Here is a 72,089-nt window from a genome sequence, read left to right on the forward strand (position 1 = left end):
CCCACAACATCTTCTTAAAAAAAAAAAAAAGAGTGGCAAAGAAAATTCAAAAGTTTAAAAAAAAAAAAAGAAGTGCTGTAGTAGTCGTCAAGGAAACAGTCTCTTCTTTTAAGGAGGTTAAATGTTCTTTTGGCGGGGATTCCCTGGCAGTCCAGTGGTTAGGTTCGATCCCTGGTCGGGGAACTACAATCCTGCAGACCACGCAGCACAGTCAAAAAAAAGTTCTTTTGGCAAGTGTGTTCAAATTCTAACTTTCCGTAGTAAACTGTTTTATGGAGGGGATACCGAGATATACTTAATGCTGGCCGTGGATTAGAGGGTCAAAATTGATAAGGTTGAAAAATTTTAAAACACATAATGAAATAACAGTGTTCTGTCATGAATGTTTCTGGAGTGGCCCTTGCAACCATGGACACCCCGGGCTGACTGGGGTACACTGCCTGGTAGGTGATGTAGATTTTTCTTGGCCACGTTGACCAAGAAGCAGCGCCCATGAGGGGTTGTTCAGTGGTTCCATATGCTCCTGAGCAGACAACCAATGTATGCATCTTAAACAGTGTTTTTTGAATTATGTTTTCTTCAGGATTGAATTCACCAGTTGAATCTTCCAGTGAGGCCAAGTAAGTGGAAATAAGATTGAGTAACTGCTAACAGGAGTTGGATTTAAACAGACAACTTAAAAAATAAAAGGCTCATATCTCCCAAACTTTTATCCAGCCTGGCAAATTGGATTTTAGTGTGGAATCATGCACAGTTAGATCATGGAGTGTGCATGTGGCCAGTGCTGCTTTCTTTTAAGTGGTCCTGTTTATTTAAAAAACTTGAAAATGAGAAGTTGTTTTGCTCGCTCAGTTAGGGTTTATTGTAAAACTCAGATGCCAGAAAAAGAGAGTACAGTATTGTTTTTGTGCTGTGAGAGTGTGAAGTGGACCACGAGTGAACCGGAGAAGTCATGGTCGTGGTGCTTTCTTCCTTCTGCCCAAAGAAGGAAAGCTCTAATGGTCAACACATGCTGTTTGTGGATGTCTGGCGTTAACACTCATGGATGTCTGGCCGCATCAAGGCCTTGATGAAGACGCTGGAAGTGGTGGCAGACACAGTCACGCCAAGTGTACATTTTCACTCTTATTCCCCAGGGGTGATAAAAATAATGCTAGAAAGAAACAAAAAGGTGGAGAGAAAAGTGGGCCCTGTGCTGTGTTGGTAGATGGCATTTGTCATAAAAAGGGCCAGTTTGATAGCCTCGGAAAGAAGAAGTTGTTCTGCCTGGCTCCATGCGGTGTAGCTTCATGGGTGAAGGTGCTAACTTTCAATCTTCCCAGGGGTAGCCACGTAGCACCAACAGCTGAGGGAATACAGCGATTTTCCTTTTCCATTCTTGTGTTCCCCTGAAATAGAGGTCGAACAGATATTTTAAAGGTGCAAAATGCTATCAGAAAATACTATTTGAAATGAACATTACAGGAATATCTTGGCATAATGGCCGCAAAACACTCTATCGCTTTGCAAGAAAGAGGTATAGAGGCAAGCAGCACGTTAGCATTGAGGACTGCTTGTTTCGCCCGGTAAAAGCAAGAGCAGTGTACAAAGAAGTGTATCTTGAATGTGTTATTTTCATTCCTTTAGCACAAATAAATCATTTGGTTTCACTTCAAAGTGGAAAAAAAAAAAATCCCATGTGTGGGAGGACACGTGGTTGTTGTGTAATCCCATGTGACACGACAGACACGGAGTCATGGACCCATCGCCCAGACAGACCCTCCCAGTGAGACTGAGCCCCTTCTTGATCCACAGAGGAGGAAATGAGGGGCCCCGGAGAGACCACAGGACTCGCCCGAGATCACACATTTGATCCATGACAGCAATACGCAATTTTCTTACAAAAGTGAGAATTTAACCACAAAAAACTTTAGAAAATTACCCTTATCTGCCAAGTGAGTTTATCTTTTAACTGTGACTTACATCCTTCTAAGTGCAGCTCAGTGATCATCTTTGGAACCCTTCCAGAACCCCGCAGGTTGGACCAAGGGCTCTTCCTGCTATACCACCTCCTGCCTCTCTCTTCCATAGCTTTTGTTATATTTTGGAGAAATCATCTGGTCGTGTTTTTGTGTATGAATCCTCCATGTACATTCATCTTTATAGTTTATTTTGTTTCATTCTTCTTTGTGCTTTATAGGAATGGAGTAATGACCAGCATGAATAACACCACCCCCCTTCCTATTTTTGTGAGTTTTACAATGACCCCCCCCCAGGGGGTGCTCTGTGCTAATTATTACGGTGAGCCCTGGCCAGTGGTGTTTTCAGAACATCATGCTAGGTTAGAGCACATAGTCTACAGGAACCTAAATTATCTGAGGATGGAAAGCCATTCCGAACCAGGTGGACACGACTGAACAAACGGGCGAGGTGGGGGCCCTACACTGTCGCTGTCAGTGTGATGACCGGCTGACGATAAACAGGGACCCTTTGTTCTACTAGTGGCTAAAACATTATAGGAATGTTTGATACTATGTATAAAATAGACAACTGATGGGAACATACCAGATAGCACAGGGAACTCTACCTAATGCACTGTGGTGACCTAAATGGGAGGGAAGTCCAAAAGGGAGGGGATATCTGTATCTGTATGGCTGATTCATTTTGTTGTGCAGTGGAGGCTAGCACAACGTTGTAAAGCAACCATGCGCCAATAAAAATTAATAATAATAATAATAAACATTATAGTAATGAGAATGGGAGGATAACCTTTGTGAACCTTAAACCGCACCCCTGGACAAATAAGAACTATTAACATTGATGAGAACCGGAAGCCTTAGTGTCAGTGAGATTCCAAGTTTGATGCTTTTTTTTTTTTACATTTAGTTTTTCTATTAAAAAATATATCAAACAAGTGTAGAGAATCATATTTTGAACATCTGTGGATCCAGTCAGCTTTACTAAACCTTAACTTTTTTTTACAGGACCTAAATATATGCATTTGTAATTTACTTTGTGTTTTTATTAAAATTTTTTATTAAAGTATATTTGATTTACAATATTGTGTTAGTTTCAGGTATACAGCAAAGTGATTCACTTATACATATATATATGCACACTATATATATTACTTTATATGTACTATGTATATTTTCCAGATTCTTTTCCAGTATAGGTTTTAACAAGATATTAAATTTAATTCCTTAAGACTGTAACTTTTTTTTTTTTTCTTTTTGCGGTACGCGGACCTCCCACTGTTGTGGCCTCTCCCATTGTGGAGCACAGGCTCCGGACGCGCAAGCTCAGCGGCCATGGTCCACGGGCCCAGCCGCTCCGCGGCATGCGGGATCTTCCCAGACCGGGGCACGAACCTGTGTCCCCTGCATCGGCAGGCGGACTCTCAACCACTGCGCCACCAGGGCAGCCCAAGACTGTAACTTTTTGATATTTTGTATTCTTTTTCTTCCCTATCCGGTGGTCACTATTACAAATTTGACTTATTACTCTGAGATTCTAAGTTTGACTCTCTGGGGCCTCCCCAACGCAAGGACTCTGTGTGATGGGACAGGAGCTGTGTCTTGTAGCAGTAAGATCATAGTTCAGGAGCCACGGTGAGGCTCATAAAGATTTGAAATGCAGCAGAGAGATCAGACTGCAGAGCCAGGGTTCCCAGATCCCAGATTCTTGACTAGTTCAGATTTCCCCAGGGGACGAGGAGGGACAGTGGCCCCTGAGAGTCACTCATCAGGGTGAACCTCAAACAGACATGGTTAGAGGAAATGTATGGTTTAGGGGTAATGCTTTTCAAACATTTTTTGACTGTAACCCACAACAACAAACAAACTTTGCTTGGTGACCCTCGACACATGCACATGTACACACACAAACACACACTCACACACAGACACACACAGAACACCTACCTCTGAATGAAACATTTAAATGGAATAATGCCTTTTCTTTCTTTGTCAGCTGCCCTGCAATATGGTCTACTTTGTTGTTTTTACAAAAGCTATGTGTTCCAGTAAGTTGATTTCCCAGGCCATTAATAGATAGGAACCCACAGTTAAAACGACAACAGCAGCAGCAAACCCTGGTTTAGAGAACTGTGATTTGTTTCGTGGAGCAAAAGTTTTTTAAGCGTATATTTTGTTTAACTGTGCTGAACATCTTTATAAATAGCTGTTTTCTACTGCTGACCTGAGTTTACAGATTTATGCCACAATTTACTAATAACAAATCTTATGTAAAACTAAGCAGAATTCAAAGCTCTTTGGGGGTTCAGATTATTCTGTGTTGTGTTACTTCTCTTTAGAGCTCCTGACCCTCTTCAACCATTGCTTTAATGCAGCCTGTCTCGATTAAGTAAACAGAGCTTGAACACAGTGTCTTAACTATATTTTATAAATTCATGATTGTTAAGCCACAAAATCAACCTTTCCAAATAAAACTGAGTGTAAGTCAAACTGCCAAGAGAAGAAGAACAGCTATCAAGCGCTTAACGTCTCCTTTTCTTTACCTTTCTCCATACAGTGCTAACTAAAGTCTATACAAGGAATAAAGCGATGTATGTGTTACTTCGTATTTACAGAATGTCACCAATTTTTGTGTAACCACCATCTTCTTCACAGAGCTGCCTGATGGCTGTCACAAGAGCAGGCGTTGTGATAGCGCCTTTGTTCAAGATGTGCATGTAATTGTACTCAGAAAGGTGCAGCTTTCCCCCCAGGGAAGCAAAGGAGAAAATTATGTTTAATTCATAGTAAATGAGCTATTGTTGGAGATTCTGAGCTAGATTGATTCCAAGATGCTAAAATGAGTCAGCTTTCTCCAAAATATTACCAGCAGCTACTTTAAACATTAACAAGGGAGCTGGTTTCTAAAATCTGGAAGAAGGAGAGAGTTTTGTTTAAGCCAGCTATTTCACAGAAGAGGAAATGCAGTTCTACCTCAGGAAATTTAAATGGGACTGTTGAATAACTGGGAAAGAATGTCTCCTTTGGATGAGAGGGCAAAGAAGAATTCAGCTGATTTTCAGGGAGAATAACAAATGTGACAGCAGTACTTTTTTGTGTACGCGTTTATGTATGTGACTGTGTAACTTCTAGAACTTTCTGGTCTTATGACCCCTTTCTATTTTTTTTTTTAAAGATTTATTTATTTAGGCTGTGCTGGGTCTTTGTTGTGGCACGAGGGATCTTAGTTGCGGCATGCATGTGAGATCTAGTTCCCCTACCAGGGATCAAACCTGGGCCCCCTGCATTGGGAGTGCAGAGTCTTACCCACTGGACCATAAGGGAAGTCCCATAACCCTTTCTACTTTTAAGAATTATTGAGAACTCCAAAGAACCTTTGCTGATGTGGCTCATATCTTTTTTTTTTTTTACCATTTTAGTAATTAAAACTGAGAAGCTTATAAAATATACTGACTCATTAAAGACAACAATAAACTCATTATATAGTAACATAAACTTTTTTTAGAAAAAACTAGATTTTACCCCCAAATAGTGAAAAGAGTGCTATTGTTTTATATTTCTGCACATCTGTTTAATGCCTGGTTTACTATACGACACTTGGATTCTCACATCTTCTCCTGAATACAGTCTGTTGTGATCTGTTGTTTGGGTCGAAGTACATGGGGAAAATCTAGCGCACACAGATGTGTAGTTGGAAAAGAGAGGGCTTCACAGCCCACTGAAGGGGACTCTGGGACTCCCAGGGGTCCTTGGGTCACATTTTGAGAACCACTATCCTATAAAGTAGTTTGGAAGAATATATGAGTGGTGAGATGATCAGTGGTCCTAATTTTTTATTTTTCATTTTTATATCTTTTGTACAGTGAAGATGGATCACTTGTGCAAACTATAAATTCGAAAAGAAGAGGCATGAGCATGTTGAGAAAAGACCCTAGAAACCCAAGCAGAGACATTTATACTTGGGAAACCATGGAGCCACTGTAATTTCTCAAGTAGGAAAATGGCATGTTAAAAATTGTATTTGGTAGTACATGGATTAGAATTGGAAGAGAGGAGCTCCTTCAGAGGTGTTGCAGTGATCAAGGTGGGTGGTGCGGTGGGGCAGGGCTCAGAAATGCGGAAATGGAGAGAAAGCTTCAAAATCTGAAAGACATTTTGAAGGCAGAATTACCAAGACTTGGATATAGGGAATAAAGGAGACGGAAGAGTTTTCAAGTCTAGAACAGTTGAAGAATATTTTCCCTCTTACATCAAACCTTTAACCTTTTCTGAAAATTATCCTGATTAAGTTCACTGAAGTCTTATTTTGTGTTTTTCAGAGTTGGCCAGCCCATCCCAGGGCTTAGGAGAAAGTCAACCCCCTTTCCAGCCCGCATTGGTCACAGTTACTTCCAGAAGAAAGGGAAGACCTATGACGTCCCTGGAGAGTTGGTACCTATGACATCCCGGGAGGCGTCCTTGCTCACTTCACTCGGGCCCTGCAGGCAGTGAAGGGCCTTGGGTCCAGCTCCTGTTTGCACTGGACGCCTGTGGTCCCTCTCTTATGCACTCCAGCACCCCCATCAGCTCCCTCTTCTCCTTCACCAGCCCAGCAGTGAAGAGACTGCTCGGCTGGAAGCAAGGAGATGAAGAGGAAAAGTGGGCAGAGAAGGCGGTGGACTCATTAGTGAAGAAGTTAAAGAAGAAGAAAGGAGCCATGGATGAGCTGGAGAGGGCGCTCAGCTGCCCAGGGCAACCCAGCAAGTGTGTGACGATTCCCCGCTCCCTGGACGGGCGGCTGCAGGTGTCTCACCGCAAGGGTTTGCCCCACGTCATTTACTGCCGAGTGTGGCGTTGGCCCGATCTCCAGTCTCACCATGAATTGAAGCCACTGGAGTGCTGTGAGTTCCCATTTGGCTCCAAGCAGAAAGAGGTGTGCATTAACCCCTACCACTACCGCCGTGTGGAGACGCCAGGTGGGTTTCCTTCATGGTTCATTGTAAGAGGTAAGAGGGTGTGTCTCAGTTGGTGGAGAACATGGGGCACTGGCAGGAGAAGGACCCCCCTTCCCGCGAGAGAGGGAGAGAAGAGAGGGAGGTTCGATTTGCAGGAACTGATCCAAATTCTGTAGTCAGAACAATCTAGACAGAAGATATTTTCATTTCAGTATACGTGTAAGCTTTGTGTGATTTTGAAAAATGCAGTTTTATTTTGATGCATTTTGGAGTCATCATCCAGTTCTTGAAAGCTCTTAATATCACCTCGACATGATCAACTGGAAGAAAATAAACATCCTCCTCCCCATCCCCCTTTCCTGCACTCAACTGTGCTGAGCTAAACGGGCTGCACTTTCCCCAAGCTCAAGTAAGTGGAGATATCTCCTACCTGGGTCTGAAAACAGCCAGTGAAAGAGTTGCTGGAAACCCTTCCAAGACTGAACATAGTGGCGGTTAGGGGAGATTGGTGGCTGTTCTTAAATATGGCTTTAAATATAGGAAGGTGTTGTTCCTAAAACTCTTCACACATGTGTGTGTGTGTACCTATATTTCACACACACACACACACACACACACACACACCCTTTTGGAGAAGTCTGGTGTTGCTCTTCATTCCTTCACACTGGCTGTAACAATTTGACTACGTTTCTCTTTGGATGGACTGTTCCTATGGCTTGATGGATGCAGTTTTTGTGGGAGCTTCCTCTCCCTGACTGGCCATCTGCCCCATTCCAGGAGACCAAAGGGCTGGCACGTGCACTCTGGGAACTGGCCCATGTCCATCACGAGGCAGTTCTAGGTAGGAAGGCAGGTAGTGGGGGGAGTCCAGCCTGCCTCCTGGCCCCCTCCCAGGCTCAGTTAACCTTGCAGCCGTCCTGGCTAAGTCATGCCCAGCCTATAGCAGTCTTAGTGAGGTGACCTTTCAGGCTCCCAAATCCCACTATCATGCTGTTAAACTGTTGTCAAGGAAGTCACCTGCCTGAACGTGGATGCTTCTCACGGTCACATCACCCCGGATACAGGGTGAGACTGTGATGAGAAAGGCCCACATTCCTGGTGAATGTGGTGTGCTTTCCCCTGGATCGTGTAGGTCTTTGCTTTCTCCTCTTCTTTCCTGCTTCTCTCTGAGCTATCTTTGCCTACTTTAAAAAAATGTCATCAATGAGTTTATGAGAGAAATGACTTGATTTCCCTTTTGTTTCTAAGATTTGAATTATATTAAGCATTCAGAATACATCCCATGAAAAATATTTATCAAGAAATCATTTTTCTCTTCCTGAGTAATGTAGTTATAAAATGTGTCTTGTAAGAAGTATCTTGTAAAATGTATCTGGCTTTCCTTTTGAACACTTGAAACCCTAATTTTAAAGGATTATTTCATGTTTTCATATTATGTGAGGTTCTTTCAGGAATGATAGTGTGAATGTTTTTATATGGCAGGTAGATTTCATATCATCATATTTTAGGTTTGAGTTTCCAAAATGAAAGATGGGCAAAGATTGTATTGATTTTAAGGTAATGTTTAAGCTATACCTTTTTTTTTTTTCAATTCCTAACTTTGATCTTTTAATAGAAAAAGGCGTATTTTACATCTAGCTTTCTGGCCGTGCTTAAAGTCAGTATTTTGAGAACAATGAAGATGCTAATGTGCACCAAGTTTGCTGGGTCCCTGATTATCATAAAGCTGAAGTTTTGCCTTTGAAATCTCTCATCTTTTGACCACCCGTTTTAGGAACCTTGAAGGCTGAATTCTGATTTTCTTTACACTCACACGACCACTTAAATAATCAATTTTAGTGCTTTTCAAACTATCTGTAGTGAAGGACCAGTTTTTAAAAAAATTTCCAATCCCTCAAATATCAGTATTTTTACAATACAAATGAATTACTAGGCAGATGAAACTTTTGAAAGACTTACAAAATACAAGCTCAATATTTTTTACTATTCATTTCAACAGATATAAAATTACTCTGTCAAGTGGCTATTAAAGTTTCTAAACACAGACTCTCAGTTTCAGTACTTGTATTTCCACGGACTGGTACCCAGCAGCTGGTAAAGTCTCACCAGTCCTCAGACCTCACTTTGTGTGCCTTGCGTCTGGTAGAAGCTGTGCAAAAATGTTTTCATGGCTCATAATGATTTTTCTTCATGCAACTGGAGGTTATTTCAGGAGTATAATTTCTCCTCCGTGTAAAATGCCCACACTCTATCAGAACCACATGACTTTTGAAAAAGATACAAAAGCTTTTCTCAGCTTTGCTCTGCATTTCCTTATACGCAGTAACTCCTTCCATTATCTGTCCCCAGGGTAATGCTTAGATAGTGTGGTATTTAAAAGGTGGCATCACATTGAGACCAGTGTCTGTAAGCTCACTAGGTCATATTTGCAAGCAGCAGTTGTGATGCAGAAATAGAATTGAGTAATTAGAAATAGCTATTACTATAGATTGAATGTCTGTGTCCCCTCCAAATTCATATGTTGAGAACCTCATGCCCAAGGTGATATTATTAAGAGGCGGGACCTTTAGATGACTAGGTCATGAGGCTAGACCCCCATGAGTGGGATTAGTGTCCTTATAAAAGAGGCCCCAGAGAGACCCCATTCCCTTCCTACCGTGTGAGGACACAGTGAGAAGAAGCCAGCCTGCAACCCAGAAGAGGGCTCTCCCCAGAACCTGACCAGGCTGTACCCCTATCTTGGACTGCCCAGCCTCTGGAACTGTGAGAAATAAATTTCTGTTGTTTATAAGCTTCCCAGTCTATGGTATACCTGCTATAGCAGCCCTAAGGGGCTAAGACAGCTGTGTTTTGAGTGAAAGTATTTACAAATATGATCAGTGCGAACCTAAGGTAAACTGAGCTTTTCAGGCTGAATTACAACCAGGATGATACCATCAGTTTTCCTTACAAATCTTCACTGCCTTTGGTTTTACCCAGATGATAGAAATACATTATCAAGATATTTGCCTCAATAAAGAAAAATGCATCCTTTCTTTTCTTTTGGTGCCTCAGACCTGCAGGCCACGGTGGAGTGAAAGTCTCTGCATTCAGATATGAGGGAGTCTGTTTATCAATGTTAAGAATACACCGTAGATATCTTACATTAGAACTGAAGTCACAGCGAGTATCTGAATTCTTCATCCAAAAAAGAAAAATGAGTGTTTATTTGATCTTTGTTAACACTGTGATCAAGAAGCATCACTGGAAAAGAAGTCATATGTCATTTACTATGTCAGCCCCTCACTTTCAGAGTATTCATGAGGCAAGGCATTTTTGTATGCCTGTATATTCATGGATTACATAGAAGGAAATTGAATGGCTTATCATCCAGGTTATTTTTGCACGGTGATGTTGAGTATTTGTTCTATCATGTCATAAGGCATATACAAATACTGGCTTTTGAAGGAGGAAGAAATCATTGTTTCTCTGCCACCCTCATATCTGTAGTGGTTTCACGTAAAACTTTTCATCTACCTGTTGGAGTTTATATTCTACCTGTAGAACTGAAAATTATTGCTTGTTAAGAAGAGATAAGTGTATGATAGTGGGTAAATGGTGGACTTCGTGATGGATGTTATTGTATTGTAATTGTTGTCTGTTTACTCCAAAACATTTACTTTCTATGAAAGTTTTTATTGATACTTGCATGTGATAACAAATCCATAGTGTGATTTGAAACAAGTGCTACCTGAGCCATTTCCAGAAGCAAGCTCTTTTAATCATTCTGGCTTGATTCTTTTGCTAGTTCTCTCCATTATTACTAAAAAAATATGAAGATAACTAGATAATATACATGTTTCCAAATTTATCACTTTTAGCTAATTTCATTGACTCTAACATAAAAGATGAAGATTTAGCTAATTTATATTACCTTTTTCCTTTCTTCCTCTTCTCAACCTATATTTTGGTTTCTATTATATTATTATATAAGTTAATATAATATTAATTATATTATTCTTTTGGCTATTCTATTAGTTTCCATTGTGGGATTTGGAGGTAAGAATTATTCCCCCTTAGAAGAGCATTGATCCATTGCCTTCCACTGTCCAGCATCGGTGATGGGAAGTAATAAATCAGTTTCTCATGTCCTTGTAGGTGACTTTGAGGTGATCTTCTGGGAGTTTTTAGAATATTCAGTTTGTCCTTAGGTGTTTGAAATTCAAGATGGTATGACTAGGTCTGGATCTTTTTTCATTAATTAGGCTGTATACTCTGTGGCTCTTTTCAATCTGATGACATAGATCCTTCTTTAGCTCCGAGACGTTTTTGCCTATTATTTCTTTGATCACTTCGTCCCTCTGTTTTCCCTGCTTCTCTTTCTGGAACTTATGTTGGTGCCAGGTCACCCCTCAACAATACTTCATGGAATAGCTTCTTTCTGGCAAGCCTTGGGACACTTTAGAAGTCAGTGGGAGCTAGGAATGCCTGGACAATGCTTGCCCTTGAGAATTGCATCTGTTCCTGTTTTTGTATAGAATCAGGAGCGAATTGTTCTTTTTAAAGTATGGAACCCAGAAGGAAACATACTAAAATGAACAGACTTTATCTATAGGTTCTCTGTTACTGCTTATCTTCTACTTATTCACTTTTGTTACTACTCACTGTTTATCTTTTACTTTATAACTTTTAGTTACCTTTAAGCCTTTCTGCTAAAGGCAAGTAGAATGTTTTTACTTAAGCAGCTGTACGGAGCCTAAAAATTTAGGCTGGTCATCTAAGTAATTCACTGTGGTTTCTGAAGTAAAAATATTCTGGGCATGACTTGGGGTTTCATTGTGAGCAATAGAAACCGATTTTGCACTAAACAAACAAACAAACAAAAAACCGCTTTATTGGCAGAATCAAAGGAAGCAGTGAACAGTCAGGTCTCCAGAAGGCCAGGTAATAGGGCAGCTCTGGTCATTTCTGCGATGGGAATGAGTAGGCAATTTTTAGAGCGCTGACATCAGAACGATTCTCTGCTAAACTTTTCGTTAATTGGCTGCGAGGAGAGAAACCATTGCTTCAGCTTGATTCCCAAGCTGTCTTTTGAGGAGGAGATGGGACCTTCGTGGACAATGTCACGATGAGCACACAGAATGGTGGACAGGTGGTTCCCAAAGGAAAAACAGGAGTTTATCACCCAAAAATGGATAGACGAAAAGCAGCCCGCCTCCACTCTCCTTTGGGCGGGTGAGCCGAGGTTCTAACATACCGGTTCCTTCCTCCCCCCAGTTCTGCCTCCCGTGCTCGTGCCCAGACACAGCGAGTATAACCCGCAGCTGAGCCTCCTGGCCAAGTTCCGCAGCGCGTCCCTGCACAGCGAGCCGCTCATGCCGCACAACGCCACCTACCCCGACTCCTTCCAGCAGCCTCCGTGCCCGGCCTTCCCTCCGTCGCCCGGGCCCCCGTTCCCGCAGTCCCCGTGCACAGCCGGCTACCCTCACTCCCCGGGAAGCCCTTCCGAGCCGGAGAGCCCCTTCCAGCACTCAGGTCAGTGAAAGCCGCGGTCTCCCGGGATACGAGTACCCTACACGGTTGTGTAGGCGGGGCCATCGTAAAAACCAGCGCTGCCACTTGCAGTTCACACAGCAGTTTCCTGCGGGCCGTTGGACCCTGCCCACCCTCTAACCAGATCAGGACTCTACCCATTTTGGAGCAGTTATCAATTTCTTTCTTTTTTAAAAAAAACTTTATTGGGGTATAATTGATTTACAGTGTTGTGTTAGTTTCAGTTGTACAGCAAAGTGAATCAGTTATACATGTACATATATCCACTCTTTTTTTAGATTCTTTTCCCATATAGGCCATTACAGAGTATGGAGTAGCATTCCCTGTGCTATACAGGAGGTCCCTATTAGTTACCTATTTTATATATAGTAGTGTGTATATGTCAATCCCAATCTTCCAATTTATCCCTGTACAATCCAGTGGCATTAAGTACATTCATACTGTTGTGCAACCATCACCACGATCTATTTCCAAAATTTTTTCATCACCCCAAACAGAAACCCTGTGCCTGTTAAGCAGTAGGTCCCCATTATGTCTTCCTCTAGCCCCTGGTAAGCTTTTATCTACTTTCTGCCTCTGTGGATTTGCCTATTCTAGGTACCTTATATAAATGGAACCGTACAATATTTGTGGGGGTTTTTGTGTCTGACTTATTTCACTTAGCACGGTGTTTTTCACAGTCCATCCACATTGTAGCAGTATCAGTTACTCCATTTTTGTAACTGAACAATAGTCCACTGTATGGATATACCACATTTTAAAAATATCCATTCATTGGGTGATGGATATTTGGGTTGTTTCTACCTTTGGCTCTTGTGAGTAATGTTGCTATGAACATTGATGTTCAAGTATTTGTTCGAGTCCCTGCTTTTACTTCCTTTGGGTACATACCTAGGAATGGAACTGATGGGTCATATGAACTCTACGTTCAGCCCCTTAATTTTGTAGATAGATTGACTTAAGGACTTACAAAAGGGTCCCCTTTATAACTTTTGCACCAGGGTCATAGTTCATTTTCTCTTAGGGAAATGCCTTATCATTTGCACTGCGGTGTGGTCCATGGACCACGTGCATTAGAATCATCAGCAATGCCTGTTAAAACCTGCGTGGCTGCATCCAGCCACTGATCTATTGACTCACAATTTCGGGCGGTAGGCCCAGGAATCTGCATTTTAACAGGTTCCACTGATGATTTTTATGCCCACTTAAGTGTGAGAACTACTTGGATGGACAATTCAGTTCAACAAAGGCAGTGGAGTTAATGCCATTGAACTCCACTGCTAACATAACAAGACCATCCTGAACCGACATGAGGAATGTGAACAGAAGGAATCATTTGTTCTGAGGTCCTTGATAAAGAGTTTTCTCTCTTCCTCAGGAGTTTTTATTGTTTTGAATTAATTTCTGATAACATGTTATCAACTGAATGCATACCATTTGCCTAATTATGATCATCTGATCATAAAACTGATATCTGGGGAGAAGAGCCCTTCTTAGCATGCCTTGGGCACAAGCTTATAATCAGGTTTCAGCCATTCTGTGTTTTGGGGGCCATATTTTGAACTGTGTTGAGTCAGAGTTTCCCTTTGGCCATTGTACAATCCATGGCACCAGAGGAACTGAAAATTAAATTCACTTCAAAGAAGGTTTAGCATTCTCTGTTTTGAAAGCCAGGTAACAGACTATAGAGAAAAGCTAGGAGAATAGCTCCTAGATTTGAAGGTCCCATCATGAAGTCATTTGAACCCAATAATAACTCATAAGTCAGAGGGACAGCGAATCAACCCTCTAGTGAGGGCCTCAGGACAACCAGTTTCTCCTGGAGGACTGTCCCAGTGTCACTGTAGAATGGCCCCCTTACATTACTGGTCTCTCTGTAGCAGTGACACTGTCCACCAAAGCCAGGAGTTTAGCGGCAGAAAGGGTTGACTCAAGCTGTCCTTGTGCAGTCTATCAGTTTGATGTTCCTTTGTTTTACTGCTTTCTTTTAGTTGACACACCACCCCCACCTTATAATGCCGCCAAAGCCCCAGGGACCCAGAATGCCTGACCTATAGATGCCACAGCTGAGAGTCACTTGGTACTGTCAGTGCCTAATGGAGGTCACTTGGCAGATGAAGAGCCAAATGTAGCTGTTCTCCAAGAGTACTTCCTATTACCACCTCCCTTCTGGGAAACAAAGAGAAAAGCAAAAGAAAACAAAACGTGCCAGCCTGCTGTTTCATAAGTGTTGTCAGGGGCAGATAGCATGGTTTCGCATTTTGACTTTGGCATTCCTCAGTCCCATAGAGTGAATGTTTTGTGTGTTATCCTGGTTAGTAGAACAAGTAAATTTTAAATTTTAACCGAACATTTACGAGTCTGTAGTTCTGGATGTTTTAGTATGGAATTAGGTATTTAAGAAGTTAGTAATTTTGTCCCGTTTGTGTTTCTTTACTATAATAAGTTTATAGTAATGTCTTTCATTTGGCTTAGAGGAGTGCTCTTCAAAATATGTATATAGCTTTTACATAATTTTATTTGTGTCCTGTAATAGGCTAGATAAATATTGCTCCACTTTAATGTTCATACAGACCACGTGGCGATCTTGTATGCAGATTTTGATTCCCTAGATCTGGGGTGCTTTCCAAGAATCTGCATTCCTAACAAGCTCCCAGGTGATGCAGTGGCTGCAGTTCCAGGAACCACGTCGAGCAGGGAGGGTCAAAGCGCTTTACTATCTAAAGTATCTCAGAGGGAATTCTTTCATAAGTGAAGGTCCATTTGGAAATCAAATAATAACCCCCTAATTTATCTGTTTTGTGAGTTCATATTTTAGTGCATATAGGAACACACTCTAGACACAATTACTAGAATATTCAAAGAAAAGAAAGATACTATAATCAATAGAAAGGCAGAGAAAGAGTGTGAGGGGCGAAGAAAAAAACCTGCCAAATTTGGGTTAGTGGCAACTTAACTTTGAAAAATTTGGGGTGAAAACATAACATTCATGGATTTCCTAATGAAATAGACCTCTCCCTTTAAAATATTTTTATGCCATAATTATCCCATATGTACACAAAGGAGAATGTGAGTCTATGTGGACATTGTTTTTTCTTTCTTAAATAAAATCCTATGCAGTGTTTTTGGTTTGATTTTTACATATTCGAACAAATTTTTTTCAGCTTTAGGTCGTTAGAAAAGGGTACTCTTCGCCACGGGGATTCAGTTTGGCACTGCAACAGCAAGATGCTGTCGTCTGTAAAGATGAGGTGACCTGGCAGCTTCCTTTTAGCTGTGTTTCCTTTCGGGGGGATGAAGTTTACATGGATCCACTCATATCGCTGTTGCCTGGCCCCTCAATTCTAGTAAACATGTTTACAAAGCCTCCATCCATGGGAGAATCACAAGGACGGTGGCCCCTGTGCACAGGTACGTGGACCACATGAGCTACCTGCCAACAGCTTCCGTGGAAGAGGCAGGTTTGTAAAGATCACACAGCAGCCTCCTGGGTCTTGCAGCTGACTTTCTGGTGAACAGCGGTAACCGCAGTTTCCTGGTGGAGTTGTGAGCTGGGAGGCACGAGCGTGGCGGTAGTGATGTCCTGTCTGGTCCGTTTTCTTTCAGATTTTCGGCCGGTTTGCTACGAGGAGCCGCAGCACTGGTGCTCAGTCGCCTACTATGAACTGAACAACCGTGTTGGGGAGACGTTCCAAGCTTCCTCCCGAAGTGTGCTTATTGATGGATTCACAGACCCTTCAAATAACAGGAACAGATTCTGTCTCGGACTTCTTTCTAATGTAAACAGAAACTCAACGATAGAAAATACCAGAAGACACATAGGAAAGGGTAAAAGCAAATATGTAGTTCCTTCCTATATTCTTCTGAGCTAAAACGTGGAAATAGAAACAAGCCATGGATTGGCTGCATGACCTAGTGGGATGATCCCAGGGCTGGGATCTGGGAGACCATTCTGGGGATATTGTTGGGAAAAGCGTGGGAGGTCTTGTAACCTTAGTGTCTGTACCTCTGAGGTCGGCACAGCATCTTCTGGGGGGTGGCGTAGGGTGGGTATTAGGAAGACGAACAAGATGATAAATATGAAAACAGGATGAAATTATTATTTTTATTCATCTATTTATTTGGCTGCGTCGGGTCTTAGTTGCGGCGTGCTGGCTTCTCTCTAGCCGTGGCATGCGGGTTTTTTCTCTCTAATTGTGGCATGCAGGCTCCAGGGCACGTGGGCTCTGTAGTTGTGGCACGCAGGCTTAGTTGCCCCACGGCATGTGGGATCTTGGTTCCCCGACCAGGGATCGAACCTGCATCCCCTGCATTGGAAGGCAGATTCTTTACCACTGGACCACCAGGGAAGTCCCAGGATGATATTATTGAAGAGAAGTATTATGAATTATTTTTGAATTGCCTGAAATGCTAAATAGGATAACTTCTGAAGAAGAGGAGTTCTGGCTGGATGATTATTTATATCAGGTGAAGTTACCTTTAGAGACTGAGAAGCCAGGCAGTTTAAAAAATCGTTGAGTTATTAATGTCAGGAAGCCTTTGGTAGGTGATTGGGGTTCTCTTGTGTCCAGGCTTTGTTACAACAGCCGAATAAGCACAGGCCTCACTGGGGTCTGGCTGTGATGCTTTTGGAGCCTGTCTCATTGGCATGATCAATCCCAGCTGAGCATGAGGCCTCGTTGAGGATTTTAAGTTCTGTTCTTTTCTATTCGAATAGTTGGCAGTGTCTGAATGGTGCCTGGTTGTCCACTATTCTACTCTGGAATCACAGGTGTAAAGAACCTTCAGAGTCATTTGATCTTTTCTCTCCCCATCTAGCACTTATACCACCTTGGGAAGTAGCCACGAGCCTTTTATTTCAAATTTCCAGGGGAGATTCATTATTTCACTTATGATGCTTCCTGTATTCTTCCTAACGTACCTCCTAAATGTCTCCTGTTGTAAACCTACAGACCGTTGACTAGAGACAGGCTGAGTTCCTTCTCTGATGTTGACTCTTAATGGCAAAAGTTACTTTCTGTTTATTTTATCCTGTATCTTTCCATAGTAGCTTTGAGGTGGCTTACAAGAAACCTTTACAGTGAAATGACAAATGAAAAATAGAAAATCAGGAGCTGGGGGTGCGTGGGAGAGAAGAATACAGGTACGTCATCTCCAAGAGTTACCATTGTAATTGTAACCATTGTGATTGTGATTAAACTTTTCCTCTGGAGGTCAGAAAAAGGAAACTTAATCTGTAATGTAACTTTTATCCCAAAGGAGGAAACACAGTCATTCCTCAAAGGAAGTAATATTTTGACTGAAATCTTAAATATCTCAGGTATGGTTTTACTTTTAAATGATTTTTATAAGAATCTTTAGGTGACATCTAAAGGTAGAACGTTAAAACGTAATGTTGTAGAGCTGTTTGCTAAAGGGCTTTACAGATTGGTCTGCATATTAGACTTCTACTTATGCCACTTGATCTAAAAATATAATTAAAATATGCAAGGACTGTTAAATACCTTCTGGGAAACTTTCTGCAAGTAGTTTGTTCAAGGTGCTGCTGATGTGGATGGACAGATGTGGAGGGTTGGTGTCATGTCAGTAACTGAGAGATAATCCACAGGGTCAAAAAAAAAAACATAGGAGCAAGAGCCAGGACTGGTGACCTGTTAGAAAAACCAGCAAGCCTAGAAAATGCTCACCTGGATGGAAGGGCACTCCACCCTCAACATGGTCCCCAAGGCAAAGGCACAATTTTCTCAGAAAGCTGCTTTGGAATTGTCCTAATGTGAAAAAATAATTTTTTTAAGGGGCTACAAGCCATGCCATAAAGCATGGCATGGAATATTTCAAAGCAAGAGCTATTGGTTTCTGTGAGGTCAGGGGGCTCTCTCTCAGGGGCCCCCGTGGATTATCTGGTTCTGAGCTGCGTGGCTTCCTGGAGCACCAGCCTGAGTAAGTTTGCAGCCAAATGCACCTTGAGGTTAGTGAATGAGTTAACGTGTTCTGTGGAGCTAGTTGCTAGAGACAGTCAGACTTCACAGCTATGCATTCATCTCGCAAATATTTATTGAGCATTTAATCTTAGCCAGACGGTTCTGCCACTAGGGATGTAGCAGTGGGAAACAAACAAGACAAAACAAAAATCCCTGGCTTCGCGGATTACCTACAACTAAGGAAAGACAAACAAGAAATAATACACGTGCGCGCACACACACGTCAAATGATAATTGTCCAGAGAAAAACAAAGGAGGAGAAGGGAATGGGGAGGGTAGCCAGGGCAGGCTTCCTAAGGAGGTGACATTTGAGCCGAGAGCTCAAGAGGGAATCGACAGTGTCAGTAGCAGCGGGGAAAGCTTTCCAAGCAAAGGGAAACAGCAGGTACAAAGGCCCTGAAGCCTGCCTGGCATAGTGAGGAATAGCAGGGATGCCACAGTGAATGGAACAGTGAGCAAGGGAGTGAGGAAGTCATAGAAGAGGGGACAGGACCAGGTCTCAGGGCCTAGAAGCCATGGAGAGTGCTTTAACTTTGCCTGTGTGACATAGGAAGATGGAGTTAAGTTGGAGTTTATAGATCTGAGTTTTCACTTCAGAAGGATCCCCTGGCTGTTATATCGAGATGAGACTGTAGGCTGGGGGGAGAGGGGGGGCAGGCAAGGGTGAAAGGTATCTACAAAAAAAAAATCTTTTTATTATGGTTAATTATGGGCCATTTCTCCCCTCAGTAGTTATCAGTTGCTTTGAGGTCACTTCCGGTTTGTGTTCCTTGCCACTTAAGTTAGGGAAGATGGCTGGTCCTCTAAAGGAAGTTCATGCCACCACCGGTCAGCAGTGCATGTACTTTGAGTTGTTTTCTGTGGCGGTGATGGTTTATGCTGACTCACCCATGCTCTTTCATCCTGCTTTCCATCTAATGCAATGCACTGTGAGGCAGCAGGCTTGGTACCAAGCCTTTAGTTGTGTCCTTACAACAGTAACAAATCTATTACTTTGACCCTCTAGCCAAGTGCTTTAAGTAGCCGTAGGCTAGTTAGCACTAGAATAGCCCGGGCTGCTTCTTCAGTGTCAGAGGCAGGGCTTCAAAGAACCTGGAAGGGTGCATTCTACATGAAGTCTGTCCATATTCTTCCTTGAAGACCAGGCAGACCACTTGAACCCTTTCAAATGACTGATAGCTGCCCCCACTGATTTTCCCTAATGTGTGTGAGGCACCCTGGCAGACTCTTACTCATATTATTTTTATTGCCACCCTACAAGTTAGGATTTCTTAGTCCTGTTTTATGGATGAGGCAATGGAAGCTCAGAGAATTCAGCAGCGTACCCATGGTCCCACAAGTGATGTGGGTTTGCACCCATGGCTCTGTCTGTAAGGTCCCGTCGCTCCCTTCTGCTGGAGGGGAGGGACCCTGCTGCTTTTTCATCTCGGCACCCCTCTTAGTTCAGCACTTGAGGAGTTGAATCTTTCGATATGGAATGAAAATACTTATCATATGCTGCAGGCATGATATGTCAGAATCACCTCTGAGATCTTGAAATAAGGCCCTCATAGTACTAAAGTGATGAAATTTTACAATGATTTACTTTAAAAATGTAAATCAGAGAAGATTTTGTGTTTTCCCCACAAGAATATTCTAGAAAAGGAGTACCTCACTGAGTTACACAGAGCTCCATCGGAGGATTATAAGGATCTTTACAGAAAAAAAGATGAAGAACTGCTGACATATCATACCTATCTGTGACTGCGCAAAATAAAGCAAAGGTTATTTCCTGATGTTTTGGGAGTGATGGAATAGCCAATTTGGATCACTGGAGTATAAAACGTGCCTTTCTTAGAGTGGCTTTTAGGATGGCCCCGATTTCCAAATAATGAGGAAAACCGCAGTTTTGAATGGACTGCATGGACATACGTGTGCTGCTCTCAAGGTCATTGAGGTTGGATTATATTTCTTAGAAATGCACAACTTAACATAATCCTAATCAATAGCACTGTCATTTCTGAGCACCTACGATTTGTGCTGTAACTGAAGTCAGAGCTGTTGACCTTGGTAATGAGCCTGTGCCGGGTTCTTGGTGTGAAAGGACACTTGGAGCAGGACAGGCAGGTTTCTCCTTTGCAGCTGCAGACATGCGTGTGTCCTGGCTGCTGGCTGTTCTTCCTCTCATGGGAGAAGAAGTGGGTGATTATAATTCCTGAGGCATTAGTCCCAGGGATTGAACTTACTGAGGCAAACCAAGACCTTCCCCGAACATAATTATCATAGATTCCAAATCACTGAATTGCTTTTGGAATTAGTTTTTCACCTTTTAATGAATCTTTATTTTCTTGCACATCTCAGCTTGTTCTGTAGAATCCTAGTAATGCTTCCATGTTTGATGAAAGGAGTTATCCTGAGGCAAGGGTTTGGTTTGTCAGTTCCTTAGAAGGAGGGTCTGCACCTCAGGGTGATTTTATTTTTTAATAAATTTATTTATTTTTGGCTGCGTTGGGTCTTCCTTGCTGTGTGCGGGCTTTCTCTAATTGCAGCGAGCGGGGGCTACTCTTCATTGTGGTGCGCAGGCTTCTCATTGTGGTGGCTTCTCTTTCTTGCCAAGCATGGGCTCTAAGCGCGCAGGCTTCAGTAGTTGTAGCTTGCGGGCTCTAGAGCGCAGGCTCAGTAGTTGTGGCGCACGGGCTTAGTTGCTCCGCAGCATGTGGGATCTTCCCAGACCAGGGCTCGAACCCGTGTCCCCTGCATTGGCAGGCGGATTCTTAACCACTGCGCCACTAGGGAAGTGCTCAGGGTGATTTTTGGATTGCTTCTTTCCCAATGGATTTAGTTTCCCAGTCTCAAAATGTCCTTTCCATTCTGCCTTTGAATGTGTATAAGGTTTCTCATCCCTGAAAAAGCAAATCCTAAAAAATTTTAACACAGAATGTCATACTGTTGCAGTTATTACACAGGGCATTGCAGAATACTTCATGAGAAAATGTTCACACTATTTTTTTTTTTTTTTTTTTTTTTTTGCCGTATGCGGGCCTCTCACCGCTGTGGCCTCTCCCGTTGCGGAGCACAGGCTCCGGACGCGCAGGCTCAGCGGCCATGGCTTACAGGCCCAGCCGCTCCGCAGCATGTGGGATCTTCCCGGACCGGGGCACGAACCCGTGTTCCCTGCATCGGCAGGCGGACTCTCAACCATGCGCCACCAGGGAAGCCCCACACTATTTTAATATGTGAAAAAAGGTTATAAAAGATCCTGTAGAGGATGATCCTAATTTTGTTTAAAATGTGCACATAAAAGACTGAAAGGTATGTGACAAATATTAGCTTTGAATATTTCTGGGCTGTGGATTTGTGGCTGATCTTTATTCTTTGCATCTCTGTATTTTATAAATTTCCTCTAGTGGGTTTTGTTGCTCCTGTGAAGATGGGGTGGGACCGGGCATGTCCAGGCATGCTGGGGTCACTGAAGTAGTGGTGAGAGAGAAAGCATCACGGTTCACCCACCCTGGCAGAGTCACCGAGTGTGTGAGTGCACAGTGGGCATTCAGTGTAGGTCAGTTGGGACCAAAGCTGCTTGTTCATCATATTGTCCAGAGAGACTTAAAGTCTTCAAGTATAGCTTTAGGGAACTGATTTTGCTACCAGCCCAGAAGTGTCTTTGTGTGAATTGGAAGGAACCCATTTCTCAAGAGAAGTTACTGCCATCTGCTGGAGGAGTCTTCTAATAACTGTACAAATCTCGGAAGACTGAGGCACACCCTGGGTTTGTGCAGTACACAGCTGCAGGCACTGTCCTGGGCGGGCCCACGTCCATCCTCTGGACCAAAGCCCCGGTGTAGATCTGGAAATCTTTACTTTTATATTATTTTTCGATCATACATTAAAAAAAAATTTATTTTGGAAAATTTCAAGCTTACACAAAAGTAGAGTCATGTAACAAATTTTCATATGACCATCTCCAGCTTCAATAATGAGTCACATTCTGTACCATTCTTTTCCCCTGTCCCATCACAGTATTTTTACAAGAGTATTTTGAAGCAAATCTCAGACCTCGTATCCTTTCTCCCATATATTTAAGTATATGTCTAACTACATAAGGAATTTCTGAAAGTATCATCATTAATCACCCTCAGAAATATGCACTGTCTTCAAGCTCCAGAGGGTCCTGACAGTCAGCCAGATTTTAAAATAGTTGTGCATCTTTGATGGGGAGTAAAGACTGGTGAGGCCCTTTGCCTTTGGGTTTCTCTGAAATCTTGATCTTGCCTTAGATGGCCTGGACTCAAAAGAATGTCACCCTGCATTTCATAGAGTTTCTAAGTCAGTATGATTACACTTCTTCACAGCGACTAGTTGCATAATTCACTTGTATTTCAATAAATAGTGCATTTTTAATGGGAAAAAAATAAAATAAAATAGTTGTGCAGAAGAGAGGGCAGCAAAGCCAAGGGGGATATCAATTACAAAGTCCAGGGAAGGTGTTGAGTTTGTGCTCATAAGTTCAGGGTGTTTTCCAAGCAGAGTGGAGAGGCATCAGGGTTCTCTGAGCTGGGCTGTGGGGTGATGAGATCTACTTTCTGCAGGGATATCCTTTCCCCACCCCCACTCCCACTCCGGAGGGGATCCATGCATATTCCTTCCACTTTGGGACATCCCCCTCTGACTGTTAGTGGGTTCCACAGCATTGGAACCCACTCACAAGCCTAACGGAGCCGCTGTCCTCCCCACCTCCCCTCCATCATCTCTGTCATTCAAGGCTGCAGAAGATGCCAGAAGGGACCGACCTGCAGCCTGACTCAGCAGATCCAAATCAAGCCCACAGAGTCCTAATTAACCACCACCCAGGACTCCAGACTCCCTAATCTCCTACAGGGTGGGTGCAGGCACACACAGATGGAAAACTCAGAGGAAGAAAGATGCAGCCCCGGAAGAGAGGTCGTCCGAGGTGTGGGTGCAACTTGCCCGAGGACCCCATCGCCTGGCTTCTCTCTCGTCTCAGGTAGCGCCTTCTTTGGGCGTTTACCCTTACTGCTCACTGTTCTCTATGGCGATCTAGCATCTCACACATGTGGTTTGAAGCCACTCTTCTGGCCTGTCAAATGGATGCAAATAAAATCCCTTGCTTACTTGACTCCTTCGATGCTGCTGTCTCTAGCCCAAATCCAGCCTCCTTCGCAGTGGGGTTGAACTCCCCCCGGTCCCAGTACTGAGGCCGGCCTGGGCTTCTGCAGGTGCATCCCGTCGGCTCTGCCCCCTCTTCTCGCTCAGGATGCTAAACTACTGCCTCCTTGTTCGGTCTCTTCTCTGCTTTCCATGCTCTGCCAGCATGTCTGTGGCTGCGGATAAGACTTTAACAGGACTGAAAATCCTCCCCTAACTAAACACCAGAGTCAGATGACAAAAATCTGTTCTCCTTATTAGGTTCTGGGAGGATTATATATTTGAAGGTCATTCAATTCAAAGACATACTAAACACTTAGCAGCCTCATGTTCTGGCTCTCTTACCACCTGCTCGCTCTCACTTTGAAAAAACTCACAGCTACCCCAGAGGCAGGCCTTCCCCCTGGGAGTTTTTAAAGGAAGTCTGCTTGGATTTGCCCCTGCCTCACCTCCAACATGTCGCTGCAGCCAAGTAACTATGTCCCAGCTAATTAGGACAGTCCTTCTGCCTTCTCCTCATGGCCAGGGCCACGAGGTGTCAGACCCCGGGCCGTTCAGGGGAAGGAATGATGGAGATGAGGAAGAAAAGGGAGAGGAAGGCTGAGCAGAGGAGGGGAGCTGCTCTGATCTAGGTGCTGAGAGGGGAGCCTTGGCCTGAATATCAAGAGCTGTGCTTCATCATTGTGACCCTGGGTCCATTTCTTCAGACTGTGTTGGAGTCTATGGTTGGGATACATAATACTGAAAACCACTCTTCCCTAAAACTGTATCAACGGAAAGGAGATGGGAAAAGGAAGCCATAAAGCTGGCGGGAAGTATAATGCAGAAGTGCCTCCATTGCTGCGGCTGTGTCCGGAATGTTTCCTAAATGCCGAGTTACGCACACCAGGGTCTGAGAACCCCTGCAGGTCAATTCTATTACTTTTAAATGTTTTTTTAATTTTTAAAAGATCCAAAATCTATCTCTGTAAGTACATTCAGGATCATTTCTACAAACCCCTTGCCACTGCACAGTGATTGTATCTACAATCCTGTTGACACTTCGTGCTGGACCATTTTGTTCCTGCTAAAAGGTTGGGGAACAATTGTTCTAGTCTTTAATACTCACTAGACTAGAACATCTTCATCTCATCTAACCCCAGTCCCTTGTTATAAATTGACGTGGAATCTTAAACCCAGACGTTTGGAGGGAAAGCAACAACTGAAATGTACTTTGAGCAGCAGCCTTCTCAGGATGCTTTGCCTTTCAGCTCTAAGAATGTGAGATAAAGTAGCATAAACTACATTTTAATTGTGTTTTTATATTTTATCTGATAACGTGGCACAAAGTTCACTGTTTGTAGGTAAAAAGAGGCATTGTTTCTGTGACCTATGACTCTAGGTGGTAAGCTTTAAAATAAAATGGGTGTCTTTGAGGTATTTATTAAGAGAAATGGATTTATAATCCATTGGTGATTAAAATTTGGTGAAATAAAATTTAAACTTCATTTATTGTTCCCTCTGAAGTAGGTTTAGTGTATGCACCTAAGTATTACCATGGCACTGTGTCCAGTTCTTTTTTTTTTTTTGATGTGTTCTGCATTATGTATTTATTTCGCATCTAATATTATGAGATCTTCCTTTTAGAAGGAACAAGCGTGAGATTGAGCAAGTGATGGGAGTAGGACACGAGAGCCTACTTCTGTGCTCTTGGTGCTGATCGTAAACCTGGGTTGCAGTCCACTTTTAAATGGACTCATGAAAAAAATATAGATGATAATTAAAGCAAGTCAGCCTTTGGGGCATGTGTGGTACTAATCAATGATTGGTGATATTAAAATTAACCTCACAGTTGATAGTCACATCTCTTGAGGTTACAGAGGTGGATGAGAAGGGAAGGGTGATAAATCCAAGTGAAAGTCGGTGCTGGTGTTGGAAGACTGTTTTTGCCTCGTAGGCGTGCATCTGTACTACGTTGGGGGAGAGGTTTACGCCGAGTGCGTGAGTGACAGCAGCATCTTTGTGCAGAGCCGGAACTGCAACTATCAGCACGGCTTTCACCCGGCCACCGTCTGCAAGATCCCCAGCGGCTGCAGCCTCAAGATCTTCAATAACCAGCTGTTCGCTCAGCTGCTTGCCCAGTCTGTCCATCACGGATTTGAAGTCGTTTATGAGTTGACTAAGATGTGCACCATCCGGATGAGTTTTGTCAAGGTAAGGAGTGCTTGCTTCCCAATTGTAAGATGAAAAATAAAAGCAAAAGTACTCTTTGGTTGATGTGGCAGTTAGACAGCCAGGGTAAGTAGACAGCAGTTTGCCGGGGGGTGGAGGGGGGCACTCTCTTTAATTGTTTTTTTTTTAAAAGTAAACACAAATTTAATTTAAATTTTTATTATAAATTTTACAGTAAAAGTAAAACGAACAATATCCTAGAAGTCAAAATTCTACCTACAGGTAATGGCAAGAGTAGGGAAACTACAGAGTCCAAATTTTTCCAAACAATGTACAACTTTCCTGATCAGCAGCTTAACTGGGAAAAGCATGAGCTCTGTAAGCAAACAGATTTCAAATCAAATCCCTGCTCCCCTAACTAACAACTGATCAAACAAGGTAGCTATGCTATCTTTTTTTTTTTAAAACATCTTTATTGGAGTATAATTGCCTTACAACGGTGTGTTAGTTTCTGCTGTACAACAAAGTGAATCAGCTATACGTATACATATATCCCCATATCCCCTCCCTCTTGAGTCTCCCTCCCACCCTCCCTATCCCACCCCTCTAGGTGGTCACACAGCACTGAGCTGATCTCCCTGTGCTATGCGGCTGCTTCCCACTAGCTATCTGTTTTACATTTGGTAGTGTACATATGTCAGTTGTTTTTTGGAAGAGCTCCTCCATGAGTATGAAATCTCTTGTTTAGCAATTTTAAGAAAATTCTTAAGCATATTACGTTTGGAGGAAAACCAAGTTAAGATAGTTATCTGATTTTTTTTAACACATAAGATAAAGTGACAATGATAATTGATAATGTATAGAACTTAATGCTACAGAGATTCTTCCATCCCTCAAACTGCTGACCACCTATGGTCACTGCTGACCACCTATGGTCACTCAGTTAATGTTGTTGAATTTACCTGAATCAAATAAGACACTCTCCTCACTCTTACAAAGCATACAGGCAAATGGAGCAGTCATATTCATAAATAAGCTACAAAACAGACAGAACTGACTCTAATACAAGATAGTATGAATTAAGTGCTGTTTATAAAGGTATAAACAAATTGGAATAGAAACATTATGGGGCTTGTGATTAATTCTGAGACAGCAGTAGATGTTCTGTTTATGAATATTTGTTGAATTTATCAAATTAGATCTTACTAAAATTGATGTGAAGGTTGGAGAACGGAGGAAAAGTTACTTAGCGGGAAGGAAAAAAACTGGATTTGCACGTTGAAGCTAAAGACCTCACTTTCATTGTCTGCTATTTCATCCCTCGCAAAGCACTTGCAAATCTAATATTTCCAAATCTGAGCTTGTTTATCAAACTGAGTATATGTTTTCCCATTGTCATATATTCATCCAAGGAATCAGTATGGCTTGTTGCAGGTTTTTTCAAAGTAAAATTTATTTATTAATCCTTTAAAATTATCTTGAAAAATGTGTCCTGTTTTTCTATACTTCTTTTTAAAATTTTATTTATTTATTTATTTTTGGCTGTGTTGGGTCTTTGTTGCTGCACGCAGGCTTTCTCTAGTTGCGGCGAGCAGGGCTACTCTTCGTTGTGGTGCGCGGGCTTCTCATTGCGGTGGCTTCTCTTGTTGCAGAGCACGGGCTCTAGGCGCACAGGTTTCAGTAGTTGTGGCACGCGGGCTCAGTAGTTGGGGCTTGCGAGCTCTAGAGCGCAGGCTCAGTAGTTGTGGTGCATGGGCTTAGTTGCTCTGCAGCATGTGGGATCTTTTCAGACCAGGGCTCGAACCCATGGTGTCCCCTGCATTGGCAGGAGGATTCTTAACCACTGCACCACTAGGGAAGTCCATTGTGTCTTTATTGTATATATAATTTTAGTAATTATTTAAAAAATAAGAATAGAGTTTCCAATTGAAAAACTGACTTCTTGAATCCATTTCTTTCATGGTGACAAAGCAGTTTTATTCAAATTTACTGTTAAGCTTTAAAAGTATTTTCACACGGTCAGGCAATTAAATACCTGAAAATCTTTTCAAACGTTCTGATGCTTCAGAGCCAGCAGAGGGCGTTAAATTGCCATTAACGAACAACCATTTGACTTGCGGTTACTTTTGTCTAGGCCTGTGTTTTTCAAATTAGGATGAAATGCCAATATCTCAGACGTAATTATTTCACTGTAACAACATAAGCTTGCACAGAAATCTTATTTTCCTAAGATCAGCAAGATGTATTTCTCAGATATGCAGCCTTTAAATTCATAAAACTACACAATTCACAGAAAATAAACTGTTATTATATTGCAGGGACTTTTAAAAACATAAATCCCTAGCAAATATAACTACAGGTGATCGATGTAAAAGAAATGTACAAGTTCTCATCACAAGAAAAAATTGCAGCCATGTGAGGTGATGGATGTTGACTAAACTTATTATCTCTATTTTTACTGTCTCTCCTATGGATGGTCACAAATGGCAAATTGCCAGAAGTGAGCCAGCGGGGGAGAGGAGAAACTAGCTTTGTTCATCAATCCTGAATAACCAAGAGCACCCTCAGCCCTCGCTTTACAACGTTCAGATCCAGTCATTGGTCTGTAGTGAGCAACCATCTTGTACAAAACATGGGTCTTCAGCATTAGGGGGTGAACATGAGTTCAAGCTCCTTTCCCTGTGGAAGAGGAAGTGATTTGCCAGGGTCTCCGGCATGGCTAGAACCCAGGCCCTTTCTAGGTCCATGAATTTAGTTGTGAACCCAGGAGGAAACCATGGATGGGGACTCAGGGTATCTGGTTGATGCAAAAGTCGTCCTGTACTTGCAGGAACGTAGAGTTCACGTTCTCAGGTCCCAGGAGCTGCCCCGGGTTGGGTGGGCTGTGTCCACCGGGCCTGCTGGGGCCTGTGAAGGCTGCCTGTAAAGTCTGGCACAATCACTCCGCTCCGTTTTTGCTTTTCAGGGTTGGGGAGCCGAGTATCATCGCCAGGATGTCACAAGCACGCCCTGCTGGATTGAGATTCACCTTCATGGACCACTGCAGTGGTTGGACAAAGTTCTGACTCAAATGGGCTCTCCACACAACCCGATTTCTTCAGTGTCTTAACAGTCTTGTCTTCATCCACATTTCTATAGGATAGATGCTATTGCAGGCAGTGGCTTATATCATTTCAGATTTGCAACTAACTGAAGTTTCTAAGTACATGTGTAAATACATATAATATATACTATTCACATTTTGTATCACCATTTGTTTTGTGCTTTCTAGTTAACCTGATGCCAGTACAGTGTAATTAGAAAAGCAGGTTTTTTGTGCCTACGCTCTAATAAGCAGCAGCTTCTTTTGTGGGAGAGAACAAATGAGAGGCAACTGTAGGAACAGTATTTGAAGGGTGTTGGTAGAATAAAGGCAGCTTTAGTCCACCATGTCATGTAAGGCATGTTGTGTGGCCAATCTGGAAAAATATTAAAACTGTTTACGTAGCAAAAATCAGGTACTAGCAGCACTAGAGCAAATAACACTTTAGGACAAAACAAAGCTACCAAACCCATAAAATTGAAATAACCTCACTGTTAGTGCTACTGGCCAAAAAAAAAAAAAAAAATCAAGCTTTTAAAATCAGTTATGTAAGATAAGTCACATAAACTTTATTTCTGAAGTTGAAATGCCTATAGCTGGACTATTGTGCTGATATGAACGGTACATTTTAAACAAATTAAACTGTGATGGGAAAAGAAAGAAACTGTGAAGCTGAGAGTCATGTTGCCTCATTATCTACCACTGTAAAAAAAAAAAAAGAATGAGTCTAATATGGGAAGATACATACGAAAATAGCATGAAATGAGCTATATCCCCCAATTGCAAAATAAGACCAGAACTTAGTCTGAGAATCCCCCACGGAGATGCCTGCTTTCCACATAGGAAATCTCGGGTTCCTGTTTTCCTGTTGATTCGTGTCAGGCAGCTCTGCAGATTTCTGAGTCTGCACAGTGAGCTCTACGGCCATGTATGTCAGTCAGTCCTGTGTGCGGAAGCAGTAAACTAAGAGCATTGGACAAAAGCACCCTGTTTACTTATACCTTCTCACATTCCCATGTTCAAAGTCTCCAGGTGAGGGCATGCCTTTTGCCACATTTTCCTCACATGTTGGCAAATATTAACTATTCACAGATGACCCAAACAGTGGTGAAGCCTTTGAGAAAATCTAGACACACTGCTGGGATCAAATTTGAGTTATTTAACTTAGTGTCTCTATTGATTAAATGATCTGCTGGTCATATGTGGTAGCCTCTTCTAAAACTAAAGCTTCATACCTGGAAATACCTTCCCAAGTAAGATAATAATTTCACAATCCCTATCATTTCTGAGGAACAGTGGTCCTGAATAACAGGATATTTAAAAAAATGTATCCACAACATCAAAACCTGTTCTTATTTACCCTTGGATGATAAAGAGAGGAAAATTTCCCAAATTCCTAGGTACTTTCATATATATATAAAATTCCCACCCACTAAACACTGCATTGCTTGGAAAAATATTTCACACCCTTTATAAAATGTGTAATTTAAGAAGGTAATTATGCTTGTAACAGACGGTACTTCAGTGATCCAGGAGGTTTCTTCATTTATACATTCTGTCTCAACTCTTTCTAGCATTAGTGCATAGTAGTTGTTTCTCATTAAATTGTATTCAAGGTAGGAATGATCATGTGAAAAAGATGTATGTGTGAGCTACTGCTGTCACCTCTTGTAATGACTAGTGTTACGTAATAGAAGCTTCTCTATATACAATAGAAAATATTACATTTTACATTAAAGCTAGGTGGTCCATTTAGTGTTTAGCAAACTCCATAGTATATTGGTTCATCAACTATGTATGTGCCTGGCACAATGTTAGGTACTGTGGAATCGAATGTAAACAAGAGACCCGTCCCAGCCCTCTGGAGCTGAGAGTCTTAAGAGTAAATCTGTTTGTAGAATCATCTTCATGTTTCAAGAACTTTTAAAACAAACCATGCAATCTTTCTTATGCTTGAAAAAAAGTATAATTTTCTTAATTATCTCTATTTTGAAGCTGATTTCCCTTCTCTTCTGAGCAATCAAGTAATGGTTGAAGACTTCCTTGGATAAATGATACTTTTCTTCTGTGTCTCAAAATTGAGTTTTTCGCCTTTTGCTTCCCTATTTTCCAAAACTTTCCCCATCTCCCCTTTTCTTGGAAAAGGCATTAATATGGTGAAGTCATCCTCATACAAGTACTGTTGCATGAAAGAGCATTAGGTACACGTGGTTTGGGCTCCAGAGAGCAAACACAGCTTTCTGAATCTCTCCATCAGTGGTCAAACTCCTCCTCTGGTAATCTTATACCTTTACAGGATTAATCAGTACTAGTTGCTTATAAATGACATGAAAAAATACATTCAATTTTCATGCAGCTTTGGGAAACCAGGCCAAAATATTCCAGTGAATCCAAATTATTTCTTCAAAAAATAAATGATTAAAGTGGTACATATGTGTCATTACCAGTCCTATCTCACCAAAAGCCTTTATTAAGATACTGTGAAATTCAGAGGATTTAGAATTGATGAGAAGTTAATCCTTCAGTCACTGTAAGTCACATTTTAAATCAGCCTTTTAACATTTTTGCTGGCAAGAATTGTTAAAAATAGTAATGCAGTATTTGATTTCAAACTTCTAAATGTGCTCATTTAGCATTCATTCCTTGAGACAGACAATCCAAAAAATGTCATAGCATTCTTTTATAGGGTAATGAGCAAAGTGGACATGCTAAGCCATTAATTGCATCAGCCAAACATGTTTAAGGTTGCCATAGACAAGGACTGTGCAATAGAGAATAAAAACATCTGGCCTGCTCACAAGACCCAGAACATTTATGGTGTTGTTCAAGCCTGTTTTTTTGTGTTTTTTTGTTAAAAATTTGAGATGTGAAAAGTTTGTTTTAGTTAGATGATATTTTAATACCTGCCAGTGCTTTGGAACTATTAAGATGTCACTTCTCAATACATTTATGTTTTGTTATTCTTTTCTTTTTTTACACTCAGTATAAATCTGGAAAAGTTGTACAACAACCTAGCATTTAGAATTTCCTTTTCATTGTCTTCTTAGGAACTGAATACCCCCATCACAGCAACAAAAGCATTTTATAAGTACCACTTGCTAGACTTTAAGCACCTGCTTAACTTTGAGTATGTCCTGAATATTTGGTATATATAGTCAACAAATAAAGCAAAATATAACATGCATTCCAAATTTCGTCTTTTCCTATTAAGGATTTAACAGCTGAACTATATGACAAGATTAGGTGATCCTGGCATATGTTAAATTCAAATTAATGTAAAACAAACCAACAAAAAAGAAACTATTTCTATTTAAGTAATGTTTTTGATTATTGTAGCTAGGCTTCAGTTATCCTTCAAATGCACACTTAACACTGTTACCTGATTGTTTATAATAAAGAATACTGTACCTATGTGTCTTTTGGCTCATTTTTCCCTGCAGACGTCATAGAAGGATTTCTTGCATATGAGTCCTTAAGATGATCTTAAACCGTCCTATTTTGAAAATAGGATGTTTTTGAAATCCAACATCCTATAGAGAAATCAGGTAACAGTTTTGAATTAAACACCTCAGAATAACTGGCATTAAATATAGAACCTTGCAGGGAGGGATAAATTAGGAGGTTGGGATTAACATACACACATTTATATATAAAATAGAAAAACATATATTCATATATAAAATAGAAAAGAATATAGAACTTTGAAGATACTTTGCAGTAATTTTAGAAAGGATATGCATAGAAGCTTTTTTTCTGGATATTAGCAAATATTAAGTGATATTACAGTATATAGGAGAGAATGAACAATTTTATTACTGCATACATCTGTACATTGCTATATATTACCTATTAGAAAGGTGCTAAAGAAGGCAACTGAGTAAAAACTAAGATGAAATCCAGGAGGAATATGAACATATCTAAAAATGTAAATGTTCTATTCCCTCCATTTAAATTTCCTTCCAGTCTATAAATGGAGGGGGTTAAATATGTAAATATTTTGAGAAAACTTAGCTGCCTTAACTTGATCGAAGTTTTCCTTTTTTAATTTTTTTTAAAGAAATGGAGCCCTTTAGTCAAAAGAAATATTTTGTGGAGTTCCAAAATGTAAACAGATGAAAGACAAGCTATTCTGGTTCGATACAGGTGAGGATTATGAAGCTGTAAGTTTATGGAAAGCAGTGTTTGTGTCTTGCTTGTCTTTGCATCTCCCATGGTTCCTGACCCTGTTCTTGCAACCAAAATTTGGTATTGGCACTTCAACCACTAACTAGTACAGATTTTTAAATATATCACTGTATAGACATAAAATATTGTCTTTAAACGTCAGCCCATCTAAGAGAAGGAATATTTTCATTATCCTAGGCACTTCCACATATTCGTTTATTAGACGATTCTTGTGCATCAGCTACTACCAGGCAGGCACCATAGATGGCAATGACGACACAGTTTCTGCCTTAAAGAAGCTTATCATCTGTGGAGGAAATGAACAAGTAAACCAATAAACGTCAGTGTGCTCTCAGTTGTGACAGGCTGCAGGGGACCAAGCAATGACACCTCTGTCGGGCCCTGGATGGGTACCCAGGAAAGCTTCTGGGCTGACCCACCTTGCCTTCCTTCCCATCAGTTCCCTTAGCAAGTCTCCCAGACATTTCTAAACCAGCCTAGGTGCCTGATCTCTGTGCTCCCATCATAATTTGTGCTCATCGATGGTCAGTTATCAATTCCTGCACCATACTGTTTTCTTGTCCATCCATCTCTATGAAGCTGGGAGCTTTTTAAGGGCAAGGATTGTATCTATTCCTGTCCAGCATTTTCCAGCTGTTGTTTGTTTAGAAAGGCATTTGGGGTTCACATTATAAAGGCAGAAATGGTATTTGTCTCATTCTCCTTTTTTAAAATCAGCAATTATTTAATCTCTTCAAAATAAAAATAATTGCAAGCCTTCAATTACATGTCCAGTGACCATGCTGCAGCTGGTGGGGATGGGAGAAGCATGCTTATGATTTAGTTTGCAAATATTCAGCTGCACAGCAGTAGCAAGGGAAGATAGCTTTGACAGTTAAACTGTTAAAATTGTTTTTATTCTAAGCACTTATTTTCAAAATGTGAATTTGAGCAAAGACAAGATGCATAGGAATTCTGATGTAACAAGTTAACAAGGAGCATAAAAAAGGTAACAGTTCTGAAAGTTTATCTCTGTATGATCACTGATGATTCCATTATTTGCATGCATCTGATAAAAATGTTATGTATGGCCTCAGATTTACTCCAGTAATCTGAAAGATGATGTTAAATGGAGTAAATATAATGAAAAGTATATTCAGGTTTGTTTTTTTTAAGCCAGAAATTACTCACACCTGCAGTATGTTATTTGGAGATAATGTTTGCAAGTGACAGGCTAAATTTTCTCTAACCTCATCATTTAGAAAGAAGAACACTAAACATTCTAAAAATAACCCACTGATGTTTAATGAAGATGCCTGTGGAGAGAGGCTCAGGAGTAGCGGTAAGACTTTTTCTATCAAGGGGCAGACAGTAAATATTTTCAGCTTTGCAGGCCATGTGGCCTTTGTGACTGTTATAACTACTCAACTCTGCCAGTGCAGTGCAAAAGCCACCCTAAACAGTATGTAAGTGGATGGGCATGGCTGTGTTCCAATGAAACCTTATAGACATTGAAATTTGAATTTCATATAATTTTCACATCATGAGATGATTTTCTTTTGATTTGTTTTCAACCATTTAAGACTGTAAAAACTATTATTAGCCTGCAGCAGTACAGAAATGAGCTGTGGGTTGGATCTGGCCTGGGGCGGGGTGTCCCAGTTTGCTGAGCCCTGCTCTGGAGGATGAGAAGTTGTCTTGAACGTACCAACCACAGCCATACTCCCATCTGAATGCAGCCTCAGGAGACACCCCCCAAGCCCGACCACGAGAACCCCTCAGCTAATCTCAGCCAACCCTTAATATTGTGGGTTGGGCAGGGAGGTGATTATGGGAAGCCACTCTGCTTAGGGGTGGTGTGCTAGATAACTAATCATAAACGTGTGGAATGTTGATGAAACTTTTTCTTTGCTTCATCCAGAAGCCTCAGGTGGGAGTAGCTTCTCATCACAAAGCACAGGCATGCCTGTTTGGAAGCACCTACAATTTTTTTTTTTTTAAACATCTTTATTGGAGTATGATTGCTTTACAATGGTGTGTTAGTTTCTGCTGTATAACAAAGTGAATCAGCTATATGTATACATATATTCCCATATCCCTTCCCTCTTGCGTTTCCCTCCCACCCTCCCTATCCCACCCCTCTAGGTGGACACAAAGCACCGAGCTGATCTCCCTGTGCTATGCGGCTGCTTCCCACTAGCTAGCTATTTTACATCCGGTAGTGTATATATGTCCATGCCACTCTCTCACTTCGTCCCAGCTTACCCTTCCCCCTCCCCGTGTCCTCAAGTCCATTGTCTACGTCTGTGTCTTTATTCCTGTCCTGCCCCTAGGTTCTTCAGAACCATTTTCTTTTAGATTCCATATATATGTGTTAGCATATGGTATTTGTTTTCCTCTTTTGACTTACTTCACTCTGTATGACAGTCTCTAGATCCATCCACCTCACTACAAATGACTCAATTTCATTTCTTTTTATGGCTGAGTAATATTCCACTGTATATATGTGCCACATCTTCTTTATCCATTCATCTGTCAATGGACACTTAGGTTGCTTCCTAAGTGCTCAGTGCCCTGTTTTCAGGCTCCTGTCATATTTGCAGAGCTGCCTTTTCTTTCTAAAATAGCCTTTAGGACCGGGACACCTTGCCTTTTGTGCCAGTGCGTGGACCCTTGTGGCCTGGGATCTGCCTGTCCAAGAATAGCCAAGCGTTCCTCTCTTATCCTGTCCTGGCTATTGTAAATAGTGCTGCAATGAACATTGGGGTGCATGTGTCTTTCTGAATTATGGTTTTCTCAGGGTATATGCCCAGTAGTGGGATTGCTGGGTCGTATGGTAGCTCTATTTTCAGTTTTTTTAAGGAACCTCCATACTGTTCTCCATAGTGGCTGTATCAATTTACATTCCCACCAACAGTGCAAGAGCGTTCCCTTTTCTCCACACCCTCTCCAGCATTTGTTGTTTGTAGATTTTCTGATGCTGGCCGTCCTGACCAGTGGAAGCACCTACAATTTATGATATGGTAGCTACTCTGGTTCTGAACAGTACCCCGGCTCCATTTGCTCCGCCAGTGAAACCGCTGTTAAAGAGATCTCTGTTCAAAATACTTCTCTTTCCCAGACCATGTGGGAAGACTTGCCAGTTTGGTTGCTACAGGTAAAGCATTCAATTCCCACCTCCTATTAACACCAGAGGCGAGCTATGACATTCCCCAGCGAGGGTACAGTGCAGGCAGTAAGGCAGCACTGGCCTCTGAGGATACTGCTGTTCCCACCACTGCTGTGGTGATCCCAGCCTCTGACCTTCATCTTGTGGCCAGAGAAGAGTCCAGAGAGCCTAGAGTTCTGCTGGTCAGAAAGCACCCCGCCTTCCTCTCCAAACTGGGTACCTGAGAATTAACTCTGTGCATCTCTGTTTTAAATTCTCATTGCCCTTCGGAATGGGCGGTGCCTCGCCTGGGCAGAGGATGTGGTCATTTTCCAATTGCTAACAAAGCAGGAAGTGTTCAATAAAGTGAGGTCCTGGATGGACTTTAAACCCCATTTAAAGGTAGCAAATGTCTGGGACTGGGAAGCAAAGGGCAATGCTGATTGTTGCTGGCACTGGAGAGGTGAATAAGAAATAGAAGAGACACAGGAAACACGGTCACATAGCATTTGAACGTAAGAAGAGAGACAGGTACCTGGATAAGAGAGGAATGTTTGGCTATTCTTGGACAGGCAGATCCCAGGCCACAAGGGTCCACACACTGGCACAAAAGGCAAGGTGTCCCGGTCCTGAGGGCTATTTTAGAAAGAAAAGGCCAGCTCTGCAAATATGACAGGAGCCTAAAAACAGGGTCTCTGAGCACGACACTGCTTAAGTTTCCATACTGGCAGACAACTTTTGGTGATCTTAGAAAAATACTGATTTCTCTAAGACTCAGGGTCCCTCATTTTCTGAAAAGAAATAATGCTGTCACAATTACCCGTCACCCCCGCAGATGGTTCTAATCAACATGATGGTGAAGTACAGGTGCATATGTGTATTTTAATATGATATATTACCATAATAAATAGTAATAAATTTTTGTGCAATATATTTGATGTTAATATATCCTGCTCCTTATTAGATTTTCAAAGGCAACCGGTGTAAAATCTTATTAGTGGACAGTGGTCTCCAACTGAGAACAGTATATGACACAAGTTGCAATTATATATAAGAGAGGAAAACAAACAGAAAATCTCATTACTCATAACTATCTTTTCTGGTTGTTTTCCTTAGCTTTCTGTTGTTGTTTTCCTGCTGCATATACTCCTGGGCCCTTTTAAGCCCAAACTACAAATAGCTCATGAAAATCAGTATCTGTGCTCAGTAAATACACCTTAAGAAAGGCTACATGCATTTCAATATTACTAGGGTAAAGCTACGAAGAGAAAAGATCTATTTAGTTTGCTGCAGTACATAATAATAAAAAAAAGCTTATCTCCGATGCATTAGAATAGTACAAACGATTATTTAGAGGGTGGAGTAATACATGTTAAGGATAATAGGGAAGGTTAGAAGATGGGATCAACTCACCTAATTAGTAAACATGTCAAGTATTCTCACTAAAATATTTTGCAAATATTAACTGTAAACTCAAGAAAGGCAGTATTTTGATCAGTTTTTTTCCTATAGTGAGGCAAGTCTGCTAAACAAATGAAAGTTCAGCCTATCACCAAATAAACTGCTATCTGAATACAGGTCCTATGTATGTACCATTCAACAGCATCTGTAGTCATGATTATAACGCTCATTTTCATAGTTAAAGAAAGCTAGAAACTGAGGGAGTGATGATGATAAGAACACTAAAATTTCCATGTCAATTAGTTACACAAAGGAAATCAGGACTACTTGCCAATATCCATATTAATTATATTTTCCAATTCTAGAAAAAGAAACAGGAAGGTGTAAATCAACAATCATTTGAAAGATCCCAAATTGAGACCTTTTAAACCAAGACTGAGAACCTAGAAGTCATAAAAGAAGTGTCAGATATGTTCAAATATTCAAAAATTGAAAGCTTGCATGGCAAGAAATACCATAAAAAGGTAAAGAGGCCAATTTTAGAAGTGGAAAAAAATAAATAAAAACGACATAGGGTTAATTTTTATAATAGTCACCAGAGTTTTGCACACTGAGTAGAAAAAAGGAGCCTAATGGGAAAACAGACAAAAGACACGACGAGGCAATTCACAGAAGAGTAAATCTAAGTAGCCAACAAGCATGTGAAAAGGTGCTCAAGTTTACCAGCGTTCAGGGAAACGCTAATAAGTGTAACAGTAGCAGTACGTAGCTATCAGAAAGGCAAGAGTTACAAAAGAACAGTAACTCCTGCTGCTGGCAGAGGAAAAGAAATTCTCCCTTGTTACTGATGGATGTGTGAAGTGATACAGCCGTTTGAGGGGAAAGGAATATAACGGTATCTATTTGAAGGAAACATGTATCTATAGATCTCCCTCCACCCAACAATCCCATTCCTGAGAATCCCTCCCAAGGCCAGAGAACCAGCAGTAAACACCACTACATAGGGACACACCACAAGGACGTTTGCTCCAGCTTTGCTCATAGTGGCAGAAAACCAGACACCAACAGTGCGATGATTGAATATGATGGTACGTTCACATCATGAGATGCTCTGCAGCCACTGAAGCAATGAATTCGAGCTACACAAGTGACTCAGGGACCTTCTACACGGTACTGGTGTGTAGAAAAGCAGTATACTGACGTGTATAATACACCCACGTTTTTATGTAACAGTGACAGTTGCAAAATGTGTATATATGTGTATCTATAGAAAATTACACAAACATAAAAAAAAGAAGAATCCCTGCTGACATTGCATGGAAGACGGCGGGGGAACCACAAAAAGGACCAAAAGGGGAAAGCCAAAAAAAAAAACCACCCCTCCATATATACGATATGATTACACTGCTGTATTTATATAAAATTATATACGCGTGCATACAGAAAGTTTTTTAAAAATTTAGCCTTTACTGAAGCACCTACTGGGTTCGAAACTAGGTACTTAAAAGTGATAGCTGCTGATTTAGCAACAACATTCTACTGCGGCAAGAGCGTCGTTTTCGGAGACGGAAGATTTAGCTTCAAATCTTAACTCTGCCTCTAATAGTAAGACCTGTTATTTATGTCACTTCTCTCTTTCCTCATCCAAAAACAGGGACAATACTTGCCATGCCACGTTCTGAGGTTCAAAGGAATGAGCACATAGGAAAGTACCTTCTAAATTGTGTTCTGAAGTAACACAATTAGGGTTGGTTTAAATAAAATCTGTCATTTAACACATTCTAAAACTCAAGGCTTAATATACAAAGGCTTTATTCTCATGGCCCAGTGACAGTGCATCCACTGGTAAAAGTAAAGTTCACGTTCAAACTGCACTGGCCTCATCATGATCATGTACGTGGATCACACTGCTTACTAGATTTAAGTCCAAGAGCCGTGTGATCGTGAGCAAGCAGCTTAACCTCTGCAAGCCTGCTTCTGTATCTATAAAATAATCATTGTGCATACATTATGGAATTGTGAAGAGCAAGTATGTATGCACAATTGTTTTGAAAATTATAAAGTGCTAGAAAATCTGTATCATCTGGTCATGTTTTTATATTATGTACCTCCAGTAAGGAAGTATACGTTTTGGGCCTCAGAAAAGACGGTAAGAAACTCCAGGAGGGGAAATCTCACTACAAATAAGTGCTACGTATATGGAAATAAAGATTCATTAGTAAAAATGTATTTCTTCCTATAAGCTGAAATAGAAAGCAAAGGAAAAAGCATATCCTGTCTACTGTTTTCAACCTGTAATAGGATTTCAGTTTGTAATAAAAACATTTTTGAAAGGGTCATCTGTGCATGGTGGAAATTCAAGCAGTACAAAGGGTTATTTTGAGAAAAGATATTGTCTCCCAACCACTGAAGCTCCTATTCTTCTACCCTATGCTACCAGTGCCCCAATTTTCCTTTGCAACTTCCAATTTTGTATATAAGCATACATGTGCGTATAATTATATCTTTACATATAATTTTTGGTAACATTACTTATGACCCTTTGTATTTCCCTATTCATAACTAAGTAACTATAGTCCACTTATAATTTTTGGCCAATATCGTCATTGATGGACACCTCTTTTGAGGACTATCTTGTTGGTTGTCTCCTTTTTCTCCATAGTCATTTGGATTAACTACTACTGAAGCAAAACATCTATCTTATAGTTTGCTTTCTTTCCTTTTCCTTTTCTGGTCGCTTTCTAGCAAGGTTTGGTAGTACTCTAGGGCTGCTGGTTGATGAGCTGAAGCAAATCCCCCTGGGTTTCCTCCCTGAAGTGGGCTGTTCCTGAGTGATTCTCCTGCCATTAAATCCTACCGACTTGTTTATTCAACCCCTCCAAATCCCACTCTTCAAGTGGAAGCCTGGGAATGGTCTTAAAACCAAGGAGTTGAAGGAGCTTGAGTTACTGATATACCTGCTGTTACAGAGTAGTGTAATAAAGATTGGGGCAGTTGCTCATTCATTGTCATGAATACTGCTAGTTTCTTGGCTGAAGTACCTCGTGCTCTCTGATTCTTCCTACACTTGCTCTGCAATGTCATAGAAAACTACATTCCCTGTTGGCCTCATTTCTTCTCTGTTCAGTGAGAACTCTAGCTTCTATTCCTGAGAGTAAAGCATCCTAACTTCCGCCACTTATTCCACTAAATGAATCTGAGCTCAAGCTTGCAATCTATCTTTCCTCCTCTATGGCTGGTGGAGCCCTGAGATATACTGTCACCTGACTGCAGACTGCCATTTCAGGCTCCTGGTTTCCAGGCCAAACCTTTAATGCCCAACTCATCAATCCCTTTACACACAGTATTACTGAGGATATAGACCTGGCTGGATATAACAGAGACACCTTACTAGCCATGACAGACACAAGAAATTCCATCTCTCTTTGATGTAGTAGTCCAAAAACAGGAGGTCCCTAGTCCAAAACAGGTTATAGGATAGTAGCTCTGCTCCCCAAGGCCATCCAAGGACACAGGTTCTTTTTCTCTTGTTCTGGCTTTCCCAGTGAATTACCTTCATTTGGTCTACAGATGATGTGCTGCTTTGTCCACATTCCACGCAGCAGGATGGAGGAGGAGAAATGGGCTGCCTGTCTTCTGCTTCAGGGCACCGTCTGGAAGGTGCACACATCTTCTCTGTTCATAGCCCATTGGCCGTAACTTACATGGCCACACCCAACTGCAGGGGCAGCTGAAAAATAGTCTTAAAACTGAAATAAAAAATATATACTGAAAAGTACAAAAATCATACATGTATAGCTTGCTGAACTTTCATTAACAGAACACACATGCATAACCAGCTTCCAGGACAGAACGAGAGCATCATCAGAACCCCTGAAGCTTCCTCATGCCTCCTTCTAGGCTCTATCCCCACCCAAAGGGAAACCACTCCTCTGTGTTCTAACAATAATAGTTTCACCTGCTTCTGTACTTTATACAAATTGAATCATCCACACATCATTTGTGTCTGGATTCTTTCGCATGACATTATGTGAAAATCGGCTGTATTGCTGGGTGGGTACATTCCCAACCAAAACTTCTATTATTATGAAAGAAGGAAAAAAGTTATCAGGGGACTATTAGCAGGCTACTAGCTACTAGCCATCTTTCTCACTGACTTCAATGTCTTTCTAATTTTTCCTTTTCCTACAGCCTCTTATCAACTCCCCTGCTCCATATTAGCAGATGACTTCTCTCTGCTCCTTTCCCCAAGTCTACAATAGCAGATGACTTTGCTGGAAAATGCAAGCTGTGAATGCCTTTACATTATTACTGCAAATATACCATATCTCCACTTACTATATCTCCTTTCCTCTAGACTCAAATCAACTAGCATTAACATCACTTTGTCATGTGGTTAGAGCAGTCACAGGGCCTGCTCAAATTCAAGGGGGCAGAAAAATAAAATCTAGTTCTTAATGGGCCACATCACATAAGAGCATGTGGGATGGGAGATTCTGTTGTGGCATCTTTGGAAAGTGCAGTCTACCACACCTACCTTGAAAGCTTTTGCAGAGTTATTTAAAACCATAGTAATCATATACAGAACTGTGAGAAAAAATAATAGTTTTCAAGCCACTAAATTTTGGGGTGATTTGTTACACAGAAACAACTATACAGTTAGGTGTATCAGTTACCTACTGTTTCAAGAATGCTGCATAACAAACCATCCCACAACTCTGTGGCTTACAATCATAACTATTCTTGCCCACAAGTCTGCAGGTCAGCTGGGTGGTTCTGCCAGTCTGGACCAGATCAAATGCACCTGCAGTCAGCTGGCAGGCTGGCTGGGGCATAGCTAGTCTAGTACAGCCTCACTCACATATCTGGCTGTTTACTGGCTATTGGCTGGTACAACAGAGGTGACTGGGCCATGTGTCTCATTATCCTGCAGGCTGTGCTGGTCTGGGTTTGTTACCATGGCAGCTGGGTAGCATTCTAAAAGGACTAGCGAAAGTGTTCAAAACCTTTGGAAGTCTGTCTACTCAGAGCTGCCATGTTATTATTTCCTCTGCATTCTATTGGCCAAAACAAGTCACAGGGCCAGTCCTCCAGATTTAAGGGGTAGATAAACTCAACCTCTCCGTGGGAGGAACAGCAAAGTCACATGACAAGAGTTATAAATATATGCAGGGATAAAAATGTTGGGGACACCTTGCAATAAATCTACCCTAAATATGTAAAAAACCTTATTGTTTTCTATAATATATATTATGTATATAATATATATATATATATATATATATAAATAAATTCAATTCCTTTTCTTTTAATTCAGCTGTCACTGGCCTATTACTTTCCCTCCTTTCCTAATCCTCGTGTTCCATTTGAAGAAGGATAGCTGGGTTTTTTTGTTTTCTTTTTACTACAAAAGTTAACTTATACTCTAGGGATTCCATAAAGCTCCTAACACCATAAGTAAGAAAACTCTAGGGATTCAATAAAGCTCCCAACGCCATAAGTAAGAAAACAAGCTAACAGTTAATAACAAATGGAAATGAATTCCTCTGCATCCAGTGCGGAGCAACTAAAGAATAGAATAAGTGACTCAGACAACTCAAAGGTCAATAACTGGACTTTAATGAATAATTCTGGTAAAAGCATTTTTGCACAGATATGCAGGTATAAAACACGTATAAAAAATGAACATAAGATTCTTTCTCTCCTTAAGTACATCTTAGAACAGCCATGACTAAGTTTAACTTGATACATATTTCAGAGCTTAAAACCCAAGAAACTAACAAATTTTTGCACAGTTTAACTTGAGGCACATGCATTTATTGTCCTAACACTGGAAATACTTTCTTGACATTTGATTTGATACTCTTATTGGTAAGCTTTGCCTTTTAAAAGTTTTCCTAGGAGAAAATACAAGAAAAAAGTATCTATCCGGATTACCCATCACTCTTTGAACAATACTTAGGAATAACACAATCTTAAAATAGCTCAATTTTGAAAAAGACTGACAAAATGCTGGAGTGTTATTCTTATATTCAGGATCTCTTTTTTAAAAAGAAATGAGTATAAAAAGGTAATTTTGTCCTGACATTGGTGGGATGAGATACATTTGTACTGTTCACAAATTCAACACACAAGAGTGTCTGTTTTAAATGAGATCAACACTAATAGGTAACAAGAAGTAGAGAAGCCAACTTTAGGAGATGGCACTCATTCCAGGGTACTTGGTTAATCCCTCTCGAGTTTTACCAGCACATCTCTGAAAGGAGATGCACATCCTAATCTCACAGCTATTTAACAATGATCACTTTCCTTATACACAGAAAATATGCTTACCTCTTTGACAGCTCCAGTCTTAACTGCAAAGGAAAGGTTATTACGAGAACCCAGTTCTAGGTGCCCCAACTACATTTTATCATCACAAGTAGCTCTCAGTGTTTCTTAACAGGGGGATTATTGGCATTGCGTGTAACATAATTCTTAGTTGTGGAGGACCATTCCAGACACCTAGCATTCCTGTCCCATTCACTAAAAACCAGCAGTTTTCAAGGTCGCCGTGACAAGCAAAAACATACCCATATGTTTCCAACTGCCCTTTGATGAGAATTACTGAGTTAGATGATTCAAGATTAACATCTATTAACTTCGTGACTTCCACAGAAAGCAACTGCTTCATTACCTTCAGTAACAATGACTGAAGAGAAACATCTTGTTTAAAAAAACATTGTAATTAAATATTACTTTGGAAAGATAAGCTGATTTCTTCAAATCCACAGTGATCTGAAAGGATCAGATGCACAATGTGCAATACTTATTTGTCCCCAAATGCACACATACAGTCACAGGAAAATGACTGTTTACCTTCTACTGGCAAATCTTACCCCATTTATCTTTAGTATAAAAATATGTCCATCCACTACAATAAGATAAAAAACGTGTAGGACTTCTTGATAAATTCGCTCACACTGATGTTCCTGGAAACTGCTGTTGTCTTTGCTCCAAAACTTGCTGATTTAATAGCTGTTGTTGTTTCTGTAAAAACTGCACCACTTCTGGACTTCTTAGTAATGACTTAAAAAGGAAAAATAAAAAAATATTTATTAATAGCATTATTTTTATGGGATTAGATCATATTCATGCTCTAAAATTACTCTTCTATATCCTTACACAAGATACAATATGCTTACGAAACAAAACATGCCTAAATTGAATTCACTTCTGCATCTGATGTACTGCAATTAAACTGCAAACTAATAATAATAAAATTTGATGTCGTATATCAAATACTAAAACCTAAAACTCACTGGTGAAGCCTGATCTTATTGGTGATTTTGCACACAAAGGAAATGCTTTTATGATATGCCAGCATGTATACCCTTTACGAAACATAAGAGCCCAAAACAGCACTGGATTACAGCAAGAAAAAAAAGGAAAAGGCATACCACGGGAACATGGTTAAATGCCAGTTTAGAAACACATACATGTATGACTAGTACTGGAACTCAAGTTCCTGCCACTAGTTTACTAAGTCTTTCTGAGAAATTAAAAATGGTGTGTGTCTGTGTGTATAGGTGTGTGTGTGTGTATATATAGGTATACATGTATAATTAATATTAGCACATTACCAAAATTTCAGAAAAGAAATACAACTGCTCTGAAACAACCAACATAGTTTTATACACTCACCATTTTTAAATATAGTTATACTCATATGACAAATATAATAGACTATGGCTAATACGTTTTTATTAAAATACTTATATAAATTGATGAAGGTAAAAAAACCTTGAACCTAATAAAGTGAACGAGATAAACCAAATAAGGTGGAAACATTATCACTAAAAACTGATTTTTAAAATGTAATATTACAGCATAGTATATTTCCTATTTATTACTTTTCTTTAAAATTTATTGGTAAAGACTGCCCAACATTTATTAAGTAAATGTACTAAAGTCTACTTAGCTGTTATGAGACTGTTGGACATTGAGGTTGTTTAAACTACCATTTTACTGTTTGTGATAAATACATTTCTGGCAAATATCCTTATGCTTAATTTATCCATATTTAGGATTTGTTTCCTGAGAATGTCTTCACAGTAAGTATGATTTCTGAGTGAAGGGATACAGACTGCCCAGCTGCTTTCTAAAGTGCTGTACTAATACAAGATGCCATCAGCAGAATGAGTCCCTTTCATGGAACCCTCAACATCACTGTGTGTTATCATTTAAATAATTTTCACTTATTGTACTGTTTATTGTGTGATTTTTACTGATATGAAATATCTTTCCATATCATATAAGGGAAGCATTCTGCTTTTTTCTGTTTATATTTTTTGCAATGTATGGAGGTCAAAATTTTTTCCTCCCCTATCTGTGTGATAAAAATGTCAACCATACCAACCACAGTCTTTTACATATTTGTTGCAAATGTTTTTCCTGTATGTTATTTTCAAGTTTGCATTTTTATTTTTACCACCATTTTTAACTACAATATTCATTTTTATGTAGTGAAATTATACTTTCTTTGTAATTTTGTCTTTATGAGATTCCAGCGTGTACTGGCAGAGGCACAATTCTATTCTGATTACCAGTTTAACAAATTTTAAGATCTCAAAAGCTAAATAGTTCCATTTATAACAAACAACTTTTGTTAGATTTGTAACTACTTTACAAACAGATATTTACCAGTCTTTTCTGATTTAACACTTGTTCTAAAAGAGTAGGTCTTGCAGGTCGATCCCCAAAAGATCCTGTTCTCTGTTTAACAATGGAGAGTATATTATCTGCACTTTCCTGGGATAAAAGATAAAAATGCAAATAGGATTAAATGTTGATATAGTAATCCATGATTAGAGGCATTTCAATGAAGTAATGAACAGGTCTTTGCTTCTCTTCCTTCTTGCCCAGTTCCTGGGAGCCTTTAAAGTCCCTCTTTAAGTCATTAGGCAAAGTGTTGGCAGTTAATTTTATATAACATGCCTCACTCCCTCTCCCTCCAGGGCTTCCAACCTGGGATCTTCTGTCTCCAGAAGGTCTCAAAAATCAATAGTGGAGCAGGGTAGGGGAAGGGAACCTATTTTAATATTTGTGAGTGATTTTCAATATTACAAAAAAGTGCCAAGTGTAAACTGAACATTCTCCTCAGATAAAGCTATCCAGGCCAAACCAAAGTTTGCCTGCCTTTGAATATATGAACTCAAAGGCCATTCATGTAGTGCTAATAAAACACTCTTGATAGTTTTTTGCCCAACAAAACAACAACAAACAAATTAACAACAGCAAAAAAAATGGGGAAGGGGAGTAAAATATTACTCAAAGAAGCAATTGATACACAAAGATTTCAAAATTTGGAAGTCACCAGGAGAAAAATGACAAACTGGCTTTGAAAAGACTGGAAAGCACTGGTATAAGTAATCTCCTGCCACTGGTGTAGACAAAACAGGCAAGTCCTAAAATGACACCATTCTCTTTGAGACATCGTTCCTCAAACAAAATCAGCAGCACTTACTACCAACTATGTATCCCCACTGACCTGATAAAATCTTAAATACAATTTTCCTGGCTAACAAAATGTTAGTTCACTGAAACATTCTGACTCTTATAAAACCATGATACAATACCACATCCAAAAATTCTGACCAAATATAAAGTCACATAAGCTGTGCCACGTATGAATTCACTCTTATTCTGCTCTTCATTTTGGTTATTATTGAAGCCGTTTTCTTCTCTTGACCTTCTTTCTAATGTCCTCTGAGTTGTCTATTAGAATACTCCCTTTCTTTATCTCTTTCACTATGAGAAGTTTATCAATCTGATGTTAAAAAAAATGTTCAATCCCTTAACATTTTAAGCCTCACAATATAAAAAACTGTAAAAAGAGGAATCTAATACCCAGAGAAAACAAAAATAATTTTTCCCTCCCTCTCTCCCCATAGGATTAACTACTTATGGGACTGTGCTTCATTTTTATTGCACAAGAAATGGGATGCCGAAATTGATGATGGAGTACCCTGCATTCTCACAACCTCACACACAGCACTGTGTACATTCTGAATGTTAATAACACAAAATCACAGAAGCTTGTAGTGAAAATAAACTTGAGTCATCTAGTTCAAACTTCTACAAGTGTTGGAATTCCCTTTTCAAAAATTTTCAACACTTTTTGTCCTAAGGAGTTACCAACTTTTGAGGCATCCTATTTGGTTTTGAATATCTAACATGTAGGGAGTGTTTACTTAGGTTGAGCTGAAACACATAACCCCTGTGATCTTCACCTAAGAGCCCTAGTTACTTCAGACTATGCAAAATAAGTCTACTGCTTCTTCCAAATGATAGCCTTTTAGATATCTAATGATAATGATCAATCCCACAGGTCAGTTCTTTCATCCCTGGTTCCTTTATGTGTCTCTCACACAGCATAATTTTTAGATACATCGACTAAATATTATATACGTTTGTTTCTCATTTAACCTTGATTTGTGTAAGAAATACTGATTTTTAAATCTCTTAATTTCTAATCTTGCTGCTCACACTATGGCAGAAGACCCCATCACCACCTACCAGTCCTACTATAATCATCTCCTAAAACATCTCTAAATCTATAGGCTCTTGACTTTAATCCACTCCATCAGAGTTGGAGCCCCTGTTACTTCCTAACTAGGAACTTTCTTTTGAAGACTCCGAATTCAAAATCCATTGCCTGGCATTCAACATCATACAAAAATTGGCTTCAAACTCTTAAATTTATCTTTTGGGAATTTTCCACATAAATATTCTGCTTTAGCTAGAATGGTCCCCTTGCTGCCTTCCCAGAAGTGCCTTCTGTATTCCCACTTCCCTTCCTTTACTAAAATGTATTCTCTTTCTTTTCATCACCAAAATTCTAGGGAAGCAGTATAGTGTGGGGATAAGAATGAAGGCTCTAGAACCAGATTGCTTGGGTTTGAGTACTTGCTGGCTGCACGACCTAGGCCAAGTTACTTAACCTCTCTGTGCCTCAGTTCCACATATGTAAAATATAGTACTTATCTCATTGCTGAAGGGTGTGAGGCTCCATTTACAGTTTAGCACAGTGCCTAGCACATTAAGAAACTTAGCTGATTAAGCACATACTATTAGCCGTCCTTTCTGGCTTACACTGAGTTGTATTTTCTTTGCAAAGCCTTTCTAGAATATCTCAGCCTACAATGATCTATCCTCTCCACTACTAAAGCACCACTGTACAGTTGGCCCTTAATGTATCCTGCCTGTCCCTGTTAGTTATTTTCTTTACACTCAGTTCAACAAAGACTTACAGCTCTTGATTCCTCAGAACTGGTAAAGTGTCCCAATACTGTAAGATAAATGGCTATTATTTGTTGCTTATAGCAATTAAGTATCTTCCCTAAAAAAATCATGCAAATTATTTTAGAATAGGAAAATTATTAAGGTTCTTTGGGGGGGTGGAGGGAGAGATTCGAATTCAGTATCTATTTGCCTTTTGTACATTTTCCTCAAACTGTAGATGTAAATGCTGGGCAATTAAAAAAAGAAAGTTGCTACAGGTAAAATACTTCCTTCTTGAAAAGAAGTATATTATCTCCTCTCTCTGTAAAGAATTCTGAAGTGAACGGGTACGTTTGGGACAAACAGAGGGACAAATGACTATTTCATTCTGTAATAAGTGGCTTATTTACTGATAATTGGGATACTAAGAACAAAATCAACTGAGGAACAGGACACTGAGAACACAGTAGTACTAAGCACAGAGTACTAAGAACAGAGAACTGAGAATAGGTTTAACTAAGAAAATAACACTAAGAACACTAAAAGAGTACTATTAATAGGGGTACTGAGAACAGGGTACTAAGAATAAGTATACTAAGAAAAGGATACCGAGAATAGGGTAGTGATAACAGGAAGAGATTATCTTCTCCAAAGTACCAATTTCACGCAGGTTCCTAAGTCTCTTTGCCTGCTCCTCTAGTGATGAATCAGGTCAATCATTTACTATCTGCCCTTCCAGCCCATATCCCAGACCTTTGAAACGACAGCTTTGCTGACATGTCACATCATTTTCATTGAGATTTATTCATCTCTCACAAGGATGCACCAGAACCTCACAAGGATGCATATGTTTGTATAAACTGTAGTTGAGGGCAAGCACTCATTAACTCTCAGCCACAAGTCCTGCCACAGCAACCTGGCTCATTTGGGAGGCGGTAGGCAGGCGCTGGAGACGCGGTCTGCGGCCAGAGTGGGGTTTCTTTTTCCACCTCCCACTCCCCCAGACCCCAGTCGATACCTCAAGTTTGACATTTCCTGCGCTTCCAGCCTGGGCGGCCCCACCGCAGTTCAGGGCCTGGTCACTTTTCTTCTTCTTGTATTTATCCTTGTACATCTTGTTGCGGTGTTTCTTGCACATCCACGGCTTGCGCTGCTTGGCCACCTGGCTCGTGGTCTCGCTGCAGCCCTCGTAGGTGCAGGTCTTGCTCATGCTGCCCCCGCCGCTGCCCCGTCTCCGGGCTCCACCGCTGCCGCCCTCTCCCCCAGAGTGGGTCTCCTCGTCCTCCAGATCCTCCAAACTAGCCGTGCTCTCGCCTCCCCCCGGGGGGTCCGAAGTGTCCAGCAGGTCTGTCTCGTCTTCCCCCGCCTCCTCCTCGCCATCCCCCGCCACTTCGCACAGGTACCGAACGGGCTTGCCCGCCCCGGCGCTGCCCCCCAGGGCCGGAGCCTGCCGCAGGACCCCCTCGGCCGCAGCCTCGTCCGGCCCTCCACAGGGGCGCATCACCAGCAGGGTGAACTGCGAGGCCGCGGCTGGGACGGGGGTTGGAGCCCGGGCCTGGCCGGAGGCAGGGGCGGGGGCCCCGGTGCGGAGCGCACCGCTAGCGGCGCCCGGCCCCGCGCCCTCGGCGACAGCCTGCACCTCCGTGCTGCTGAGACCTGGCGGGGGTCCACGACCCCAACCCTTCAGCACCTGCCGGGCCCAACTGCACTTAGCAAACCAACGACCCGGGACCCGCGAGACGAAAAGTGGCTGGCTCAGCAACGGCGCCCCGACTGCGCCTGCGCGGCTGCAGCCCGCGCTTGAGCGTCTCTACGCTCTGTCCCTTTCAGGGAACCCGGCGCCTCCGAGGGGCGGAGCTGAGCGGCCGCCGGAGGGTCTGACTGCGCATGTGCTGTGGACTCTGGCGGGAGATGCTGCGCCGCGCGGTCACCGCCGGCGCCCGCCGGTTTGCTGAACGCACTTGAGGTACTGAGGTGCTGGGCGGGACAGCGCTTTTGCCTGGAACCTACGCTGCCTAAAACGTTTCAAAGCACTTTTGTACTGGAACTCCACAATGTAAATTCAGATTTTTCCTGAGCAATCTTATGTGGCGTCAGGACGCTCATTAAAATATTTCTGACTGAAAAGCTGACTGAAAAGGGAGATGTGGCAGTGTCACAACCGGGCCCCAGTAGTTAGCAGTCAAGGAAGGCAGAGGCGGCCGATTTGAAAATGGTACCGTGGAGGAGTGGACCAGACCGGGGGCCAAGGAGTATCTGTGTGGAGAACTAAATGATTTACTCCTGAAACCTTTTTCTCTCTTGGAAAAATTTGATTTTTAATACTTGGCCTTTGCTGTGACCTCCAAGGTAAGTCTTAAATAACGTTTTCAGTAACTATAGTGAAAATGTGTGAAAAGGAATACTGAATGACAAACGTTAAAAAAAAAAAAAACCCCACAGTGATCTATCATTTCTACCAGTTGTCACACGATGGCTGATGGCTGAATCTGAACTCAGCCAAGTCTCGGGAAGGGCCACATCCTGCCATGTCCTGAGCAAAACTGTCGGTTAGATGTGCTCTTTCGTTTTATTTTTTCCTCCTGCCCTGGTCAGAGTTCCCATTCCACCTATTGGAAAGGAAAGCAATGGTTATCCAACAAATGACCAGTCCATTGACGTTAGTGTTTGGGTGTTGATGTGTGGGTCAGTCACCAGCTACATTTGAAGGAGAGGCACGGTGGATGGGAGAAGGTTTGGAATTAGACCGACCTGGGTGGCACCATGCTGTGTGACCAGGGCTAGTTAATGACTGCCTCTCTGAGCTTCAGTTTTCTCACTGGTAAAACGGGCAGTCGGTTGGTTGTGTGCTAGAGCCAGTTGATGAGTGCCCACTGTTAAGATTTCACGAATTCATTTAAAAATTAAATTCCGTAAATTTACAGTTAAATTATGTTAGAAACAAAGGCTAAAAAACTTGAAACACATCTCTTTCTAATTGCTTTACTCTTAGCTCTGCGATAAGATTATTTATGTCTATTGTATCTGTATGTGGAAATACTGTTTAGTGGTATGATACTGCATATTTCTTCCCAACTCTGCATTCAGTGGTATGTTGGTAGCTTGAAACCAGCCATGGTGGGACTGTTTACACCATGGAAATTGTCAAATGCTACAAAGCAGGGTTTGAATTATTGTTGGTTGTCTCCAGACATAAGAAAGTAATAGTAAAAATGTTAATGAAGATTAAACTTAAAATGTTTCATGTCTGGGGCTGTCACATTGTCAATACCCCCTACCCCCAACTGAGGAAATATTCTTTCATTTTTTTAACAGCTGTCATTATTTCAGCAAAAAAGTTGCTTACGTCATTGAAAAACAAGTGAAGTTTTGGCATATGTCTTCATTTTTTCACTTTTGTCCTTAATGTAAACAGAGTCTCCGCCAACATTCATGTCAGAACTACACTCTTGGTCAATAACGTGAGCAACTTCCTTGCTGTATTAGAGAGAAATCAAGCATTTATTTATTGTTTGAATTTGTGACACTATTGTTGGTGAAATAATTATAAAAACTGATAGTGGATTTTGCAAGAAATGGCAAGTCATACTAAAGTATAATAAATAAAGAGCCATATATTGTATCATTAATTGTAAATTGTGTGCTAAACATTCTTTATATCAGTTAACTTGTTTTAAAAAATTTATGAGCATATCACTGAGGGTAGTACTGTTTAAATCCTAGTACAAATTCCTGTTATATAGTATTTAATAAATGACAGCAGGTTTTTTTTATTTTAAGTTTTATTGAGATAATTTACAGGCCATAAAACTATCCATTGTAAGTGAACAACTTAATGATTTTTAGTGAATTTATTGAGTTGTGCAACCATCACCACACTCCAGTTTTAGAACATTTTCATCACCCTGTATAAGATCCTTCCTGTCCATTCTCAGCCAACCCCTGCTCCTATTCCAAGCCCCAGGAAACCACTAATCTACTTTCTGTCACTGCAGATTTGCCTTTTGTGGGCATTTTATGTAAATGTAATCATATAAACATGGTCTTTTGCACCTGGCTTCTTTCACTTAGCAGAGTGTTTTTAAGATTTGTCTACTTTGTTGATTGTATCAGTAGTTTATTTCTTTTTATTGTAGAATATTATTTCATTGTATTGCTTATCTGCTTACCAGTTGGTGGACATTTGGATTCTTTCCAGCAATGTTCCATAACGGCAGCAGGTGTTATTATCTAGGGCTGAACACATAATGCGCTCTCAAAATATTTCCTGAATGAATATATTAACAAACGAATGAGTCAGGGTGAAAGAAGGAGCGTGGATGGACACAGACTTTTAGGTTCTAGGCCTGGCTCAGTCCCTAAGTGTCAGTGCAACTGACCAGGTGGGGACCAGGAGTCTCTGGGCTTTAGTTTCTCAGTTATAAAATGATGGAGTTGGTCTAAATGATCTGTAAGCTCTTTCCTAAGTTTAGAATATAATATACTGTAATGATCTTTTACTGTGCTTAGGCCCACTCCTTGGGATTCTGATTCCAGTGGTCTGGCGTGGGCCTGGGCATGTATATTTTTAGAAAGCTCTCTAGGTAATTCTAATTTGTAATCAGGGCTGAGAACCATTGACTTATCTGTTATAGCTAAAATGTAATCTAGTAGACTTATATATACAAACAGATAACCTAGCTTTGGCCTTCATTAATATAGTGTATTTGTCACCAACCAATAAGATTTTGCATATATAGTTTTTTTGTTTGTTTTTTTGCGTACGCGGGCCTCTCACTGTTGTGGCCTCTCCCGTTGCGGAGCACAGGCTCCGGACGCGCAGGCTCAGCGGCCATGGCTCACGGGCCCAGCCGCTCCGCGGCATGTGGGATTTTCCCGGACCGGGGCACGAACCCGTGTCCCCTGCATCGGCAGGCGGACTCTCAACCACTGCGCCACCAGGGAAGCCCTGTGAGAGGCTCTTTGATGTCCAGCGTCTCCTTACCTGTGCCCTCAGCCCATCTTACTGGCTGACTTTGTTCTCAGTGCTCAGAATGCAGTAAACAGGAAACAGTAGTTCATTTCTTCTAGAACAGAATCTCCAGTGCTTTATGGACACTTTACAGATTGGTATTCTTAATTCATTTCTAAAACTTTAGTGTACAGCTTCTGAATAAACTTTTTCTTAAATCAGGGAATAGTACCTCTATTCCTAGCCAAAAAAGGTTTGACCTGCTTCTCCACATGAGGTTATTTTAGATTTGCAAGTCTGAGCCTGGTTGACATTTAGGGAGGATTTCATTTCGACCAGGGTCAGTGAAAGTCTACTTATTCTATACGTCTGTTTACTCCCCTCCTGTGTGGTTTACTTCAGCTTCTGTCTCAGGAGGACCATCTAGACCCCTTGTAATGCAGCCCCAGGGAACAGGACTTTCTTAAAAACATGTTGAATCAATCAAGGAGTCATGCAAATAAAGTTAAAAAAATAAGGAGAGTTGTTGTTAGAAGTACTTTTTCAAGTAAGGTAAACAAAAAAGAACCTAGGTTTCACACCATCTGTATTATGTGTACTCACCACTGCTTTTTATGAACTGTTGTCTCACATTGTCAGACAAGGAGAAAAGAATATACTAAATTCAAGGCTCTGGAAGAGCAAGAAAAATACTTTTGAGTTGAGAATATACTTTAGGTGCTACTGAAATTCAGCAGAAGAATTAAGTCAAAGTGCCAGGTTTATTAACCAATTATTAATAACAGAAGTACTTAATTTTTCCCAAAGGAAAAAAAGGCGGGGAAAGTAATTGTCAAGTAACTTCTAGCTGGACAGTAACTCCAAGGTGATGTTTAATGTTCAACACCATACATTCGTACATCTGTATTTTCTCAATATGATAAAAAGCTATCTTGGATTTTTCTTTTCTTTAACAAAGTAACTAAATATGAAAATTTGACTCTACAAACTAGTATACATAAAATAGATAAGCAACAAGGATTTACTGTATAGCACAGGGAACTGTATTCAATATCTTGTAATAACCCATGAGGGAAAAAAAATCTGAAAAAAAAATATAACTAGATCACTTTGCTGTATACCTGAAACTAACACAACACTGTGCTTCAATTTAAAAAACTGAACAATGTTTAAAACTTTTTTCCATTCCAGTAGTCTTTTTAGAAATATATTTAGGATGAATAAGGGTATACTAATGGTATGTCAAAATGGCAAATGGCCAAGCTGGAAAGGCACCAAGCCTTCTGGAACAATGTCAAGCTGGGCATGGGGGGCAATAGTATTTGTATCAAACCACTGTTGCCCATTGCCTTCTAAGGGCCATTTGTTAGACTCTGGGAGAGGAATCCAACCGAGACGCTTAGGCTATGGAGCTTTAAACTGCGAGTATAGGATAGCATCAGCCCCTCCCCTGGCATAGTAAGGAATTAAGGTCCAAGGTAGTGTGACTCTGCAGAACCTTGGCTCCAGCCCTAAGCTTCCAGCTCAGCTAGGGAAGCACTAGCTCCTTCCCAGGTGAGATCAGGTGCCAGGATCCAATCCTTGAGACTGACCAGGGTTTATTTCTTATGTAGTTGGCTGAAACTGTTTTCTATGAAGCTCTGCCTGCAAGGGATCCACCCTGGACACGTTATCCCTTACCTCTTAGGTATTTGTTGTTTAATTGAGCTTAATGTAAGTTACCAATATAGGAAGAAACAAGTCAATATTTCTCTTCTCTTGAATTTACACTATGCTGCTGAGTTGGTGTATTGAATAGTTTGTTCTGATGTTTAAAATACAATGTAATTTATATTTTGCTTTGGATATAAAATGTATTTGTATGTCTAATATTCTGAGAAGACCTAGAATTTCAAATGAAAGTGTAAAATCATAATTGGCTGAACATTTGATAAAGTCCTATGATTTGTCAAGGACGGGGACTATGAGTTTAAGATTTATTCAATCAATCAATCATTCTTTTTTAAAAAACCTTATTGGAATATTTCTATATCATAAAGTTCACCCACTTAAAGTATACAATTCAGTGTTTTTAAATATATTTATGGAGTTGTGCAACCATCACCATTATCTAATTTTAGAGCATATTCATACAAAAGACTATGGAGAGATTGTGCTAGGCCTCTGGGGACTCTGAGTATCAGAATTAAACAGGAAAAAAAAAAAGTAACCAAAAAATAAATACATAGTTTCAAATGTAAATTTCATAACATAATATCTTATCATACTACTTAGAAATTTTTAGATTATATAAAAATATGAAATATTTGAGAACAGTACCTTTCTTTAAAATTCAAGGACATGTCTGTGTTTCTGATGTCTGTTTTAATATTTTGTACTGTCTATTTATGTTAATTTGTCCTGTAGACTTTTATAGTAAGTGCACGGACTGAAACCATTCTCGACTATATAGGTAGTAGAAAATGCTGCCACAACTTAGCTTCTTTTCAGACAAGTGGGTGTGAAAGTCTTAACTGGATCCCAAACCTTTTAAATTAGACTGATTAAATCATGCTTTGTCCTCAAAGTTCTTTTGAAGCTCAATTAATTTTTCTTGTAAATTCTGGGTAACATGTTCCACATCTGCTTAAAACCACCCCATCTGGTGTTGTAAAATGTTAACTGATCTTTAAATCTAATCATCATAGCATCCACATGAGAGCAATCTGTTTCTGAGTCAGTATCCTTTTGTCTATCCTCATGTTAGATAGATTATGCTGCAAAGCTGTAAAATACAAAAATCATCAGTGAACAAGGTTATTTTAAAATACTCGATTTGTCGAAAAAGCCAAGATAATTCCCTGCACTGTAATGAGATCGATCCCCTTTCCTTTAAGTTTAAGAGGGAACTCATTTACACTGTAAATATGCATTTACATTGGAGAGATCTGACTGCCCCTTCTAACCCAGGTAATTGCATTAGTAATAGGGGTAGAGTCGACCTCTCCGATCTCCTATGTGAGCAAATAGGAAGTATCAGCATCACATGAGATGTATTCTGGCCAAAAATGTTTAACATGAATCGAATGAAACCTATAATTTCCTGTTTATAGGGGAGGGAGGGAGGAATAAGTTAAACCACACAATGAGGAGACAATCAGAAACATCTAGAATGTGGAAATTCTAAAAGATGACTGGTCTGGTGGAAAAAGTCAATGTAAAAAAAAAATTTTTTTAAAGATAGGGTTGACAAATTTTTTGGATTAAAAGAGACTGAATACAACAAACAAATGCAATATGTGAAACTTGATTAGAGTCCCCCTTAAAAACAATAACAAAAAACAATAATAAAAGGTATCTAGGGGACAATTGGAGACATTTGAAAATGGACTGAGTATTAGGTCACATAGATAATTATTCCAAAATTTTTTTGATGTGGTAATTACATAGTGGTTATGTAAGAGAATATCCTTATGTTTAGGAGGTTTATGCTTGAGAATACAGGGATGAAGTGGCATGATAATGTATATTTTATTTTGAAATGTTTTAGCTAAAATATACATACATATAGGAAGCAATTATGGCAAAATAAATTATTGAATCTAGGTAGTGAGGATAAGTATGTTTATTGTCCTAGTCTTTCAATATTTCTGTATATTAAAAAATATGCATATTATATACAAAATATAAATTAAAATATTTATAAATTGAATAAAGAGAAAGACCTTTGCAAATATAGCTTAGAAGATATACCTCATTGTTTTGCAGTATTTCAAATTTGATATTTATTTTTTTCATTGATTGCATCAAAAATTCCACATAAGTCCATAATGTGAGCCAAATCTTTTTTTTTTTTTTTTTTTGCGGTATGCGGGCCTCTCACTGTTGTGGCCTCTCCCGTTGTGGCGCACAGGCTCCAGACGCGCAGGCTCAGCAGCCATGGCTCACGGGCCCAGCTGCTCCGCGGCATGTGGGATCTTCCCAGACCGGGGCACAAACCCGTGTCCCCTGCATCGGCAGGCGGACTCTCAACCACTGCTCCACCAGGGAAGCCCGAGCCAAATCTTTAAAAGAAAAAAATTCCTTGGAGAACCATCTTATTTGGACAAGACATTCAAACTCTTCATTGACATTTGATAAATTATGGGTAATCTGTCATTGAAGGGATTACTTTTAAACATTCATTGATCTGTGGCCTCTTTCTCTAAGATTCTTGGTAATTAAGTATTGCTAATGAATAATGAAATGACTTCGTAAAAATATTTGGTGGTTCTTTTTTAAATTGGCTCTGAACTAACATTACTGACTCTCCATCTGTTAAATAAGTAATGATGTCGGAAAAGTTTTTTTTTTCTTTTAAGTAATTTTGACGGTTTCAAGTATTGACAGTTCTTTTGTATTCATTGTCAGTCATTTTGAAAATGACATTTTTGCTACAATTTTTTCAGGCCTTGGAAACTTTACATATGCAAATGGTAAAGCTTGTTTATCATAAAGTATGCTTTCATCTACTCGTTTACATCATGCAGCTGATTTCAGTGTCTTTTGTAACCCTCTTAAAGCAGCATTGCAATGGAATAGAGGAAATGATTTAATATGATCTTTTCTTCCTCTTTGTAGTTATCTTTTATACAGCTAAGATTAATTTTTCTTGAATATTGTGTGGCATGCCATATTTTGTGATCATTTATGTTGTTCTGTAGAAAACAATGAGACCTGTCTCCTTCTGCATAGAACATAGTCAAACGTTCCAGGGACAGTATTGCAGTTTTTAGTATTCTTTAAATATAGAAATATATATCTCTTCCAATCAACATGTTCCTTTGTAAAATGCTCGCTTAATCTTGATGTGTTTGTCGGCTTAATGAGAAAAAGCATGCTGGCAGAGTAGGCACATTCGTGACTGTTCATTTGTACAAAAAGCTGTAAAACCCAGCTTCTAATATTTAACTGAATACTTGTCCATATTTAAAATCTATATTTGACATTTTGAAAGAAGAGCTAAATGAGGAAATTTGTACATTTGCTTAGAATCACCATGATTCTATAGCTACAAATGCAGACCAATGCAGTTGTGTTGTTTTGGTGACTCAGATATCACCCATGTTGCTACCCTTGGTGACCTGGCTTTCTGTAATGGGAACAACTCTTGGTAAAATTCTGAACGAAAACCAATGCATTCTTTCCTCAGTATATATGGTAGTTACATTCCTGTGAGTTCAATATACATTAACACCATGAACTCATACTTTTGGTTATATATAAACCAGAATTTGAATCTCAACTCAGACAATTATTGATAAGTTTTTCACCTACATGGAAGCCCAGAAGAACATTCAGAAGTTGGACATGATGCCTACAGTTCCTTTTTGGTACTGGCCTGTCTGCATATTGCAGGCATCTCGCATCCCTGGCCCTACACACTGAACATTTGTAGAGTTCCCCAAAGCTCCAATTTTATGACAACCAAAAATGCTCCTTGCATTTGCAAAATGCCTTCTAGGGGCCTACATCACATCGTCTGAGAACCACTCACTTAGAATTTAATAAGCACTGACAAAATATTAAGAAAAATAAAATGTTATAGGTGCTATGAATGCATGGGTAATTCTACCTGGAAGACTTAAGAGCTTCAGAGAAGAAGTGATAAGATACCTTAAGTTGAGCCATGCAAGATCTACATGGACTAACATAAAAGGGCATGACAGGCAGAAGAAACATATGATAAAGTTTATAAAGCTCAGAGACCTACAGCTGGAAGGTACAACTGGCACCCAGGTTGCAGAGGTACCTGCATGGTATCAAGAAACCATTCAGGGGGCTTCCCTGGTGGCGCAGTGGTTGAGAGTCTGCCTGCCATTGCAGGGGACGTGGGTTCGTGCCCCGGTCCGGGAGGATCCCACATGCTGTGGAGCGGCTGGGCCTGTGAGCCATGGCCACTGAGGCTGCGCGTCTGGAGCCTGTGCTTCGCAACGAGAGAGGCCACAACAGTGAGAGGCCCGTGTACTGCAAAAAAAAAAAAAAAAAAAAAAAACATTCAGGGAAGTACACAGAAACCAGGTTTTGGAAAGGCTTGTCTTCCATGCTAAGGAGTTTGCATGCTGGGAAGTCCAAGATCAAGGTGCCAATAAGATAGATTTTCTTCTGAGACCTTTTCTCTTGGCTTATAGGCGGCTGCCATCTCACTGTGTGCTTATATGGCCTCCTCTTTGTGCTAGTGGAGAGAGAGAGAGAGAGAGAGAGCGCACAAGAGCACAAGCCTTTTCCTGTCTCTTCTTATAAGGATACTAATTCGTATTGGATCAAGTCCCCACCCACCCTTATGACCTCATTTAACCTTAATTACTTCCTTAGAGGCCCCATCTCTGAATATAGCCACATTGGAGGTTCAGGCTTCAACCTTTATATATAAATTTTGGAGGGACACAAATATTCAGCCTGTAACAGGCTGCCATGACAAAATACCATGGACTGGGTAGCTTAAACAATAAGCATTTATTTCCTCATCATTCTGGAGGCTGACAAGTCCAAGATCAAGGTATTGGCAGATTTGGTTTTTCCTGAGGCCTCTCTCCTTGCTTGCAAATGTCTGTCTTCTTGCTCTGTCCTCATATGGGCTTTTCTCTGTGCACATGGAGCTAGAAGGATCCCTGGTGTCTTTTCATCTTCTTATATGGATACCAGGACTATTGGATTAGGGACTCAGCCTTAGGACCTCATTTAGCCTTAATTACCTCTTTAAAGACCTCTCTAAATACAGTCACATTGGAGGTTAGGTCTTCAACATGTAAATTGTAGGGAGACACAATTCAGTACATAACAGATTTTGGCAGGATAATTTTGAAATTTTTGATTTACTGTTTCTAATCTAGTAGCAACCAAATATATTCCCTCTATCTAAAACCTTCTTTAATACCAGTTAGAACCTTAGTGTGTTTTTCTTTTCCTTTTATATCTAAAGGTCTTTGAGGTTTCATTTTAGTTTAATTTCTGTTTAATGTATCTCCTAAGATTTTAACCTTACTCCTAAGAAATATTCTTCCAGCTTAATCTGTCTCTTCCTTTCTTTTATTTTAATTTTCCCTCTGCTTATGTTCTGATATGAAGACTGACATATTTTTCATTCCAGTTTTTCTGTGAGATTTTGAGCAATCATGTCCCCCTAGAGACAGTATTTTTAAATGATCAGCATTTTTATTTGTCGTTGGGTCAGCAATAATTTATTTCAGTTATTCCTCTAGTATAATCTAAGAAGATGACATTTTTTTTCAATACAGATGCCCATTTGTTCTTATTGTAAATATACCATCCTTTTATGGTTGAGCCTATGATTTCAGTCTGAAATCAAAAGCCTTGGCTTGAACTCATGAAATGAACAAATTTGGGCCATCTTGAGTTTGCATAGTTGGGGGTGACTCAAGACTGTTGACAAGTCACATAAATTTAAGACTGATTCCTCTGGCTCTGAGTATAGAATAGAATTTGGGCAGTAAGATCTGGTACTACCTATCTGAGCTTAATGTTAACAATTTAAAGCTAGAATCTCATATGCTATTGCTCAGTGACCCATGTGGAACTTAACTATCTTTACCGACCTGGCTGAAAACCACAGGTAGACACAACATCCTAAATCAACTATACTTCAGTTAAAAAAAAAACAATTAAAATTTAAAAACCACAGCAGAAGCAGGAAAGTATGCTGCTGAAACTCTGCCTCTTTCAAGGCAAGACTTCACTGGGACTCAAAGGCTCTCTCCTGATGGTTAAATCCCTGTATCAGCCCTATCTTCAGGCATAGACCTACCTGGGCATGTATTGTTCAAGGTCATCTGCAGCTACCCACAGAGTAAATTCTACCTCAACCCAGGTTTGCTTGCTAAGGCCTGTGTGGCTAATGTTCTGGATCACCTGAAGTGGTCAGTGCCTGCAGCCCAGGCAATATAGAGAGAGCCCTTGCCTGTATACAAAGCCAGCAGATCAAAATCTTTAGGCAGCCGAGGCTTAAACTCATTCACACTGGCTGAAGCAGCTAAGAGCCAACTTCATGAAAAATCAAGCACAAAGTATTAGCTGTGAAAAACTGAAAAGATTAAAAATTCCTGCATGACCTGAGCTTGATATAGTCCTCACAAAACTGAAGTTATACCAATCAACTCCTCCAGCCTCCAGAAACCTCAATTTTCATATGTTTTAGTCTTGGTCTTCAAATTCATTCAGGTGTGTGGCAACAATGGAATTCCTGATGCCAAACCTCAGAACTGGATTGGGGCTTGTCCATCCTGAATAATCCCAGCACTCCCCTCATCCCTTCCCTTCCCAGGGGCAAGGCCTCTCTCTACGGCAAGCTTATGTCAAGTCTAAGAGAGGCCCAGAGTGCATGTTCTCAGCAGGCAGGCACAGCCAGGAGAGGGAGGAGGGAGGAACCATTGAGCTACAGCTCCCACATCTGCCACTAGCATTATTCACTCTTCCTCCCCCTCCATGAGTGAGAGGCCAGTGGTATCTGGGACCTGGAAAGAAACATGAAGAAAGAAAAGTAGACACCCCCCTCACCTCACCCACGTGTGCACTCAGTTTAGGAGATTCTAAAAGTGTTTGTAGCTTTTTTTTATAGTATAATATACTAAGAGGAAATCTTTAAAGCCAGAATGAAAGGTTTGAACTTAATTTATCAGCTCTGGTGCATCCTCAGAGTTTTAAAACAGAAAAGTAAAAATAATCAATTTAATATGGGAATAGTGCATAGTCAGAAGGTGTGAAGAAACTGGCTAGGAGGCTAATGGAATTTTTAAGCAAGAAGAAAAGATTAAACTCATAGCAAGTAGGAATGAAAAGGAGGGGACTGATGTAAAAATTTCTTCACGTGCAGACAATCTGATTGTGAGCAACAAAGGAAAGGTAGGGGGAAGAGTCATTGCTAGTTGATGAGGTCTGAAAGCTAGTTATGGGAGAATGGATGGCACCATTAGTAAGTGAGGAAGACAGGAAAGTGTTTTTTTCTTTTTTTTTTCCCACATCTTTATTGGAGTATAATTGCTTCACAATGCTGTGTCAGTTCCTGCTGTACAACAAAGTGAATCAGCTATATGTATACATATATCCCCATATCCCCTCCCTCTTGAGCCTCCCCCCCACCCTCCCTATCCCACCCCTCTAGGTGGACACAAAGCACGGAGCTGATCTTCCTGTGCTATGCAGCTGCTTCCCACTAGCTATCTATTTTATGGTTTCCTTTGCTGTGCAAAAGCTTTTAAGTTTCGTTAGGTCCCATTTGTTTATTTTTGTTTTCATTTCCATTACTCTAGGAGGTGGGTTGAAAAGGATCTTGCTGTGATTTAGGTCATAGAGTGGGGAAAATGGTTTTGACTGAGGATATGGGGCTGATGAGTTGTTTGGTTATTTTGTCATTTTAAGGTATTTTAGACACCTTACCAAAAAAGGATATACACAGCATAACAATAAAATAAGTATAGATGGTAAAAGTCAGGATCAGGGAAAAGAAAGCCACAAATGACAAGAGTCCATATTATTGCTATGAATGAGATTTAAATTTGGCTCTGAGACAAATGACCAGTTCCCTCATTCTCATGAGTGGATAGCATAGAGCATATCAATTATTTCGAGGGGTAGGGAACACCGTTTTTCAGCATAAATTTTTTTTTTCACTATTCTGATACTTTGGCTCTCTTGGCTGGTCCCCAGAGTCAGTTACCAAAATCCACTGATCCTAAGTTGATTTCCTCTCTTGAGTCCTCATGTGCTCCTCCACCACTCAGAGCTGTTACTTAGGTTTGGGCCATTCCTGTTATACAGGGATCTCTGCAACTGTCTCCAATTAGTCTCCCTCCAATTCTGTCTCCACATTGCAGTGTCAAAGATCAACAAAACCAGACACTAGGTAAAGATGGATTTTATTGAAATAAAGGAGAGACCCCAGGGTATCCCGAGTTCAACTCTAATCTGTGCCTAGGTGACTGGGTGTTTTAAAGGGAGAGTGAGGGAGTAGGGAGAGGGAGTGAGTGGGGGCTGGAGCAGAGTCAGGGATGTGAAAAAATTACAAAAAGCAAGTAAGTGGTTCCTGTCTGGGTGATTAGGCCATGAGTGCCTGCTAACACATTTACTGACGTTAGTATACCCTCCCACAGAGGGTGGGAGACAGGCCCTGTCCTTAGGATTACATTTCAGAGGAACAGCTTAGAGGTCATTAAAGACACTCTTGGGCTATGGGAGGTACAGGCAGAATTTTCTGTAGGACATAAGAAGGATTTACAATTGAAGCTTTTAAAATAAATACTCTCAGAAAAAGGAGGTCAGGGGCCTCTCTCAGCTGTTGGCTGGAACAAAGGGTAAGTTCTTTTGGTAACCTGGAGCTCTTCCAGGCAAAAATTCATCACTGTTCCAAACATGCGACCTTAGGCTGCTGGAAGCCACACCAGTTTGGTGCACGGGTTTGCATGTTCTTAGCAGCCAGAGCCATCTTTCTAAAATCTAAATGGAATCTGTTACACTCCTGTTCCAAACCTTTCATGTATTTCCCATTTTCATCTGGAAAATGGACACACTTCTCAGCATGACTTACAAGGCCCTTTGTGATCTGGCTTCCACTCCCCTCACCAGCCCATGTCGCATCATCCCTGAGGGAGGGAACAGTTACTGTTTTTTGAGCGCTGACACCCACCCTCTTCCTGTTGAGTCTTGGGTTTCCTGAACCTCTTCTGGCTGGTGAGCTGCCTCTGTGGGACCATCACGGAAAGTCCTGTCTTCCTCCAGCCAGCAGCGGGCAGCTTCAACCGGGCTCTCTCTTTGGGGACCTTGAGTCCAGGGCAGAAGGGCACAAGGGCAGACACCTGTTTAGGGCGCCTGCATCCCAGAGCAGTGCTCTGATACCAGTGCAGATGACCTTGGTGACCAGCCCCGAGCATTGCCTGTTTCTCTTTCTGAATCTGGCACTCCTGCCCTTTCACTGCTTCTATGAAATCCTGATATCCTTCCCATAAACTGCTGTTTACCTCAGCCAGAGTGGACGGGCTTCTGCTGTGGCCACCAGAAAACCCACCGTTCTTCTGGCCAACTCCTGCTTTTCTTTCAGGCCTTGGTGTAGATATTGGCATTTTTTTCCTTCATCGTGCAAGAGGCAATTTCATCTGCCTTTATTTCCATCATTTTTTTCTCCTACTTCCCGGGCTTTGTATCATTAATCAGAGGGGTGGATCCCTCTTACTTACTCATTCTCTAACCCTGTTTCCTTATTTTCCATAGTTTTGTTTTTATAATGAATTTTGCGATCATATTTACAGCAGTTATTTATGCCTGAGTCCCGGTACTTAACTGATTTTGGTTTTCCTATTCTTTAGTTCTTAATTTTTAATCTCCTCAGTCAGCAGGGTATCCACAAGGTGTTTAATTTCTAGATCTTTGTCTTTGCATAAGAACACACTTGGGCTGGGAATAGAATTCTTAATTACATTTCCTCCCTCTAAATCTTTACAAATTTGCTGTTACCTTTAGGAACTCAGTGTTGCAGGGAAGTCTGGGGAAAGCATCCTAATTTTGGTCCTTTTAAGGAAAGCTGCTTTTCCTGCTCTCTACTTGGATATTTATAGGATTTTTCATTTTTATTTTTATTTTTTTTGATAAGGCATATCTAGGTATGGGCATTTAGAATTAATTTAGAATTTGCTTGGGCTATAATGAAGCAATTTTCCATATTGACTGTTTTTTGTTGTTGTTGTTAGCATTTAAAGTTTATACTATTCTATCTCCTGTATCAGTCAGGGTAGGACCAGAGAGGCAAAACCAGGGGGGTATTATTTCTTTTAGGGAATTGACTATACGGTAGCCAGGCTTCAAGGTAGCTCACCCAGTGATCACTGGTATTTGTGCCTTTGTGTAGACCCCTCCCACAATGTATTAATCTTGGTCTGTATGACCAACAGAACATAACGGAAGTGGTAATGTGTGACTTATGAGGCCATAAGGACATTGCTTCTTCTGCCTGTTCTCTTGGATCGCTCACTGGAGGAAGCTGGCCACTGTCTTTTGGGGACACTTGAGCAGGAGAGATGAGGGACTATCTCCCGCTAATAGCCAGCATCAGATTGCTGAGTGAGCCATTTTAAGAACAGATGCCCCCGCCACAGTTAAACCTTTAGATTGGGGATTGGCAGATTGACTCACCATGTCAACCGGCCTGCTGCCTATTTTTGTAAATAAAGTTCTGTTGGGGCACAGCTGCAAACATTTGTAAATGCATTAGCCATGGCTGCTTTTGCCCCTTTGCAGCAGAGCTGAGTAGTTGCAACAGAGATTGTATGGCCCACAAAATCGGCAGTATTTGTTATCTGGCCTTCAGAGAAAAAGTTTGCAGACCGCTGCTGGCATTTTTTTTTTCATTAATTTATTTATTTTTGGCTGCGTTGGGTCTTCATTCCTGCGCACGGGCTTTCTCTAGTTGCGGTGAGCGGGGGCTACTCTTCGTTGTGGTGCACGGGCTTCTCATTGCGGTGGCTTCTCTTCTTGTGGAGCACCGGCACTAGGCATATGGGCTTCAGTAGTTGTGGAGCGCAGGCTCTAGAGCACAGGCTCAGTAGTTGTGGTGCACAGGCTTAGTTGCTACGCGGCATGTGGGATCTTCCCAGACCAGGGCTCGAACCCTGCATTGGCAGGTGGATTCTTAACCACTGTGCCACCAGGGAACTCCCTGATGCTGGCATCTTGACTGCAACCTCATAGGACAAAAGTACCCACTAAGCCACTTCCAGATTGCTGACCCACAAAAACTGTGTGAAACAGTAAATATTTCTATTGTTTTGAGGTAATTTGTTGTACAGCTATAGGTAACAAACACATTGACCTTATATCATTGTGGGAGTTGATTAGAAAGTCTATGTGAGTCGGTATTGTTTCTGTATCTGGTGCTGGGGCCTGACATGCTTGGGACAGATGGTTGGGAAAGGAAGACAGATGTGAACTGGAGCTTGCAAGGCTGAACTGAAGCACCCAGGGAAGGACTAGAATGCACACTGGTCACTTAGCCTCCACCCGTGATGATGAGGCTGTCCTGTAGGAGGTGCTGGCGCCCTTTGTCCGGGAAGTAAACGTGTACCTGACTTGAAAGTTGGAGAAGCTAAGGAAGGATCCTGTAGGAGCTGAACAGTTGTGGGCCCCCCTACCGCCCTCATCAGCCGGGTGAGCTGATATGCCTGAGTGCCTTGTGCCCTGCCCTAAACTTTTGAGCATAAAAAGATGGCCCCTATTTCACTTCTGCCTTGTGAATCTCTAGCAAAATGTCTCTCGTTGCCTATGCTAACACAGAACAAGGCATGAAAGTGAATCTAGGAAATAACAGCTCCAGCGTACCTATCCATTGTACTTTCTTATCCTCAAAGGGTCAAACACTTTTATTTAATTAGCATCATTATTAGGTGATGTATCTTTCCACCCTCTCCATTCCTAATTACAAGTGGTTTGAGAAATTGCTCTCAAGAGGTCTGACCCAGTCTGCAGATCGTTACAGGCTTCAGAAAACACACAGTCCCTCTACACAGTGGCTCTGGCACAACTATGTGAGGGCCTACTGTGTAGAGAGATTGAAATGTTTTCAATATTGCTAGGCTGTCTCTACCTTTACAGAATGAATGATAGAATGCTAGAGGCAGCTGTGTGCCAAGATCTTTGGTCCAAATCCTGCAGAACCCCAGGCATCTGAGCCAACATTGTGGGATCTGTGTTGCACAAGGTGGTAGAATGTTGCAGCAGTGACCCTCAAATTGCTCACAGTTCCCTTTGTCCACACCTTTGGGTAGTTTCCTCCCACACTGACTCTGACCTTGGCTGTGCAACTTGCTATCCCCAGTGAGACAATAGCAAACATGACACAATCATAGACTTGAAAAGTGCTTGTGAACTAGCTTTTTATACTGCTGAGAAAATACTGCCAGGTTATAATGTTAAGCAAACAAGGCAAAGCAAAGATGAGTATGTATAGAAGGTTACTAATTGCATAACAAGGAGGGCAAATACTGTACTAATTCATTTACAAAAATGCACAAGTAAATTTAAAAACAAATATTTATCAAACCATTTCTTCTTGCATCTCATATTCTCTCTTTTTGAAGTTTACCCTTTATAAGTTTTTTAGTGAGAGTAGGTTGAAAACCTTCTTGGTTGTTGTTTGTCTGAAATGTCCTTGTTTCATTCTCATTCTTAAGGTATGATTTAGTTTGGTATATGTTTTAGATTGGCAATTATTTTCCGTCAGAACTTTGAGGGTATTATTCCACTGTTTTCTGGATTCTGTTATTGCTGTTGAGAAGTCAGTTGTCAACCTAGCTATAGTCTTTTTGTAAGTAATTTGTCTTCTCTCTCCAGCTGCTTTTAAAACTTTTTCCTTGCCCTTGGTGTTCTTCAGTTTCCCTGTGAAATGTCTGGGTGTATATTTCCTTGATTTGTCTTGCTTGAGGATCATTGTGCTTCCCAAACCTAAGGATTCATATCTTGCATCAACTGTGGAAAAATCTCAGTCATAATCCTTCAAATACATACTTACCTCACATAATGTATGCTCAGTTAATAACTCTTGAAAAATTCTGCCACTTTTTGGACAATTACTTTTTTTTCTAGCTTAATGTCTTTTTTTTTTTTTTTTACCCAATAACACACTAAATAAATATATTACAGTTATATTTTAAATTTCCATTTCAGGCAAAAACACACTCATCAATTGACTTGACACACAGTTCCTAGTCAGAGAATATCAAAGGAACAAGTGTGAATTGCACAGTTTTGCTGAATCCAGACTGTTCTCTGTAAGAGAATTGAGGTGGAAGGATCTTGCTTTACATGTACAGTATTTTCACATTTTGAAGCACTACTATGTTTACCCATAATTTTGCACTAAGGATATTTTCCTGTGCTATATTCAATGCAAGATAATCACAAACTCTCTGAAAGGTGAAGAGAATGATGCAGAAAGAGTAATGCACCATCCAAAGTGTGCCTTTCATGCACTCCTGTGCCATCAACTGCCACCTCCTCAAAAGTCTTCTCCCATTAGCAAATATAAATACAAATAGTTTATGAGCAGACTGTTTTTGTTTCTTCTTAAATTACAGTTTATCATGGATATATAGATGCCAGGTAAGAGCAGCTTGTGTCTTTTCCTCTGAAATCTCTGCCTCTAAGTACTATGTAAGTGGAGAGTAGGTGGTGAGCATTCTTGGTACATGAGAAAAGCCTGTCTAAGGGTGAAGCTACACACGGAGGAAAGCAGGGCTGAGGAAGCAGAGACAGAGTCCAGAACATTGCTTGAACTCCTGAATCCACCCTGCCAGATGTGCCTCTTGACTTTTCATTTTTGTGAGCCAATAAAGTCGATTTTTCAAAAATAAATTTATTTATTTATTTATGGCTGTGTTGGGTCTTGCTGCAAGCAGGCTTTCTCTAGTTGCGGTGGCGAGCAGGAGCTACTCTTTGTTGTGGTACACGGGCTTCTCATTGCGGTGGCTTCTCTTGTTGCGGAGCACGGGCTCTAGGCGCGTGGGCTTCAGTAGTTGTGGCACACAGGCTCAGTAGTTGTGGCGCACGGGCTTAGTTGCTCTGCAGCATGTGGGATCTTCCCGGACCAGGGCTCGAACCCGTGTCCTCTGTGTTGGTAGGTGGTTCTTAACCACTGCACCACAAGGGAAGGACATAAAGTCGATTTTTGTTTAAGCTAGTTTGTTACATTAAATCCAGTGGAGTCCTGACTAGTACTTAACTTGACTTCTTTCCTGATGTCAGTCGTGTTTTAGTGAAGGTCCATGGTGTGCACACAGAGGGCTGAGAATTGGGAATATAGTTGATAGGGGCTTTTCCATTTCGTCAACAATTTTGTAAGGTTTCTCATAGTTGCCAATTCCAAACTATGTGACAGCAATACCTGTCCATAAGAGGAAAGCCATCTTCACTCTTTAGACAAACTCTCCATGCTAATATTTATATCATTTTAACTAGATCTTTTTAAAAAAATTACTCTTTCAAAAAAAAGTTAATGGGCCAAATGTTGACCATATCAAAATATAAAAACCAAAATATTAAATATATATTTTTAATCCTTTATATATAAATATAAAATATTTTAAAATATGGGTTTGCACTACAGGAAGCAAATCATCACCATCATTTCAGGCATTTAAATGTTCCAAATATGAAATAACTAGAAACAGTCAGGAAGTTGCTGTATGCAAGCTTTATGTTTTTGAGGGGTGGAGATGCTTCTAGTTTCCTCGCAATTCATTTTATTTCCTAGCTTGATCGGTCATTCCAAGAGAACATCTCTTAGAGGAGAAATAGGATAATACTTTCAAGGTTCTGAGGGCCTCCTTGTAACCTGAGTCAGGTGTGCATGGCTGCTGTGGGAGTTGCGATAGAAATTCCAGAGCTGAGCAAAGCGAGTGCGGATGGGGGGGCTGAAATGTGCTGAGCACAGTTCCTACTCACCCCAGGTGCTAAAGTTCCAGAGCAGCGACCTATTGTAGGGAAAGAGCATGCTTGAAATTTCACGGTGTTTGTTGTAGCAATAATCTTTCTCCAAGACGTACAACACCAGAAAACACGAGAACATTAAGCATTCAGCTGTTTGATGATGCACATCAATAAAAAGATGGTATAAGTGGAGGACGACATGGGCTCCCACATCGTGTTAGGGGTTCATCCCCTATGAGTCATAGGGCTTTGTGTGTACCATTCTCATTTTTAGCAGGTTTTAATTCATCTAGAATATGATCCACACATGACTAAGAAGAAAAGGCTAAAACTAAATGAAACTGTCCAGAAGAGAACTGCCTGATTGAAAATGTGATTTATAACTATGGCAGCATGAATAGTCCTGTTTTTATTGTGTTTTCTGATCACCTTCTCCAGAGGCAGAAGCATCCAGATTAATGGCCAGATCATCAGACTTTTGCACTTTCATAATAGAAGAGTAAGGCCGCAGTCTCTCAACAACTTTTGTGTATATGTGCTTATTCTAGAACACAACAAGATTGTTCTTCCTTCCATAGAGCATTCAGATACATCGAGTTTAGGAGATTTATACTGTCAGCACACTGAGAAGCATCCACGTGCTCTAAGGGAGTTCTTACTTTTGAAAGCCAGATATTTTGCTGAATATTAAAAAATGAGACATATTAAAAATGACAGAACTAGAAACTCACCATGCTCTAATTACTACTGTCGTAATTGATTCAGGCAAGAATCATCATTGGAGGCTAAAACTACTGGGAGAAAAGTTGTTGGAAAACAAGATATTCAGTCTCAAAATATCATCCCACAAATTGCTTTAAAAAAAAAAGAATGAGGTATGACTGACATACAAAAAGCTGTACATGTTTGAGATATACAACTTGATGAGTTTGGAGATAAGTATACACCCATGAAACCACCACTGCAATCTATGCCATAAACCTATCCATCACCTCCGAAAGCTTCCTCCCACCCCTTTGTTTATTATTACTATTATTATTTTAATGTATGTATGATAAGGACACAACGTAAGATCTGCCCTCTCAGCACATTTTTCAGTATACAATACACTATGGTTAGCTATAGGCTCTACCGTAGATCTCTAGGATTTACTGATTTTTCATAATTGGAACTTCGTGCCCTTTGACTAATACCTCCCAGTACCTTCCTCCTCCTCCCAGCCTCTGGCAACCACCATTCTACTCTCTGCTTCTAGGAGTTTGACAATTTTGTATTTACCAATTCTGAGGTAATTTTTTAACTTAATATGTTACTGTTACAAAGATGTGCAGATCTTTAATCATTCACTATGTTAATACTGTAATATCAAAATACTGTTGCATTCTTTAAACATTTCACATTAGATACATTAAAAGGAAGTTTTTTTAAAAAAAATGGTACACTTGCTGTGGAAAACAGGTTGGTGGTGCCTCAAACCCATAGGGTTGTTGTGAGGATTAAGTGAATTAATAAGGGTATAGTGGCAACCACTGTACTTACTACACAGCAAATATTCAATACATGTTAGCAATTGTTTGCCTCATTTAAATAAATACAAATCCTTCATAAGTTGCTTTTAGAGTAATGTCTGCTTATGCTGTTATCTATGCAATTCATTTTACTTCATACCTCAAAATCTTATGTTAATGATTTCTCACATAAAGGTGTTTTTAAAGACATTCACATTTTCTGACAGATTTTGTGTCTGTGTTTTTGCACCCATGATTCACATGTACGAATAAGGAGTGCCTAAGTAATTCAGATAAAATGCCTTTCTTGGACTGGAATCAGCATTCCTTTTCAAAAAATTGAAACAAAAGTTCAGATTATAAAATAGTAATGGAGTTGGCTTTTACTCACAAGTGTGAAAACTTGCTGCAATTCAAAAATTATTTATGCAT

General features: G+C 40.6%; 2 protein-coding genes across 2 annotated transcripts; one reads left to right on the top strand and one right to left on the bottom strand.

Moving 5' to 3' along the window:
- Positions 1 to 6,498: 6,498 nt before the first annotated feature.
- Positions 6,499 to 28,898, top strand: SMAD9 (SMAD family member 9; the record flags this gene model as incomplete). Its single annotated transcript, XM_082675607.1, has 5 exons — positions 6,499 to 6,910; positions 12,146 to 12,403; positions 16,028 to 16,249; positions 25,484 to 25,740; positions 28,664 to 28,898. The coding sequence occupies 5 exons, from the start codon at positions 6,499 to 6,501 to the stop codon at positions 28,805 to 28,807; spliced, it is 1,293 nt and encodes a 430-aa protein (XP_082531733.1). The 3' UTR covers positions 28,808 to 28,898.
- A 14,233-nt stretch (positions 28,899 to 43,131) lies between these two features.
- RFXAP (regulatory factor X associated protein) lies at positions 43,132 to 50,271 on the bottom strand. Its single transcript, XM_082675588.1, has 3 exons — positions 49,774 to 50,271; positions 46,176 to 46,283; positions 43,132 to 44,561 (listed from the first exon to the last, which is right to left on the bottom strand). The coding sequence occupies exons 1-3, from the start codon at positions 50,254 to 50,256 to the stop codon at positions 44,451 to 44,453; spliced, it is 702 nt and encodes a 233-aa protein (XP_082531714.1). The 5' UTR covers positions 50,257 to 50,271; the 3' UTR covers positions 43,132 to 44,450.
- Between the last annotated feature and the right edge of the window lie 21,818 nt (positions 50,272 to 72,089).

This window comes from Grampus griseus, assembly GCF_964374135.1.
Source record: "Grampus griseus genome assembly, chromosome: 18".
Classification (NCBI taxonomy): domain Eukaryota; kingdom Metazoa; phylum Chordata; class Mammalia; order Artiodactyla; family Delphinidae; genus Grampus; species Grampus griseus.

What these genes read in the sequence shown, in the direction of transcription:
- RFXAP (XM_082675588.1), bottom strand. Translation starts at nt 50,256, where the DNA reads ATGCGCCCCTGTGGAGGGCCGGACGAGGCTGCGGCCGAGGGGGTCCTG. An exon ending in CAGGAAATGTCAAACTTGAG is followed by an intron (nt 46,284 to 49,773) that starts GTATCGACTGGG and finishes CTTTTATCCCAG; the next exon opens with GAAAGTGCAGATAATATACT. An exon ending in TGTTAAATCAGAAAAGACTG is followed by an intron (nt 44,562 to 46,175) that starts GTAAATATCTGT and finishes TTCCTTTTTAAG; the next exon opens with TCATTACTAAGAAGTCCAGA.